Source organism: Cervus elaphus, chromosome 4 (assembly GCF_910594005.1).
Source record: "Cervus elaphus chromosome 4, mCerEla1.1, whole genome shotgun sequence".
NCBI classification, from domain to species: Eukaryota; Metazoa; Chordata; class Mammalia; order Artiodactyla; family Cervidae; genus Cervus; species Cervus elaphus.
The window spans coordinates 65,175,880-65,231,000 of record NC_057818.1 but is presented as its reverse complement, the minus strand read 5'-3'; the positions used below and the strand labels follow the sequence as shown (position 1 = coordinate 65,231,000).

Sequence of the window (55,121 nt, the reverse complement as noted above, 5' to 3'; positions counted from 1 at the left end):
GTTGTGGAGCACCGGCTCTAGTCGAGCGGGCTTCGGTAGTTGCGGCTCTCAGACTCCACAGCAGTCTTAGAAGTTATGGTGCTTGGGCTTAGTTGCCCCGCAGCATGTGGGATTTTCCCGGATCGGGGATCAAACCAATGTCCCCTGCATTACAAGGCAGAGTCTTAACCCCTGAGCCCCCAAGAAGCCCCATTTTAATTATTTGAAATTATGCAATTCAAAGGCATTATGCACATGCACGGCACTTGGCAACCCTCACTGCTCTCCGGTTCCAGAACTTCTTCATCCAAAAAAGGAAACCCCACATCCTGTATCAGTCGCTCCCCATTCTCCTCTTGCCCAGCTGGGGGCAGTCGTGGATCTGTTTGGGGGTTTTGTTTGTTTGGTTGTTTTGCTGCGATGTGGCATTCGGGATCTTAGTTCCCTGACCAGGGATTGAACCTGTGCTTTCTGCAGTGGAAGTACAGAGTCCTAACCAGTGGACTGCCAGGGAATCCCCCAAATCTGCTTTCTGTCTCTCTGTCTTTCTGTCTATTCTGATATTTCATAGAAATCGAATCACCCCATATGTGATTTTTTGTGTCTGGCTCCTTTTACCCAGTGTGATGCTTTTAAGGTTCATCCAAGTTGTAGCATGTGTCAGTGATTTATTCTTTTCCCAAGGTGTCTTTTATGTCATCTGTGGGTGGAGAACAACCTGGATCCTATCTAGGCAATGTAGCAGTAGGGGCTGAGAATACAAGCTCTATGATTTGATGGCAGGTTACATCCCCTTGGAAAGCCTCAGTCTGCTCATCTGTAAAATGGGGTAATAGCCCATCCCTCGCAGAGTCGGACACGACTGAAGAGACTTAGCTCACAAGCATAGGACTATTTGCAAAGTGACTGGCATGTGTTAAGAGCTCAGTTAACTATTAGGTACTGCTGTTCTTCCATCTTAGGGGTATGCTGTAATCAGTCAGACCAATCTCCTACAGTTGGACATTACGGTTTTTCCTATTTTTCTGCTTTTTCAACAAATGCTGAGACAAACATCTTTAAATACTGTAACACTTGTCCCATTATTTCTTTAGCATAAAACCCCGAAAGTGGCATTGGTGGGTCAAAATTTTCTTTGCATTATGAAATATCTCTGACATGTAGAAAAAACAGGGAGTATAGTGAATTCACGGCTTCCACCTGCAGGCTTAGAAAAAATAATTGCAGGTAAGGATGTCCTGCGTAGCTTTCCTGACTGCATTCCTTCCGCTCTCCTCCAGGGGTCGCCACTAGGGCACCCCAACCCCAACCCCATGTCATACCCAGGCAAGTTTGCGTTTTATTACCTGTCCACACACAACTCCTGTTTCTTTCTTTTTTTTTTTTTTTCTCTTTAACCGTATGCATTCGACTCTGTAAACTTCTGCAACTAGCAGCATGCTCTGGGATTGTCAAGGCTGATATACCAAGTGCTGGATCACCCACTTTCACTGCTGTATAGTGTTCCCCTACGTGAAGATGCTGGAGGCAGTGCTTAGTCGCTCAGTCGTGTCCGACTCTTCGCGACCCCATGGACTGTAGCCCGCCAGGATCCTCTGTCCCTGAGGATTCTACAGGCAAAAATACTGGAGTGGGGATTCTCCAGGGGATCTTCCCAACCCAGGGATCGAACCCAGGTCTCCCTCACTGCAGGAGAATTCTTTTATTGTCTGAGCCATCCTTGGCGGAAGTGGGTGGGGGGAATGTGCCTAGGTTGGGGGTGTCTCAGATCTGAGGTTAAGTCCTAGTTCGGGAAGGGACAGTAAGAACAGAGGGTGAGAGCGTGGAAGCACAGATGAAAGACCCCGAGGAGGGTGTTCAGGAAAATCTCTCAAAGAGGGGTTCTCATTTTATAGATGTGAGCCCGAGGCCCGTAGAGGGCAAGCCACTTCTCCACAGTCACAGGACTGTTTGCAGAAACCAGCTTCATACATTCATTCCTTCAGCACAAATTAACGAAGCACCTATTCCATGCTACGCATTGTTCCAAGAGCACAGGATATTTAGCAGTCAACAAAACAAAGACCGCCTGCTCCAAGTGTGGGGCTTATTATTCTGAGCGTAATTATGATGAATTGCTAATTATGTTTGCCTCTAGGATTGTAGCAGGAGGGTGATCCCTATTGGGGGCGTCGGGGGGTGCCCCATGAGAGCACCCCATGAGTCACGGCTTTCTCCAAAGCCCCTACTTCCGTCTTTCTGACCGATTCACCCACAGAGTGTTATTGGGGGTACTCAAAATTAAACAGGGTTTTTGGGGGGACGAGAAGGTGATCTAGAGCGGGGAAGGAAAGGAAAAGCCTTTTGTACCCTGCAGGGCTGTCAATAAAGTTTTGTCGCCTTGGCAACCGCAGGTCCAGTCGAGTTGGGGGTAGGGGGGATGGAAAGAGAGAACAGAAGTGCGCGCGCATTCAGCCCCGCTCGTCGGCCGTGGCTTTCCTGCTTTCTCCCTCTGGTGGCCGAAGGTTTAGCCAGAGAAAGAGAACAGGGAGGGCGTGACCCTAACGGTGACAGGCGGAGACCTTAGCCAATGGAAGCATGAGTCGCTCCAAGGCCAACCAATCACACGCGGGCTCTGTAGCCGACGGACCCCTCCCTCTTTCCTCTTGTACCCAAATAACCCGACCCAAACCCGAGTTTCGCCCGGAGCGACAGCGCTTTCGGCCAATGAGGGCGTCAACTTCTGGCCGTGGGCGGGGATACGTCTCCATGGCAGCGGCGGAAGGACAGCGGCGGCAGCCACTAGGTGCAGTTGGCTGCGCTTTGACGGCAGCGCGGGCGTGGCGGGGTTCTGTAGGGGCACCGAAGGGGGGCGATAGGGGCGGGGCATAACGGAGTCTGACCAATGGGGGCGGCGCAAGCTTCTCGGCACTTGAAGAGTGGCGGAGACATTGGCCAATGGGAGGCCGTAGTGGCCGCGGCGGGGCGGGCCCGGCGGGGCTAACTGGAGGCGCGGCGACCCGGTCGGACGAGAGCTGGAAGAGGCTGTGGGAGGTGGTGGCAGCTGCGGCGCGGGCGCCTGAGGAGGAGGAGGAGGAGAAGCGGGTGAGGGGCGGCGCGGGGCCCGACCTCTGAGCCCCTTCTCGGCCCCCGCCCCGCGCCGCCTTGGCTCCCGGTCGTCCCCAGCCCCGTCTGTCCCCCGGCCCGCCCGCCCCTCCTCGTGTCCAGGCGCCCACGTCTCGTGGCCCTTCGGCGAGCCTCAGGCTGCTCTCGGTGCCCAGCCCCTTCCCTGTGCTTCCTCCCCCAGTCCCCTCTGTCGCGCTTCAGGCCCTTCCCTGGACCCTCAGCTCGCCCTCTGAATCTGCACTCCCGTCCTTGGCCCTCAGGCGCGTCCCCTGCGCTCTCGCCGCCTGCCCAGGCCCCTGGAACCGCCCCCCCCCCCCCCCCGCCCAGGTCCTCCCCAGGCCCTTGTGTGCTCCCCCCAGTTTCCCTCAGCACCTCAGGCCTTTAACCTGCGTTCTCACTGCCTACCCAGGCTCTACCCTGGAGCCTGGGCGCGCTCCTCGCGGCTCAGGGTTCCTTCCTGGAGCCCCAGGACTCCCCTTGGCTCCATTTGCTTCTCCAACCCCGTTGTGGAACCCCTGGGTCGCCCCCCTCTACCTTCCCAAGACCCTCCCTGGACCTCCAGGTCCTTCTCTGCTTTCGCTGGAGCCCTGGTCTTCCTGCTGGCTTTTCCTGGGGTCCTCGCTGGGTCCCCAAGCCTCCCTGCCGCCCTCCCCCGCGGGCAGCCCGGGCCTTCTCCCTGCGCTGGCTCCCTCCCTGTGGTGTCCGCATTTTGCCTTTACCCCCTTGCCCCTCTGCAGCTTCAGTTCCGTCCCAGCGCCGTCCCGCAGCGCCCCCTCTTTATATTTCCTCAGCCTTCGGGTCTCCTCTGCCCCCTTTCCCAGCCGCTGTAGCTCCTGGCCTCTCTCCAGCTCCCCTTCCTCGCAGTCCCCCGTCGACTCCCCGAAGCACCCTGGTGTGGGTGCCGGGCAGGCCTCCGCCGTCGAGGTTAGGAGGCTTGTTTTGTTTTCGTTTTGCTAGTCGCCGTCCTTCTCCTGTGTTTTTTCTGGGCCTCCTCTGCCTCTCCACACGTTCTTTTTCTCTCCCCCCTCCCCGCGCTTTGTCCTCCGCGCCCCTCCCCCGGAATCCTTGGAGAGAGAGCAGGTGCTGGAGCCTTCCTGGCTCTCCCTCTCCTCACCACCCCCCCCCTCCTCCAGACTGCCTGAGGTTTCACCCCGAGCCTTCGGAGGAGGGCTCCCTAGGGCTGCTGGGGAGGCGGGTGGCGGCCGAGGCAGGGAGAGTGGGGGTGGGCTGAGGAACCAGCGGTTCTGACTCGGCAGGAGCTGCTGCCTGGGGCCCCCTGACTCCCACCTCCTGCAGGACTAAGCCTTCAGGGTTATCCCAGACTGCCAATTAATCAGCCTTCCCTGGTCTGTAGGGACCTTTGCGTGCCTGCGCGCGTGTATACATGTATATGGAAGTCCTAGGAAATCTGCGTGCACACATGGGGTCTGTGAATGTGTGTGTGTGGGCAAGGGGGGGAGTTGTCATAAGTGGTTGGAGGGTTTATGTCTGTGCTCAGGAGGCTGCGGAGGTGCAGCTACTAAGGATGGTGGCTGGTATTTCTGGGGGGGTCTCCCCAGTGTCAGAAGCACTTGTTGCATTTCGCCTTCACTGAGAGCCCTGCGAAGTCAGTACTGCCTCTCTCCCCGCTTTATAGATGAGGAGGCCAGAGGGCCCGCCCCAGGCTCACAGGGCTCACAAGTGGCACAGAGCAAGCACACACGCGGGATCCCAGCGCCGCGCCCCCTGCCCCCTGCTCCCCACCCACTGCCGCTGCCGCCAGAGACAGCATGGTGCGTGGGGCACCATGGGGCCCGACAGAGTAACGGCCAGAGAGCTGTGTGAGAACGACGACCTGGCCACCAGCCTCGTCCTGGACCCCTACCTCGGCTTCCGCACCCACAAGATGAACGTCAGGTGAGGCGACCCCGGGGAGGGTGGACCCAGGGATCTCGGGACCCCTGCCCTGCCACCACCACCCCTCGGCCCCATCCTGTTCTCAGCTCCCAGCGGGGGTGGGGTGGGGCCTGGGAAGGCCCACAGGGAATAGGCCAAGGCCCTGGGACCCAGGCATGCCCTCTCCCCCAGCCCCGTGCCCCCCCTGCGACGACAGCACCACCTGCGCTCAGCTCTGGAGGCCTTCCTGAGGCAGCGGGACCTGGAGGCTGCGTACCGGGCCCTGACGCTGGGAGGCTGGATGGCCCACTACTTCCAGAGCCGGGGCCCACGGCAGGAAGCTGCCCTCAAGACCCACGTGAGGGAGCCCTTCCCTTTCCTCCCCTTGGCCCTCATGTTCTCCTGTCTCCCCCACCTGTCCCGGGCCCTCCGCCCTGTCGGGCAGACCCTCGGCGCAGCCCCCCAGGACCCCCTGACTTCTTATCCATTGGGACCATCTAAAGCAAGGCTCAGACTCCTAGGACAGGTGCGTTGGGGGGCCCTCTGAGATGGAGTCTAACCTTTTCATTTGACAGATGAGGAAACTGAGGCCCCAACAGGGGAAGTGAGCCCCCTGAGACCACACAGTAAGTCAGTGGCAGAGCAGGACTAGAACCCAGGAGAGAGAGGGCCAAGGACAACCCTGCCCCAGCTCCTCACCCCACCCACCCCCTCACCTCCCCCAGATCTATCGCTACCTCCGCGCCTTCCTGCCTGAAAGTGGCTTCACCATCTTGCCCTGTACCCGTTATTCCATGGAGACAAACGGAGCCAAGATTGTGTCAACTCGCGCATGGTAAGAGGGCAGGACTCGCAGTCCAGGCCTGACAGGAGGCATCTCTCCCTGGGGACCGCTGGGAGAAGACACCCCCGCCCTTGTGGAGGAGACCCCGCACTGAGGCAACAGGGCCACGAAGATGTCTGTGTTGAGAGAAAGAAGGCAGGGCCTGGCCCCCAAGACCCTCCCTGGCCTACCGCAGCCCTGCGGAAGATGAAACCCCCTCCAGCGACCCAGGCTTCCTGGGGCTGCTGGGAAAGGTCTGACCTTGCTCCCAAGAGTGCACTGCTGTCCTTTTGCTCATCCCTACCAGACCCCCCCCCCCCCCACCAAGTAGCAATCACTGCTGGGTACGAGGGCAGCCCAGTGAGCAAGAAGAACCCTGCCCTCTGCTCACAGTCTGTGAGAAGGGGGTGGTGTGGTGCAGGCTCGCGGGGCTGGCCTCAGCTGCGCAGTGCTTCCTGAGCCTGCCTGGGGACTTTGAGTGTACTTGGGGGCCAGGCCTAGGCTGAGACCCACATAATGACTAAAGGGTCTAGTGAAGAGCCTGGGGTGCCTGGGGGGGGGCTTCCAGGCAGGACTGGACCGAGGGAAGCTGAGGCAGTGGGTGCCAGAGGAGCCCAGAGCAGGAGAGGATGCGTGCCAGGCATCTGTGGGTGTAGGGCGGCAGTGTGACTTTCAGAGACATTTGGGTGGTGGAGCGCGCTGGCCCGCATCAGTTCTTCCCACAGGAGGCCTGGGATGAGAGGCCCCTGTCCCCAGCGCTGGTGGTTGGGGAGGTACTCACAGACCCACAGTGAGTGGCTTCTTGGCAGGAAAAAGAACGAGAAGCTGGAGTTGCTGGTGGGCTGCATCGCCGAGCTGCGGGAGGCCGACGAGGAGCTACTGAGGGCCGGGGAGAACGACTTCAGCATCATGTACTCGACCCGCAAGCGCAGCGCTCAGCTGTGGCTCGGCCCGGCCGCCTTCATCAACCACGGTGGGGGCGGGGCAAGGGGCTGGCACGGGGGTGGGGGGGGGGGGGTAGGGGCTTGCCTGGGGGCGGGGTAGGGGCTTGCCCCAGCTTTCTGGCTTCTCTGACCCGAGTCTCTTCTCTCCCCTGCACACCCACAACTGGTTCCAGACTGCAAACCCAACTGTAAGGTGAGACCTGGGGGTCCCCACATCCGGGGAGGAATGGGCACGTGGGGAGGGGCTTTCGGGTCAGTGAAGAGCTAGAAACTGTCCGGGGTCTCCCCACCTGACCGTGCAGCTTCCCACCCGTCCTTCCCCGTGCCGGGAGGGAGGAGGGGGCTCTGGTAGAGTCACACTGGAACCCAGTCACACTGCCACCTGCTGGCTACAGTGCCCGCTCTCCGAACCTTGGCTGGGGGCGGGGCCGGTTGAGGGGGAGGGTGGTGGTGGTGGGCAGACCCGAAGTGCCCCTGCCCGGCCTCCCAGGCAGAAGCCCCTGCAGCTGTGATGATAGCAGGAGGCGGGGGAGGCCTCGGGGGTGAGGTCAGAGAGAGCCCTGCCCTGGAGATCCAGGGCTTCTCCTGATAGGAGGCCCTGGGAGGCAGAGGGAGGCCCCCCTCTTCTGTGTGTGGAGGACAGAGTGCGTGGGAGGGAGGAGTTGAGGGGTGACGCCCAGCAAGGCCTTGGGCGTGCGCCCTGAAAGTGTGGGCCTCCCTGGCCTTGGCCATCCTCCAGAGCCCCCCACACGAGAGGGTTGGAGTCCTGGCTCCCCTGCCTGGGCCCTGGTTTGTCCTCCCAGACGGGAAAGGGCGAGAACTCGCCTGCTGGCGCAGCTGTGAAGTCCGGCGTGTGGCAGTGTCCTCTGGGCTTTGGGGCACAGGCAGTGGGTAGGAGGGAGAGGAGGCAGGGCTTGGTGAGGGGGGCACCAGCCGCCTCATGGTGCAGAGCCAAGGCTGTACCAGTCAGGGCCAGGAGCTGGAGGAGAAGTAGAGTTTTCCCAGGTGTTGAGGTTGAAGGGGCGCACGCTAGGGTGTCTCAGATGGGGCGCCAGGCTGGGGGGGCTGGGAGGTCGTGGCACGGGGGCTTCCCTCGTGTGTGAGCTCGGTCGCCCCATGGCGGCTCCCGTCGGGTGCGGAGGGTTGGCGTGGAGGTGGGGTACAGGCCGAGGCTGGTGGGTAGCCCAGGGCAGGGAGGCCCTGAGAGGCCGGCTCCAGAGGGGTCTTAGGCACGGAGGGAATGCGGACACCTGGCACTGCCTGCTCGGGAGACGCCAGCCAGCTGTCCTGGCGTCAGGCAGGCCGGTGGCCAGGGCCACTCCCAGGTGTGTGTCAGGCTGGGACGGACAGACGAGTGGACAGATGGACAGGCGGGTGGGTGGGAGTCCCGCCTCTCCCAGAGGAGGAACCTAGAGGCAGGAGCAGGCAGGCGAGGGGGGTGGCGATCCTGGGCTGAGGCTGGGGGTGGACCCGGGCCTGGAGAAGGGGAGGCGGCAGAAGCAGGCGGTGCAGAAGCAGGCGGTGCGGGGGCCCGGCCACCCGAGGAGCCAGGGGATGGGCCGGAGGGAGCGGTTCCTGTGCGTTGCCAGGCCCGGTTAGGTCATCGTCCTGCAGTGAGGGCGGGAGCCGGCAAAGCAGTGGGGGGACCAGGGAGCCAGTGCTGAGGGCAGGCCCTGGGCAGGGCGCGTCCCGGGGCTCGGCCCCTGCCCATCCCAGGGGTGGGCCGTGAGGCCAGGGGCCCAGGCCAGGCCAGGCGGTGGGGGCAGAGAGCCAGGCCACCCCCAGGGCGGGGCGCTGAGCCTCCGGCCCCCAGTTTGTGCCTGCAGATGGAAACGCAGCCTGCGTGAAGGTGCTCCGGGACATCGAGCCGGGGGACGAGGTGACCTGTTTCTACGGCGAGGGCTTCTTTGGCGAGAAGAACGAGCACTGTGAATGCTACACCTGTGAGAGGTGGGCCGTGGGCCCTGGGGCTGGGAGCTGGAAGCGTGTCCTCGGAGGCCCAGCCCTCCCTCCTCACCGCCCCTCCCCCACCCCCAGGAGAGGTGAGGGCGCTTTCCGATTGCGGCCCAGGGAACCCCTGCCGCCCCGGCCGCTGGACAAGTACGAGCTCCGGGAGACCAAGCGGCGGCTGCAGCAAGGTCTGGACAGGCCCCGGTCCTGTGCGCACCCACCCCTGCGGCGCCGGGACCCCTTCTGCGGTGAGCACGGGCTGGGCGCTGCCCCGTCTTTGCGCTCCTGTCTCGCCCCTCCTCCCACGTCACTCCCTGGGTCTGTCCCCTCTGATGACCAGGAAGAGCCTTGGAGGAGGCGGCGTGAGCAGGAGCTGTGCCCCTGCGGGAGCCCTGCTCACGCAGCCGCCCTTTCCTCCCTGCCCCCCCCCCCCACCCGGGCCTCCACAGCCGCCTGCCAGCCCCTGCGCCCCCCGCCCTACAGCGCCCGCCTGGACGCCTCGCCCCTCTGGCTCCGCTGGCTGCCTCAGCCCCAGCTCCGTGTGCGTCCCCGGAGGCGCCGCCGCCTGCAGCCCCGGCGAGCCCCGCCACCTCCGGTTCTCCGAGCTGCCCGCGTCTCCCTGCACCGGTGGGGAGGCTGCGGCCCCCACTGCTGCCTGCGGGCGGAGGCCCAGGTGGCCCTGGGTCAGGCCCCCCGCGCCCGCTGGGCCCCCCAGCAGGACTGGCACTGGGCCCGGCGCTACGGGCTGCCTTCTGTGGTCCGTGTGGGTCTGAGCCGCGTGGCGCCAGCCCTGCCTCCCACTGCCAGCCCTGCCCCTGCTAGGACCCCCGGCCCCATCCCCGTCCCCAAGCAGGCCCTTGCCTTCACCCCCTTCTCCCCACCCAAGCGCCTGCGGCTGGTGGTCAGCCATGGCTCCATTGACCTGGATGTCAACAGTGATGGGCCGTGACGGGCTGGACAGGGAGGCCTGGCCTGGGAGAGCAGGGTGTCCTTCCTTGGTCCTCTCCTGCCCAGCTTCTCGGGGAGCCACCTCCAGAAGGAGCTCTTGGACCTCTGGGAAGGAGTTGACCTTCGACTCCAGCACAGCTTTGACCTGGGGGCAGGTTGACTTGGACACCCCCAGGGATCTGACCCCTGACCTTTTGTGACTGCTGACCCCTGAGCCACCCCCACCCTGGCAGGGAGCCCTGGCCACTGCCGCCCACCCCCTACCCCCCGACTGCAGCCCCGGCTCCAGGCTGGAGCCGTTCCCTGCCCACCTCCTCCTGCTCGGGGAGCAAAGCCATAGGGGCGGGCTGCCCGCAGGCCTGGGGGAGGTGGGGCTGGCTGGGGTGGCCTCCCTAGACACTGCCCTGTGGGGGAGGGGTCAGCTTGCTCTTAGCCTGTGACTGTCTGAGTGGGGGGTGAGGGGGGTTGGCCAGGGGCTCGTCCCCACCACCCCCGTGGGTCTCAGGGAGGCCGGATGCGACCTCATCTTTCTCATGGTGCTATCCCTGGTGCTACTGGGGTGTGGGGGGTCTCTCCCCTCCCCCACACCAGAATGGGATATGTTGGGGGGTTGGAAGCACTTGAACTTTTTATTTTATTTTATTAAAACGTTGTTATAAGCAGTGCTCCTGGAAACATTTCATTTTGACTTATGTTCTGAAGAGATGTCCGTTGGGAGGGTGAGACCCTAGGCCTTGCTGGGGAGACCAGACTGGGAGGAGGCAGCCAAGACTTTGGGCCCTATAAAGCTTGGGAGGGTGAAAGGACAGTGGACTCTGAGGATGACCAGGTACAGAGGCAAGAATCACACTACCACACCAACTGTGCTCATGAAGAATGCTTCTAGACCCATCGTCTCATGCAGGAGGGGAGTCTGCCCATTTTCCAGATGAGATCACTGAGGTCCAGCAATTAGAGTGACTCACCCTGGGTCACATGGGGCCAGATCGCACTTGTCTGAAGTCTGAGTCCCTCATGTGTGTCACCTGGGTTGGCCTAGCTCCATGAGGCCAGGACAGTGAATCGTCTCATTTCTTGAGATCCAGTTCTGTTTTCAGTTCCCTGACCAGGGATTGAACCTGGGGCCATGGCAGTGAAAGCCCAGAATCCTAACCCCTGGACCACCAGAGAACTCCTCCCACCACCTCTTAATTCTCCCCTCAACCCCCTTTTACAGAAATACTGCTGCTAAAAAAATAAAAATAAAAAAAAAAGAAATACTGCTGCTAAGTCGCGTCAGTTATGTCCGACTCTGTGCAACCCCATAGACGGCAGCCCACCAGGCTTCTCTGTCCCTGGGATTCTCCAGGCAAGAACACTGGAGTGGGTTGCCATTTCCTTCTCCAATGCACGAAAGTGACAAGTGAAAGTGAAGTCACTCAGTCGTGTCCGACTCGTCTCAACCCCATGGACTGTAGCCTACCAGGCTCCTCCATCCATGTCCATGGGATTTTCCAGGCAAGAGTACTGGAGTGGGTTGCCATTGCCTTCTACAGAAATACTAACAGCTGACAATTGGCGCTTCCTAATACCAGGCGCACCCCCCCAACCCCCCGCAAAGTGTCTTGTGGACATTTTTCTTCTTGTTCATTGAGGCCTCATGACCATATCACAAGTGTGGTCGGGTGTGGGCTGCAGGCCCTGGTTTATCTCCTCCATGACAACCATGGCAAAGTTTACGCTGGAGGCTGACAAGACCAGGCTGTGTTGGTGAGGAACGTGGAGGGCCCGAGGGGACTGTCGGAAGACCTGGGTAGGCCAACGGGGTGGCCAGTTCACAGCAGGTAACTATTCTTTTTAACTTTAAAATGTTTCATGTATGTATGAAGTTTGAAGTGAAAGTCGCTCAGTTGTGTCTGAGTCTTTGTGACCCCATGGGCTGTGGCCCATCAGGCTCTTCTGTCCCTGGAATTCTCCAGGCAAGAATACTGGAGTGGGCTGCCATTCCCTTCTCCGGGGGATCTTCCTGACCCAGGGATAGTATCCAGGTCTTCTGCATTGCAGGCAGACTACCATCTGAGCCACCAGGAAAGACCATTTATGTGTAGTCTGTTTGATTCCTTTTAGAACGAGGAAGTGTGTCTTTGTTCCATGCGAGTCCTACTGAACCCTGTTAGCTTTCTCCCTGAGGTTAAAAGTAAGGAGGGAGAGGACCTCCCAGTCAGTAAGTGGCAGTGAGGAGGATGAAGAGAGACGGCCGACACAATCACTAAGGAACCCGTCCCTCTAAACAAGCAGAAGTCCATGCCTTCTAGACAAATGTGACCGCCGAGCAAGTCTTAGCCTGGATGGATGCTGGAGTTTCCGAGGGCCTCCTGGAACCCCATTTCCCATGTAGTAACTGCACATTCACAATCGCGTTCTGAGCCCAGAGGGCTGAGAACTTCGTCCAAACCTCAAAAGCGTCTGGACCGGAAAACAACAGAGATGAGGAACCAGTGATCTGGGTCTCTCATCCTCAGCACTGCTGCCGCCTTGAGCTGCCGGTCCTGTGTCTCAGGACGAGGACTGGCCTCTCCAGCCTCCACCCAGAGATGCCAGTAGCACCCCCTCCGTGGTGACAAAAATATCTGTGGCCCTTGCCAAATGTACCCTTGGGGGCCAAACCCAGCCCCCAGCGAGACCTGTGGGCTAGAGTGACAAGATGATGGGGAAGCAGGTCCTCTGGGACGGTAGGTAGTACAACCGTCACCATCACGGCCCCAGGCACCCTCGCATCTGCCTCCACAGCCGCGCTGCCAAGATGGCCCCGCACCTCTGCAGATGGTCCCGGAGGGCAGGCGCATCTGCCTGAGCCGCAGAGCTGGTACTGTGCTGAGCCCACTGTGCACCACCTGGCAGAGGGAACCCCAGCCTCAACAGGGAGCTGAGAGGCAGGCCCTGAGTGGGGGGCCCTGAGTGGGGTGTCGACCTGGAGCTGGGTCTGGGCAAGCCCCCGGGGGAGGGCCGGAGGGTCGAGGCTCAGTCTGAGAACCCCGTCATAGACCAGGGGGCCAGAGCAAGGAAACAGGTAGGCTGGCCGGAGGAGAAGGAGAAGCAGAAAGCCGAAAGAAATGGGAAGTAATTCCAGCCCAGAGTCTCAGAAAGTGCCGCATGCTGTGCCTGAGACAGCAGGGAAAGCCAGGCAGGACACTCAGGCCTGGCTCCCATTTCTCCCCTTGAGGGCGCTCTCTGACCCTTTTACCCTCAGCCTCCAGAAGCTCCCAGGTGGCGCTAGTGGTAAAGAACCCAGAACCGGCCTGCCAATGCAGGTGAAATGGGTTCGATCCCTGGGTAGGTCGGGAACATCCCCCTGGAGAAGGGCGTGGCAACCCACCCCAGTAGTCTTGCCTGGAGAAGCCCATGGGCAGAGGAGCCTGGCAGGCCACAGTCCATGGGGTTGCAAAGAGTCGGACAGGACTGAGGCGACAGCACACACCAGGAGCTCCAGGGCCCTGTTGGTGGGTTTGGTCATCGTGGGCTTGCCAATCGGGAGGGCAACTGACAGTCACCCCACCACCTGGTGTGATACTGGGCCCCAGAACTGGACTGACATGCCGCAGGTTGTCTAACTGACGGAGGTCGCACACCCCCTGAGAGCAGCTGGGCTGGACACTGTTCTGGCTGGTCACACGGCATCATCCTACCCACGGCCCTGGAAGGTGTAGGTGGTGTTATCACTGTGATCTGGGTGAGAAGGCCCCAGCCCAGAGGCCTTAGGGAGTCTGTCTGGGGCCACAGGGCTGGCAGGCTTCAGGGCCGGAACTTGAACCCATGTTCAGAGCTCATCCATGCTCTGAGGTCTTTGGGAAAGAGGCAGGTACCAGAAGGGAGGCTGGCTCTGTGCCCACGGGAGGCCCAAGGCTCGGTTCAGCAGTGGCTTCCATGGGATGGTGTGGTGGGTGGACAGAGAGCGCAGCGCCAGGAGGGCTCACGGAGCAAAGGGTTTTGTGATTCTGTGATCCTGAACCTGTCAGGGGAGGCGGGAGCTGCAGAGGGACGGGAAGAGGGTGGTGTTGATGAGAGGAGGCTGGAAGAGGGTGAGGATGGAGAGGAGGGGAGCGGGGAGGGGAGCAGGGATGCAGGTGAGGGGAGGGGTGGGGGATGGGAGACGCCAGAGGCCTCTGTTTCCTTTGTCCTGGGAGGCTGACCTGGGGGTTTCAGGATGCAGCCGGGCAATGCTGACCCGGGAGTGGTGGAGGAGGTGTTCACAGCCAGAGTTTGGGGCCTGAGAGTGTTGGTCCGCTGGCTGGAGGTGAGGTGGGTCTGGCCCTGCCCTGGGCTCAGGCATCCAGCGGACAGAGGTGGCCAGCCAGGAGGCTGGGCGAGTCAGAATGTCCCAGAGGTGTTGGAGGGATGGGGCCGGGATCCTGGCCCCAGAGGGGAAGAAGGGGGAACTGGGAGGGGCTGCGGCGGCACTGGCCCCTGGGGAGGTCGGGAGGCCAGCCGAGGCCTCACAGGTGTCAAACCCTGTGCTTGGCACTACCTGGGTGACCTCAGCTAGTGTTCAGACGGCCTCTGGTCCGTGCTGTGACTCAGAGCTGCCTTGTCTGCGTGGCATCGCGGCTTGCTTTCTTCCCTGCGGCAGCGCCACCTCTGTGCGGGCCAGAGGTCTGCAGGTCAGGGGAGGTCGCGAGAATGCCTCACTCTGCCCCCCCACCCCCTGCCATAGCTTCCAGCCTGTCTGTCTGTCTGAGTCCACACCCTGTGCCCTCATTTGCCCGGGTGCCTTGCAGGTTGTGGTCTGAGAGCGGGAGCCCGGGGCCAAGGTTTCGGTGGAGCCATCGTGGGAAATGGCACGCTGGGGTGTGCCCTGGGGGAGGGGGTGATGAAGGCAGTGTAGAGGGGTGGGGGGAGGAGTGGAAGCTGCTGTACTCCCCCCATCTCGCCTAGCCCCTCCCGTCATCCCACCTTTCCTGATAATGGGGTTTGCACCATCTCTCTGCACAGCTGGAGAAACTGAGGTGATGCAGGTCAGGAGGCTTGTCTGGGGCCACCCAGGAAGTTATCACAAGATTAGTAATAGCCACCTTTGAACCCTGGGGTTGAATGGGGACCCTATAAGATCACTCCAAGCAGAGTCTGGGGGTCCGGGCTGCCATAAGAAGCTGACAGCTTCAGGAGGAAACAGTCAAATCCACCCCCACCCCCACGCCCATCTAGGGTAGGACTGGGCTAGAAGCCCCAGGCTCCAGGTTCTGTCGAGGGTCACTCAGCCTGGCTCAGGGCAATGGTGGTGGTGGTGGAGGTGGCTGGAAAGGTGACATTTTGAGAAGCATCTGGAATCAGGATGAACCTGATTGTTGTGCCTGAGCTTGACTGAGGGCAGGCTCAGAGCAGGAGTGGGGTGGGAGCAAAGAATAATTCAGCCTGGAGCTCCAAGTGTCCTGGAGGAGCTCACAGGGAGGGGCTGGCAGGAGAAACTGAAGTGACATGTGTCTGAGCAGACAAGGCTGCTCCTGGCCATGGACAGGTGCTGAGAAGATCGAGGGGGCCAGGCGGGGCACCCTATTGGGAGAGGCCCAAGTGATGGGTTCGGGGATGTACCGGGAGGGGAGGGGAGTCAAAGGGGATGGGGGCGAGGGAAAGGAAAGAGCCAGGAATGGTCTGGAGCAGGGAGGGATGACAAGGTCAGTGCTGGGTGGTATACACATTGCTCCTCTGTACCTGAGATGAGATGGAGGGGGTAGGACTGGTGGTCCAGGAAGGGAGGGGGACCCTGAGGGACTTGAGTGACAGGTGGGGGACTGAGAGGCAGAAGGACCCCGGAGCCATCCTGGCGGACGAGCGCTGGGACTCAGAGAGCCAAGGCAGACCCTACTGGAGCGGGGCGGGGGTGGGGGGGAGCTGGGAAGGGGACTGGCGGGGCTCCCTCACCCCTCCCACGACTGGAACCAGTAGTGTCGGCGGCCGGGTACAGGAAGGGCCTCCCGAGGCCCCCTATCCTTACAAACAAGACATTAAAGAGAAATACCAGCAGTAACACCGCTTTATTTGAGGCTTAAAGAAGGGGCGGAGGGGGGTGAGGTTTGGGGCGGTGGGGCCCATTTTCCGGGAGACGGGAAGATGGGGCGGGGAATGTCACTGGGGCCAATTCTTCGGAGGAGAAGCCGCGCTCAGACCGTTAGATTTTCCCAGCGAAAGTCCCGTCCTTGATCTGCTCTTTCCAGCGCTGCACCTGGGCGTGGGGAAGACGGGAGTGGGCGCCGTCCTAACTCAGCCGACCCAGCCACCCTCGCCCGGCCCGTCCGTGCGGCCCTCTGTGCGCTCACCCAGCTGATGGGGCACAGCGAGTGGTACACGCGGAAGTAGTACTCGCAGGGCTGTGTGCTCTTCCCTCGGCGGCTCATGGTCTTGATGCAGCGATGGTAGTCTGCCGACGGAGGCGGGGCGGGGCGAGCAGGTGGGTAGTCCCGTCCCCACAGGAGGCCCCGCCCTCCCGCCGGGCCCGCACTCTCCTCGCCCCTCGTAGCCACGCCCCCCGAGAGGGCCAGCCCCGCCTCCTCCCCGCAAGGCCCCGCCTATCCTCTCTTCCCACCCTTCCAGGACTCTGTCACACGCCTCCAGGATAGGCCCCGCCCCTTCCGAGATTCAGTCCCAGCCCAACCTGGAAGGCCCCGCTCCGCCCTCCCAGACCCCGCCCACCTCCCCTAACCCCCGCCCCCTCCACGACTCGGACCTTCCTCTTCCAGGCAAGGCTGCGCTCCTCCCTCGCCCCGCCCTTCCAAGGGACGATCCCGCCCCTTTTAAATAAGGTCACGCCCCTACCTGGTAGGCCCCGCCCCTTCCGAGATTCAGTCCCAGCCCAACCTGGAGGACCCGCTCCTCCTTCGCCCCGCCCCTTCACGGAACGATCCCGCCCCTTTTAAACGAGGCCACGCCTCCTTTAACGAGGCCCCGCCCCACCTGCCGTCGCCGGTTTCCCCCTCTACCCCAACGGTCTCCGCGTCCTCCGGCGGGGCGCGCCCCTCCCAGCCTCGCACCTTCTCTCACCCGCCGCCCCTGACCTGGCCCGCGAGGTCTTACCCAGGAAGTTCTGGTAGCAGTTGCGGGTCTGGTTCTGGTTGGGGAAGCGCGGGTCGAAGGGCGGCGTTGGCCATTTCCCCTTGCAGGGCTTCGGGCACTCAGCACCCAGCATCGACGAAGGCGGCGCTGCGGGGAGGGGTGGGCTCCGTGGGGCCGACCCGCACCCCTCGCTCCGCCCGGCGCCTGACGCTCGCCCCGAAGCCCAGCCCCGGTCCCCACCTGTCCGGCGCTCAGCAGGCCGTCGGCGGGTCGCTGACTCAGCTGTGCCTGTGGCTCCGTCGGGGGTGGCCCTTGCTGCGGAGTCTCGAGGGTCCCAGCCCAGGAAGCACTACCCCTCGGGCCCGATTGGCTGGGCCCCCCGGAGCCCCAGCCAATGGGAGCCGCTGCGCTGCAGGAAACATTGCGGGACGCCGGGCCGGGTCGGTGCGGACGACCCCCCTCCGCCACCCGCCGCCCCCTCTCGGTGCCGACGCGCGCACACAGGCAGCAGGCGCTACTCCGGCCGAGTCTCAGACTCGGGCTTTTAATCTCTGCGAAGCTGGGGCACCACGCGGGCTCTCCCGGGCCTCGGCCCCCGCCCCCCGCCCCCCGCCCCATCCCCTATATAAACGTATAGATAGCTCTGGTCTCTAGCCGACAAGAAGCGCCCCGCCCCCGCCCGGCCTTTTCAGCACCCTGCTTCTTACAGTAGAGGTGCACAGCACCTGGGGGCCTGTGAGGAAGAGGAAAGAGCCAGGGTAAGGGCCGGGCTGCTGGATGCCAGGGCCAGGTGTCAGGCGGACCTACAGGGCTCAGGGGCTACCTGGCCCCTCTAGGCTCCTCTGGACACTGGCGACTGAAGTTGAGTCCGTCCCATCCCACTACTGAGACTGCTGCGAGTGCGGCCTGCTGGAGAGAGAGAGAGAAAGAAAGCTAGAGAGGGCTTGGGGGACCCGCGGGAAGAGAGTAGTGAGTGCAGGTGGGGGGTGATTCCTGCCCCAGGGCCCCGCAAGCCTGACCTGGAACCCATGTTTCCTCCAAGGTCCCTCCTAGGTTTCCCTCCCTCCTGCCTCCCCAATATCAAGCCTGACTCTGGATCCTTCACCCCAGCATCCAAATGCACTAACATCTCCTTTCCTCTCAAGAAGTCCTCTCCTGTCCCACATCATAAATCAGCTTCCTCTTCAGGTTCCTCCTTCCCTTCCAGTGAATTCCTTGGAAAGAGCTGGTTAATGCCTCCTCTCCAATTCCCCACTTTACGTATGTGTGTGTGTGTGTGTTTAACGGCTGGGGAAATACACACCCTGCAAAAATTACCGCTGTAATGATTTGAAAGTGTGCAACTCAGTGGCGTTAAATTGCACTCAAATGTTGTGCAACCATGTAGTTCCCAGGACGTTTTCATCACCCCAGAAGGAAACCTCACATCCTTGAGGAAGTCACTCCCCACCCCTCCCACCCCTTGCAGCTCCCGGCAGGCAGCCACCAATCTGTTTCCTGTCTCTTGGGATTTGCCTCATCTGGACGTTTTGTGCAAACCACATCGTACACGACGTGGCCTTGTGTGTCTGGCTCCTTTCACTCAGCCACGTTTTCAAGAGTCGCAGCTCGCCTGAGCCTACCCCATTTAGGTCCTCCCTTTTCCCCTCCTTGCTGTTAAATCCAGAGGTTCTGTCTCCTCCCGTCTTCCTTCACCTGCTTGCAGCATTCGACACAGCTGCTCCCACGATGTCCCTGGTCATTTTCTTCACTTGGTGGGTTCAGGAGGATGTTCCGTGTTCACTCTCTCTGACCGTGTTTTCCCTTTCCCTAAACACCATGGACCCTGCCTCCGCCTGCCCTCACTCGCTGGTGACCTCCAGGCTCATAGCTTGCAGAAGCTGTCCACGTGTGGGTGACTCCCCACATCATTCTAGACTCGTGTCCAGCCGCTTACCCCACATCCTCACCTGACATCTCAGAGGCAAGATGTCCAGGACAGAATTCCCAGTCTTCTCCCTGACACCTGCTCCGCGCACAGCCTCCGCTGCCGCTCCTTCTGGGTGTCCCCGATCCCAAACCTTGAGGCCGCCCTTGGTGCCACATCAAACACGCACAGCCCATAAGGTGACCCGTGGGCTCAACCATCAGAGCCTCTGCAGAGCCCCACTCCTCTGTACTCCCGTCCCCGCCTCTCTGGTCCAAGCCACCATCATCTTGTGCCTCGGTCACCATGGCAACGGCCTGTCCCACTCCTCTCCCGGCGTCCATCTGTCCCCCTCCACCTCTCCACCCTTCAGCCAGAGAGCGTCCTTTCTAATATACGTAAGTTCCAGCCGTCCTGCTCAAAACCCTCCAGGGCCACTCAGCAGTGAACCCACACTACTTCAGGTGGCCTGCAAGGCCCTGCGTGACCGCGATTCCCACTCCAGGACGTCCCAGAGCTCCGCATCGGTCCAGCACATCACGTGCTCTCCTGCCTCAGGGACTCTGCCGCGGCTGTTCTTTCTGAAGGGAACGGATTTCCCCAGATGTCCGCACAGCTTCCTCACCTACCTCCTTGAGATCTTCACACAGATGACACCAGCTCACTGAGGCCCTCCTGGACCAACTCACCTCAGTCCCGGAACCTGCCTACTCCCACGCCTAACTCTCCCTACCCTGTGATGTGCCCAGAGCCCTCCCGCTTTCTAATGTACGATATAATTAATGTGGATTCTGTCGTCAGAGTTGCCAACCTCAGCACTATTGCGATCTTGTGGGGCTTCATCCTTTGGTGGGGGGCACCATCCCTTACACTGTGGGATGTTGAGGGGTATTCCTGGGCTCCACAAAGATGCCAGGAGCAACTCCCTCCCCGAATTGCTCCGTGCCATGTCCCTAGTGCATAGAATGATGCCTGGCACCTGGTTGATGCTCACTCTATGCTGAGAGCCCAGAGGGAAGTAAGGAAAGAGGGAGTGAGCCCCCTGCCTCCTCGTGGACACCAGGTAGAGGGGATCATGACCACTGCCAAATACCTGGGCGAAGGAGCGAAGGCGCCCAGCTCCTCCCTTATCTTCTCCACCTTGAAGGCCTCGTCCTTCATACTCTGGATTTCCAAGAGGGTGGGCAGGAGGATCTCCAAGTTCGACCCCACTGTGGCCACAGGGCCCTGGTCTGGCCCCCTCTCAGGTTCTTGAGACACCCTCCTGGGCTGCTGGGAGACCCTGGCCTCCATCTTTGAGATGGGGGTCAGCGAGGTGGGTGACTCGGGTATGTCCTCCCACCTCGTGGCGGGCAGAGGGATGGGAGTCTGAGAGGCAACATTCATCTTGGGGCTGCTGGCCACACGCCTGGGGCGAGAGGACATGTTGGAAGGTCCCTTTGAGTCCTGGGGCATCTCCTCCACCCTGACCCCCAACTGTGGCTGCTCCCTGACCCCCGCCAGCGTCTCCTCCAGCATGGACAAATGGGTGGAGCTGAGGGGTACCCTGCCCATCGTGGACAAGTCACGCCCCTGTGATGTTGAGAACCAGGAGGGCAGGTCGACCAGAGCCGACCTCAAGGTGGGGTCCTTGGAGCCGGCAATGATCATCAGCTTGGCAAGGGTGAGCCCCTCCACAGAGAAGGGCCTGGTCTGCTCCTGGGGGGCTTGTTGGATGGCCAGTTTCTTGGACTTGACCCACTTCTTCTGCTGCCCCACCTCCTTGGATTTGAAGCCTGGCATGTCCTGAGCGATCTCCTCCTTCATCGTGTGGACCCTGTCCTCCAGCTTGCCCTTGCCCTTCAAGCCGTCCACGGCGATCTCCTGGGCCCTGCGCATCAGGACTTCCTCCGACTTCTTCTCGGTGGTAGTGAAAGGCACCTCCACGGTCGTTTTCTGAGTTCTCGTCTCTACCACGTTCTTCTCCTTGGTGCCCATCAACCTCACTGGCTCTGGCTTCTCTTCAGGCTTCCTCTTCTCAAGCACGTCCCCTGTGTGGCTTCTGGCGGGCACCACGCTGACACTGTCAGGGCCCAGTGTCATGCGGTGTTGGGAGGATGAGGTCAGATCCTTCAGGGATGGGGCGGGTAGGAACACAGATTTTCTGTTGGGAGCAGGGTGGGAAACAGCCTTTGGGGAAACACCAAGTGTTCCTGGGGCCCTCTGAGATGGCGCAACCATGGCTGGGGCCTTCTGGGGGATGGCTGGTGCATGACGGGGCTTCTGAGATGGGCCAGGCACTGCTGTGGCCTTTTGGGGAACGGTTGGTGCATGAGGGGGGTTCTGAAATGGGCCTTTTTGGGGAGCACGAGGATAAGCTGTGGCCTTCTGGGAGAGGCCGGGCGCAGTGGACATCTGCAGTGGAGCAGGCACGGCCGAGACCCTCTTGGACTGGTCAAGGATGAAAGGAGCCTTACGAGGGGCAGCGGGCACAGCTGGAGGCTTCCGGGTGCGCGGCAGAGGCCTGGCCTTCTCGTTGAAACTGGGGAAGTCGGGAGTGTAGGCGGCCGGGATGGAGCAGGTGGACATGGTGCTGGTCTCAGGGTCCATCAGGTTGTGCACATCCTGCTGCCACGCGCACATATCCAGGGCGTCACAGGCGCCCAGCAGGGGTATTTCAGGGCTGTCCTCCGAGATGCAGTGTAAAGGGGTCTCCAGTAAGCCTGCCAGGCACGTGCCGCCCTCAGAGTCAGAGCACTGCGGGTGGGGGACGGGAGGGCATTGGTGGTCAGGCCGCTGGAGACGCCCAGATGCCAGCTGTGGCCCCGCCTCCCTCAGACCCGGAAGTGCAGGCCCCAGCCCCTCCCCCCTCAGACCCGGGGATCCAGGCCCCCAGCCCCTCCTGCTCTGTCTCAAGCGTTGCCCCAGCCCTGGGTATACAACTGCCTTGGGAGAAGGCTCCATGTGGTCTGGTGTGTTGGAAATGATGCTGAAGATGGTCCGAATGGTGATGCTGGGCTTCTCTGTGGGGGTGGGGGGAGGGGATGCAGGGAGAAAACAGTCTGAGCCCTCCGCAGAAGGGTCAGAATTTCGGGGATCCATTCATGGAGGGGGGTGTGTGCTCACCAGAAACTTGGATTTCAGTCTTTGGTCTGCCAGAGGGGAGGGCGAGTTGGGGCCTGCAGGGGAAATTTGGTGTGAGTCTGGCAGCTTCTGCACCTAGACCCACCCCCGGCCCCCTTGCCCTGGTGGTCGACGAGGCCCAAGCCTACTTCTTTTCCATGGATTTCTTCCTGGCGTCCGCGGGCTCCAGCTGGGACCACACGAGAGGCAGAGAGTCGCCCACGGCCTGAGACTTGAATTTGCGCTTGAGGGTCTGGTGGTGTGTGTGGAGGGGTGGGTGGTCAGGAGGTGCAGCCCCTCAAGCCCTCACGCCCCGCCCTGCTCCCCCCCACCCCCCCCCCCCCGCCCTGACACCACCCCCCCCAGGCCCAGCGGAGTCGCTCACCTTGACCTTCTGTCTCTGAGCTGTCAAAATCTTGTAAGGAAAGGTGGGCTCGACAGTCGTGACTGGAAAGAGACAGGGTCCCGTCAAGTCAAGGACCCAGGAATGATGGGCGGAGGCCCTGAGGAGACTCACGGGGGGCTCGGCCAGCGGACAGAGGGGAAGAGAGGGACTGCTGAGGCTCCGTCCACGCCTGGCGGAGGAGCTGAGACTAGGGGACGGGCCCAGGGGACACCCCAGCCAGCTCACCTGAACGTCTGTGGTGGGATGGGACCTGTGGGAGGGGAGGGGGGCAGTCAGGAAGGGGGGTCTCCTCCTGGTGTCCACATCTCCACTACCTTCCCAGTCCAGACCCCCAGCCCCTCCACCCCCCTCAGACGCGGGGGTCTAGACCCCCAGCCCCCTTCCCAGGGCTCCTGTACTTTCATGGCTTTTGGTCCTGACTTCCTCTGGAATCTAGAACCATAGCTGCCCGCAGGGGTCCCTGGGGGTCAGGGCCGCACCTGGAGGCGCCAGGTGGAGGCAGGAGGCCCTCGGTGAGAGAGGTCCGTGGGGGGCGAGTGAGGGGTCCTGGGGGCCCAGGAAGTGGCCGGCTGCTGGAGCAGGTTGATCAGGCGCATCCAGCGGTCGAACAGGAAGCTGACCTCGCTGTCGGGGGCGTCCAGCTCCAAGTAGTAGTAGCGGCCCGTGACCAGGCGCAGCTTCAGGCGCCAGGCGGACAGGTCGTGGACGTAGAGGTGGGCCAGGTCCAGCGGGATCATCCTGGGAGGGGGAGACGGCGGCGGTAGAGCGCGCGACCCGGGTGCGGGGGCCGGCGGCGGTAGAGCGCGCCCCCGGGGCGGGGCACACGGGCGCGGATGGAGGCACCTGGTAAGGACGAGGTTGGAGCCCTCCCTGTCCTCGGGGGGCTGCGCCAGCAGCAGCATGTCCGGCAGCACCAGGCCTGGCAGGGAGGCGGCCACGCCCATGGTCACTCGGTTGGTCCTGTGGTGCACGTACACCGGCGCCCCTCGATTGGTCACCTGGGGGGTCCAGGGAGAGGGGCTGGGACCACTCGGGTTTCTTACGCTCCTCTGGCTCCCCCACAGCGAGCCCCCCACCCCCATCAAGCCCCCCAGCTGCCTCTTGCCAGCCGAATCCCCCAGCCCGGGGTGGGGGTGGGGTCTCCTGCCTCTCCTGCCCCACTTCCGCCCGCGGGGCTCAGGGAGCCGGGGACCTGGACGAAGTTACTCTCGAACATGGGCAGCGGGCGGAGGGGCAAGTGCTCCCCCTGCTGGAGGGTCTTCTGCAGCTCGCCCAGAGTGGGGACCCACTGCGGGGGGCCCCGGAGCGGCTCCGGACGCCTCAAGTTCCGGAGCCGGTTCATGGCGGCTGCAGAAAGGACGGGTCACCCGGGGGCGCGGAGGCAGGGACCCGGCACCCCGGCGCCTGGCTGCCCCGGCCCCCGCCCCAGCCCACCGGGCCTAGCCCCTCGGACTTCAGCGGCTCCAGCGGGTGGAGCTTCCCCAGGGCTCCGGCATGGCCCTGCAGGGGTGGTCCGCGCCGGCCTGGGGGAGGAGCCTTCCTCGGAGGGGCTTTGTGACCTCATGGACCATGGGTGCGGCGCTTCCCGGGAACTGCCGAGGGACAGTGGGCTCCCTTCTCCTCCTCCTGGGACCCTGCCCTGGAGTCCCAAGGGCTGAATCAGAATCCCCCCTGCAGACCCAAACTAGCGACAACCCAGGGCCCTGGGAGGGCTCCTCTGGGAGGCTGTAAATGGATAATTAAATCCAAGGGTTTCTGACTCTTAAAGAGGGGGAGGCTTCAGTTACAGTCTCCACTTGCCACTGACCCTTCTCCAGACCCGGGGGAAGGTCCATGCTGCCAGGGGCCTCAGTTTCCCTGTATCTAAACTTGTGTCTGTGGCAGTGGTTGCAGTTGTTACAACCTTACATTGTTGTTACGTTGTTACATTTGTTACAGCGAACTTGTAATGGCCCAGTGCTGTATCTTCGGACATCAGGTTTGGAATGAGCCAGACTGGGCAGAGTCAAACTGACTCTCCCTAGCTATGTGGCCTGGGATTCCCCAGGAGCCTGTTCCCTCCTCTGTAAAATGAGGCGGGTGGGTACCGGGGAGTGCAGGGAATCTTGTAAATAAAACCCCACACATAGGGCCTGGCCCAGAGCAGGCTTGCAATGAATGGTCATTCTTGTCCCCTTCTGAGGTCTTTTGGGGAGGGTGGGTGCTGCTACTCTGTCACTCTAAATATAGTGTTTATTTTCTTTTTTTAATGTGTCATGCAAAATACGTGGTCATTGTAAAAGTTCTGGAAAATACAGAGAAGCACAAATAATGAAAGTCACCAGCAACCCCACCCCCACCTTCTACCCTGAGCTGGCCATTGGCAACATTTTGGCGTATTTCCTTCTAGGGTTTTAAAATAATCCATATATCTATCTCTATCTACATACCTACATGTGTAAACACACACACAGTGGGGATCACACAGTGGTTTGTAGCCCATTCCTTCTATGCCAAAGGCAGACTCTGGAACATCTCTCTTCACAGCTGGTGTGTTCTGTCACATAGATAGGCACTATAATTTATATAACCATCCCCTACTGTCGGGCATCTAGGCTGTTTTCAATTTGCTGTTGTAAACACTGCCAAAGGACAGCCTTGAACTTGCAACTTTGCCCTGTACTAGTAAACTTCTGGAATCTTCCATTAAATATTTATTGAGTGCCTATGAAGTGCTGGCCACCAGGTGAGGCTCAGACACAGCACTAAGAACTCATGGTCTCTGGGGGTGACCCAGAGACTAGATGGCCCCCCTCTCCTTTCCTGTCCGACCAGGCACCCCCCCAGGGACCCCCAACATCGAGCCCCCAGCCCCCAGAGAAATCACCTCTAAGTGGATGTGTATGACAAATTTAATTCCCCCTTCTCCATCTCACAAAGGTTTCTCACATTTTTGTACAAAAACCCAGGCCTCCTTTCCCCCTCCCTGCCCACCCCAACATAAAAAGTTAATAGTTTAATAAATAATAATATGCTCCTGCCCAGGCCCAGAGGGGTGGGGGTCAGGGAGACACTGTGGCCAGACTTCTTAGAGACCCACGAATCTGGGAGCCAAGTTCCCGCCTCCTCAGGAAGCTTGGGGTCCACCTGCCTCCCACCACCCCTGTTAAATAAATAAGTATAAATAAGGCACAGATGCCCCTCTGCCCAGGTCTCCGGGATGGATCCTGGAGGGATCGTCTCTAACTAGGAGAGAATGGAGTGGGGGGGAAATCCTCTGACCGCCACAACTCCATCCCGAAATAAATAAATAAATAAGATCTGGCTTTGAACGGCGCGGGTGGCTCTGGGCAGAGGGTCACAGCCGAGTCTTCAGCAGCAGCAGGCCCCGCACGGCCCAGTCGAGCGTCAGCTGCAGCCCCCCCAGGATGGCGTGGGCCGCCCGGATGCCCCCCCAGGCTGAGGCCGGGGGCGCCAGGGGGGGCACCGGGGGGTCTGGGGGCACCTGGGGCAGGGCCAGGCGGGACATCTGTCAGGAGAGGACAGAGGGTTAGCATCAGGCCAGGAGTGCAGTGGGGTGTCCGAGTAAGGGGGTAGGGGGTTTGAGGCCTGTGCTGAACCAGGGTTGGAGGAGGGCCAGGGGCCTATTTCCACAGCATCTCGGGGCCTGGAAGCTGGGGTGTTGAGGGAGAGAGTCCTGCAGGATGCTGAGTTCAGAAATTTGAGGCTGGGGCCAAAGGTGGGGGTCTTGAGGCTGGGGTTCCAGAGTCAAGTTCAGGGGGCCAGGGCGGGTCTGAAGGTCAGGGCTGGGATCCTGGGGCTGAGGTCTTAGATGTGGGGTCTCTGGGATCAAGCTCAGACACTCATGGGTGAAGGCTGGGATCTCAAGTCTGGGGTCTCAGAGCTGAGAATTGGAGTCTGAGCTCCAGGGCCTTTGGGCTTATGTCCAGGAACTGAGGACTGAAGTCTTAACACCTTAGGGTCTTGGGTCTGGGGTTTAGAAAGTCAGGGTCTTGGGGTCATAAGGAATCACAACCTCGGTCTGAGCTCTTGGGGACTTAGGGCTCAGGGCCTGGGGTCTTCTCATTGGAGACCTCAGGATCTAGGTCCTTGGGGTCTGGGGCTTGCAGAGCGAGGGTCTCCAGGCTGGTTTTGAGTCAAAGCTCATCATCGTGGGGTCTGGGGCCTTAAGGTGTCAGGATCTCAGGGCCAGGATGTGTGTGTGGGAGGGGGTCTCAGGGTCTGGAGGTTCAGAATTTCCTGGGCTTGGGGTCTGGAATCCTCCTGTCTTGGAGTCAAGGTCTCCAGGATGAGGGTCTGGACTCTCAACTCTTAGGACTTCAGGGTGGGAGACTTGGAGTCACAAGATCATGGGGTCCGAGTCTCCGGGTGAGAGTTTAGCGTTTGCAGGCAGGACTTTGGAGTCCGGGGCCTCGGGGACACGGGGGGAGGGTCTCGGAGTGGCCTGGAGTCCAGGGGCTCAGGGCCAGGTCATCGTACCAGGAGCTGCAGCCGGCGCAGCAGCCGGTCCAGCCGGGCCTGCAGGGTGCCCAGCTCGGGCTCCAGGGTCCGCAGGGAAGGGCCTCCTGAACGTCGCAGCCACTGCACATGCCTCAGGTAGTTGAACAGGTCTGCCCGCAGCCGCGTCAACACTCCCGGGAGCTGGGGGCCCGGTGGGGGGCGGGGAGGGCGTCAAGACGCGCCTGGCAAGCGCCCGCGCCAGCCCCCAGCCCCCTGCACCCGCTTCACTGGCCCACCCCAGCCCTTACCTGCAGGGCTCCCAGCGCCCCCGCACTCATGGCCAAGGTGGGGAGCGAATCCAGGCTGTGGTCTCCGTCAGCTGGGAATTTGTCTCTCTTGGGGGGAAAAGAGGCCGTGAGAGGGACCCAACCCAGCTCCGGGGGGTCCTTCCTCCCCCACCACAAGCTTCTGACCCCCTTTCCCCCACCCTGTCTCGGCCACCCTGGTAGCCCAGAAGCCCTCAGGGTCTCGGCCCTGGCCCCAGCCCGTCCCCTGCAGGCTGTTCTACCAGCTGTGCGGCCAGCTGCCGAGTGTCCGCCAGGAGGGAGCGGGTCAGGAGCACGGCGCTGTCCAGCTCTGCGCGAGGGTCCGGGGAGGCCCGCGGCGGGGCGGGCGGCGGCCCCGGGGCAGCAGCTCTATCGGGCCACAGGCTCAGGGCGGCCAGGACCAGGCAGCAAACACCTGGGGAGGTGGAGAGGTGCGGGGAGAGGGCAGCGGCTCAGCCCCGACCTAGGGTCTGAGGGAGAAGGGGCTGGGGTGGGGGTCCTGGGTCCCCGGGCGGAGCGCCCAGGGCTCGGTGCAGGGCCTGGGCGGGTTTCCCTCTCCCTCCCCGGCTCGGGCTGCCCCGCCCGTCGGAGCAGACGCGGCCCCGGGGCGGGTAGACGGGCCGGGCGTCTCCCGTCCGCCCCCGGACGCCGGAATCCGGGCCCCGGGGCGGGGCACGGTCGGGGGGAAGACGCACAGGCCAGGACCTGCCCCCCTCCCGGGGCTCGCGAGCCCGAGCCGGACCGAGAGCCGGGGAAAGAGACCCGGGGGGGACGGAGCCGCCGGAGGAGGCCCCGCGGGGGCCGACCCGAGCGGGCCGCAGAGTCGGAGATGCCCCGGGGCGCACCTGGGCGGCGGGCGGCGGGGAGGCGGGCGCGCCGGGCGCGCACGCCGCGGGCTGAGAGGGCGCCGGCGGCGAGGTGCGCTGGGACCCCGGGCCGCCGCCGCCCATCCCCCCCCCCGCCCCGCCCACCCACCCGCCGGCCAATCAGCGCCCCCCGGGCCGCCCCGCTCCCGCGGCACGCCCCCGGCCCGCCCCCGGGCCCTCCCCACCCGCGGTCCGTCGGTCTGTCCGCGTCCGTCTGGCTCTGCCGTTTCTGTCTGCACCCCTGCGTCTCCCTCTCTCTCTCCTCCCCTTGGCTGGGCGCGGAGAGGGGTGGGGGGTCCGCTCTGACTTCCTGGGGCCCTCTGCCTCAGTTTCTCTCCTGGAGCCTGTCCGTCGGGGTCCCCGGGTGTCTGGGGCCCTCTGACGCCCCGGGGGTCCCGGGCCCTTCGGGCTCAGCCCCTGGCGTTTGTCTGTCTGTCCGTGGGCCTCCCATCTCTGTCTCTGCGCCTGACGCTGCCCCGTCGGGGTCTCCGCGTCTCTGACCCGGCCTTGCACCTCTCCCGCTGCCCGTCCCTTGCCTAGGCCCCCTGCCCGCCCCGAAGGTCCTCCTCGCTGCGTCTCCGCCTCCCCATCGCTGCCTCGCGCTCCTCCGGCGCTCTGTCTGCTCCCCACCCTTCCAGCGACGGTCCCTCCCTCCTCTCTCCCTCCCCGTCCACCCCCCCCCAACTCCCCGCTCCAGGAACTTGAACCAACTTACTGTTCATGTCCCCACAGGGCCGGGGTTCCCCAGGGCAGGGGGCAGGGGGCTGGGGGCCTTTAACCCTTCCCTGTCCGCTGCCGTGGGAGCCCTGGGGGTCAGCTGGGCCTCGGCCTGGGGCGGGGAGGCATGTGCGTGTGAGCAGAGAGGGCCGCGGCAGTGAGGGAGTGTGCACGCCTGGGGGGTTATATAGGGGGCCGAGGCGGGCGGGCGGGGGGCAGGCGGCAGGGGAGGGCGGCCTGACACATCCTGACTCACCCTCCCTGCCTGCCTTTTCCATTCAGACGGAGCCGGCTGCCTCGCAGGGCTCACGCCGCCGCCGCTCTCGGAGGAGGGCACGGAAGGAAAAGTTGGAAAAGTTGAAAAGGGAAAGGGGGGGGGGGTGGTCGGAGAGGGGCTGGTGAGGTCATTGGCGTCCCCTCCCTCCACCTCCTCGGCCGGCCGCCGGGGCAGACACACGCTGCTGAGAACGGGGCCTGGCTGCAGGGCGGAGGGGGGGGGGTGCGGGTGGACCAGGGCTGGCAGAGAGATGGGGAGATGGGGAGCTGAAGATGGGGGCTGGAGGGCTGGAGGTGCGAGCGCAGAGACGCTTTTAGGAATAGAGAGAGAGGGCTGGGGAGACCCAGACCCAGGCAGGGAGGTCCAGACACACAGAGAGATGGGCAGCAAGCAGAGATGGAGCGTCTGAGATGCAGAGAGAGAGGGAGACAGAGATCTCCCTAGAGAGACAGAGACAGCCAGAGAAAACCAGCAGAGAGAGGTGAGGTCCAGGAAGCAACACAAGGTCAGCAGGAGAGATTTGGAGAGACTCTCCCTTCAAAAAGGAAAAGAGACAGAGACAGGTGTGTCCGAAAGAGGCGAGGCAGGGCAGCAGAGGCACAAGGCAGGGTGACAGAGATGGAGCCGCCCCCAGGGGCTGAGGTCCCCTGACAGAGGCAGATGCCAGCAAGGGGTCAGCCATGGGGACCAACAGAGGGGGGCCATTCTCCCAGAGACACGCTGGAACATGGAGACAGAGGACCAGAGGCAGAGACAGGGACCAGGGTCGAGAGACACCCAGCAGGTGTGGGACCTCAAACACGTGGCTTCACCTCGCTGTGCCTCAGTTGCTCTGTCTGTGAAATGGGGACACCCCAGGCACCCTCCCCAAACGTCTGCACAGGGAGACAGTGAATTCACTTCTGTAAAGTCAGCTCTCAGTAGACACGAACCATGGCCATTCTCACCATTGATATTTTATTAACATATCCAGGGACACAGATAGAAAGATGTGGCCCCTAGGGAGATGGAGATGGGGAGATAGGGAGAGAGCTGGGGGGGGGGGGAGGTCAGGGATGGGGACAACATGTGCAGAGAGGCGGAGAAGCGGACAGTGGCTGGACACGCAGGGGGACACGGACTCCAGGGGACAGTGGTGCCAACACAAATGCAGGTATACCAGGTTAGGGTATGGAGCAGAGGTGGCCCCCGGGGTTCATGGCAGGACGAGTGAGGGACCCAGACAGGAGCCCAAGCCCCCAAGAGCAACCCCCCCCCCCAGGATAAAGGTAGCAAAGGAGGACGGAGGGATGTGAGAAGTCAAAAGGTGACCAGGACTTTCGAAGGTCTCCCTGCAGAGCACCCCCGCACGCTGACCCCAGACTGTGCTGAGCTGCCAGGGGGACCCCGGGGACGGATGGCAGCTGGAGGCCCCCCCATCCCCCACCACTTGGGGGGTGACTGCTGAGGCCCCCGGGGAGGTGAGGTCACAGCCCCCCACGGTGGGACATGACCTCATCGCCTCAGGTGAGAGCTCACTCTGCCTCTCAGTCTGCCGCGGCCACCCCTGCCAGGGCCCCCCAGGGGCCCTCCCCAGCCCCCGCGAGCGCTGGGACCCAGGCCTCTGACCACTGGGTCTCCGCCCCTCAGGGGGCCTGTTTCCGGCTGAGTCAGCGTGGGGGGCCCGAGGCTGCGTCAGTGAGGGGAGAACTGACGTAGCCCCCCCCCAGACTGGCGGGGCCAGCCAAGGTGACTCAGGCCACCAGCCTGGGGGATGGCCTGGCCCGAGGGGGTGTGGGGGCCTGGGCCTGGGGCCAGCCTGTCGGAAGGCAGCCCCTCCAGTGACGGGGGGCAGGGCAGGGGAGGTGCCAGCCCCCACCCGCTGCTTCAGCCTAGGATGCCTAGGATCGCAAGACTGTCCCCCCCAGCTTCCTCCCTCTCTCTGGAGGGTCCAGACCCCCAGCCTCCTCCTCCTCCTCCACGTCCAGGAGCCCAGCTCCCAGCCCCCTCCTCCCACAGACCCAGGTGTCCTGTCCAGGAGTGAAACCCTTGTTTCTCGAAAGACGGAGAGAACTTGTAGGCATGCTACAATCTGGGGAGTGCAGTCTGGAGTCCCGGGTATGGGTCAGCGGTCCGCGCCCCAGCACCAGCTCCCTCCTCAGCCCCCACCCTGAGGGTGTGGGAGTCATCTCCCCCCACCCTCAGGGTAGGAGGCGGGCTGCAGGGGCCTGGTGGGTGCAGGCTGGGAGGGTGGGAGTTCTCAGGACTCCCGGGTCTTCCCCGAAGGTGGGGACACTCGGGCCACTTCTGCGGAAAGGAGGGTGAGAAAGTGAGGCAGAGACAGACCCCGGGGAAAGACATGGTGGAGAATCACAATGACAGGAGATGATGGTGACAAACGGAGACGGGGCCACAGCGAGGCACCAGGGAGGAAGAGATGCAAACAACAAACAAAAAGTTGGGACCCACAGACACAGAGAGACAAGCTCGGGGGCTGAGAGACAAAGACGGGGAGAAACAGAGGGGTTCGGGCGCTGAGGGGTGGTCACAGACGCGGGGGAGGTGGGGGAGATGCCGCTGGGAGACGATGGGGCCCCAGGGGGTCCTTGCTCATGGGCTGGCCCCCGGCTGAGGTGGAGCTGGCCGGCGTGAGGTCAGCAGGTCCGAGGCTGTGTGTGTCCGTCTGTCTGTCCCTGGGGGGTCCTGTCTGGCCTCTGGGGGGTGACGGGGCAGGCGGGCCGCAGAGGCAGCCCAAACCTGTCATTAGCGGTGAGGGCCGTGACGGTGGGCCCCCCCCCCAGCCCCAAGCCGCGGTCCAGGGCCCGCGGCCCCGCCCCCCACCCCCTCCTTGATCCCTGAGGAATCCCGGGAATTGGGAAGTGGGTCCGGATGATGTTGACACAGGAAACGGTCAGCAGCTGCCTGGCCTCAGCCCTGCAACCCCTCTGACCCCCACCCCCGGCCCCCTGCCGAGCCCCTCTGACCTGTGTCATCTCTGACGAAGGCAACCCCGGGGCCCACTCAGCACCCACCAGGATGTTTACAGGAGGTGGGGAGGCCGGGAGGCAGCCTCACAGGGCTCCTGGGGAGGGGGCTCTGGACTCCTGGTCAGCTGCCCTCAGACCTCGGCCCTGCCCCCTGCACCCTCAGACTGAGTCAGGACCCCCCCGGCCGCCTCTGTCAGACCTGAGTCAGGACCCCCGGCCCCTCCTCCCTTAGACCCGGGGATCCAGACCCCCAGCCCCTCTTCCCTCAAGGACACAGGGGTCCAGACCCCCAGCCCCTCCGCATTCAGACCCAGGGTCTGGACACAAGGACAGACCACTCCAGGGGCGATGAGCCCCGTCCTCACTGGCTGGAAGCTGAGTGCAGGTTCAGGGGAGAACTCAGGATCAGTTCCCAACCCAGCCCCCAGGTTGACCACCTCCCCTACCACCGGGGAGCTAGACCAGAAGCCTGGGGACCCCAGTTGGGTGTATTTCCCCATTTGCGGCTGGAGAGACTGAGACGCACTATACGGGGCTCCCTTCCTGTGACGCCCCGCCCCACCACTCAGGCCTCAGAGCTCTCGGATCCTGGGGGGCCCAGCCCTCTGGTAGGTTATACATTCCCCATCAGGGGCCTGGGTGCCCTTGGGACCAGGGGGGCACCTAAACAGGAGCTATGTGGCCTGACCCCCATTTTTTCATCACCCTCCTAGGTCTGGGTGCTCAGGAGCCTCCCTAACAATGGGGCTTAGTGAGGTCCTCTGGGCCTCAGGCCCCCCCACCCCTGGTTGCTAGGGAGGCCCTCCCCCTGTCAACCAGGTCTGAGGAGGCTTTGGGGCCCCTGGACCTTCCCCTCGGGCATCAGTTTACTAAGCAGAGGGAGGCCTTGGCAAGAGGTCTTGGGGTGCCCACTCTTGGGGTCCCCTGGTTGGCAAGGGGGAGATGACTTAGACTCCCCTTGCTTTGCACCCAGGTTGCTGAGGGGGCTCTTCTAACACCAGGGCCCCATCCCACCCCTGAGGCCCCTTCCACCTGGTTGCTAAGGAAGCAACTCCCTAGCAACCAGGCATGACCAGGCCAGTGTGACCCCCCTTTTTTCCTTCCCCACCGCTGAGGGGGCTCCCTAGCAACAGAACTTAGAACTTTGGGGGTCAGGCAGGCAGGTGGGCGGGGCCAAGCTGGTTGCTGGGGTGATGGCCTTCAAGGTCTCTCCCCACAGAGGCCCCAGGAGGCTGGGGAGGCAACATGGTGGGCTCTGGGATCCCAGCTTTGGGTCTCCTCCTGCTCATGCAGGGCTCAGTAGGTGAGGGCGCTGGCGAGAGGGTCAGAGGGCGGAGCCGGGAACTCCTCAGCCTCCAGTCTCCCCACACGGCTCTTTTCTTTCACAGACGGGAATGGAATCCAGGGATTCTTCTATCCATGGAGTGAGCAGTGGAGGACACCCGGGGTTCCCCCCAGGGACAGAGAGCCCAGACTGGACCCCCGGGTCTGAGGGAGGAGGGGCCGGGGGTCTGGACCCCGGGGTCTGAGGGAGGAGGGGATGGGGTCTGGACCCCCGGGTCTGAGGGAGGAGGGGATGGGGTCTGGACCCCCGGGTCTGAGGGAGGAGGGGATGGGGTCTGGACCCCCGGGTCTGAGGGAGGAGGGGATGGGGTCTGGACCCCCGGGTCTGAGGGAGGAGGGGATGGGGTCTGGACCCCCGGGTCTGAGGGAGGAGGGGATGGGGTCTGGACCACGGGGTCAGAGGGAGGAGGGGATGGGGTCTGGACCCCCGGGTCTGAGGGAGGAGGGGATGGGGTCTGGACCCCCGGGTCTGAGGGAGGAGGGGATGGGGTCTGGACCCCCGGGTCTGAGGGAGGAGGGGCCGGGGGTCTGGACCCCAGGGTCTGAGGGAGGAGGGGCTGGGAGTCTGGACCCCCGGTTCAGAGGAGGAGGGGATGGGACCTGGACTCCCAGGTCAGAAGGAGGAGGGGATGGGGTGTGGACCCCCGGGTCTGAGGAGGAGGGGCCGGGGGCCTGGACTCTGGCTCTGACAGAACAGGGGCTGGGGGCACAGGCTGGAGTGGGCTCTGGGCTGGCGGCCTTGGGCCCAGCCGTGGGCTCCGTGACGACGACGCCCCTCGTGATGGGTCCCCAGGTTGTGAAGGAGACGTGTGGGACCGGGAGAGTTGCGGGGGCCAGGCGGCAATTGAGAACCCCAACCTCTGCCTACGTCTCCGATGCTGCTACCGCGACGGGGTCTGCTACCACCAGCGTCCGGATGGTGCGCGGGGAGCCGGGGCCCCGGGGTGGGGCTGGCGGTGGGCAGCCCTGGGTCTCACCGCCGCCCGCTCTGCGCAGAGAACATGCGGCGGAAGCACATGTGGGCGCTGGGCTGGACGTGTGGAGGCCTCCTCTTCCTCATCAGCAGCATCTGCCTGTTCTGGCGAGTGGGGCTCGGCGCGGGCGGGCGCCCCTCACCCGGGCGTGGGGGCAGGTGGGCGGCGCGGCTGACGGTGTCCTCTCCCCGCCAGGTGGGCCAGGCGACGCGACATGCTGCGGCTGCCCTGGTTCCTGAAGGGCAAGTGTGACCTGTCCAGGACAGTCTCCTTGTTGTCCAAGGACCGGACTCCGAGCGAAAAGAAGACGCCCTCTGTCGGCAGCATCCCTGCATCGGCGCCCGCGGAGGGGGCCCTGGACGTCTCGGGGGGCACCGAGGGGGAGGGGACGGAAGGGGGCGAGGAAACGGAAGGGGGGGACGAAGATGATTAGGGGCGCCCCCTGGAGGGGCCCCTCAATACAGACGTAGCACAGAGATGCTCGGTCTCTTTTCTGAGAAGCATGAAGCAGGGGGTGGGGCGGGCGCGGTGCTGGGAATGTGTGTGTGTGTGTTTTGGGGGGGGGGTCTTCAGCTGACGGGGGGTGGGGGCCTGGGCTGTGATCACGGGAGGTGAGTGGGGACAGGCGTCTGGAATGAGAGAGGCCCCAGGGTAAGTGCGGGGGATCTGAGCTGAGAGGTACTTGGGCTAACAGACACCCTGCGTTGAGTGTAGGTCCCAGGCTGTGATTAGCTGGGGGGTCTAGACTGAGGGGGTGGTGGTGGCCTCAGCTGAGACTCCAGCTGGGCTGGGAGGGGTGGTTCACGGGCAGCTGAGCCCCTCATCTGTCCTTCTGCCACTGTCTGACAGTCTCTGCTGCCCACCTGCCGGCCCATGGGATCCTGCGGCCCTTGGGCCAGCAGCCGCTTGCCCCGCTCCCCACCAAGGCTGGATGACTGCAGCTCTCGGCCTCCGGACGGAAACCTTCCTGGAAGTTCCTCACGGCTGAAGACTCATCCTGCTCGGCACCCCTCCTCCCCTCTTCCTTTCTCAGGGACAGACCCCACACCAGCTGACCCTCCACACGTGTTTTGTGTTTTTCCCAATAAATATCTTGCAGTCTTTGTCCCTCTGTCTGCCTCTCCGGAGACCCAGAACTAACTGAGGAACCTGGGCTGCAGGAGGTCTGGATGGGGAGTTGGGTCTGGGCTTGAGATTCCTGCCTCCCTCCCTGCCTGCCCCAGGCTCCTGTCCCCCCTCCACGAGGGGGCGGCCTGGACAGCTGGGCTCCTAGGGCCCCTTCCCCTGCTCCAGCAGCGGCCCTCCCCAGACAGACATGCAGTGCTGGGAGGCAGAGCCGTTTATCTGGGGGAGGAGAGATGGGGGACAGGCAGGTGTATCCTGGTGGCCAGGGACTGCTGGGGGCAGCGGCGTGTCTCCGTCAGGTGCTCACAGCTGGGGCCACGCGTTCATCTGCAGGATGGAGGGTGGCGTTAGTGGTGGCTCGGGACCCCTGCATCCCAGGTCCACCATGCACGGCCAGGGGCCCCTTCCTCCTGCTTTGGCCCCTCACAATGGACTCTCACACTTGCTCATTCAGGGCTCCTCCGATTTTCGCAGCCTGCTGGCAGCAGCAACTGTCCCTTTAACGCAGCGGACCCCAGAGGTACAGGGTGGGAGATGAGAGGCAGAGGAGTCGAGGGGACCACAGAGGCACGATGCAGAGGGACATGGGAGATGGACTGTGACAGACACAGGGACACAGAGAGGCGGAGACAGAGGAGATGACACGGGGAGCAATGACGTGGGCTGGGGCCGGGTCTGTGCATCCCAATGGGTTTTGGTCCCAGAGGGGGAGAGCAGCGCCTGGAGCCCCACCCACAGTCCCTCTGTTCAAATTCCAGTTCTCTGTCGCTTGGGTGCTGGAGCCACCTCGCCCTGCCCATGATGAGAGTCCTGTCTTTGGACAAGCCCGTTTTCCTTCTCAGAGGGGCCTAGAGTCCAATCAGCTTGGCCAGTTTCTGGCAAGTGGTTCTGGCAGCAGGTTCTGGTCCGCCACAGCTGCGTTAAGATTTCTGGGCAAGGTAAAGTGTTTCCAGGGGGTAATTTTAACCACTGGCAGTTATTTCTGCATGGTATGTCAAACTGTGTGTTAGCTCACGCTTCGTCTATGCATACATTTGTTCGTCTTCAACTGTTTCCTCATCTGAAACACAGAACGTAGCATTTGATCCAGGTGACTATTCTCGAAATTCTCTCACCAAAAAAAAAAAAGAAAAACGGTATATAACTAGCATCCTTCTGGTTGCAGAGGAGGAAAGTTAATTCATCACCAATAGAGAATGTCTTTGAACATGGATTTAGTTCGTTTATGGAACCCCTCACCTGGGAAACTGATTCTATCATCCATCCATTGTTCCACTTACCTGTTCACCTACCAACCAACCCTTTCATCTGTCCTCTCATCTGTCTACCTACCCATCTGCCCCAAATCCATTCAACTACCCATCCACCTAACTGCCATCAATCAGTCCCACCGTATTGGGAATTCCCTGGAGGTCCAGAGGTTAGGACTCATCACTTTCACTCCCATGGGCCTGGGTTCAGTCCCTGGTCAGGAAGTTTAAATCCGACAAGGCACACAGTGCAGCCAAAAACAAAAAACTGAAACCCCCACCATATCCATCCATCCACCCACCCATCCATCAATCAATTCATCCATCCATCCATCCCTCATCTGTCCATCCATTCATCCACCCACCCACCCAATCATCAGCCTCTGACTTCCTGAGTTCACTCTTAGCTGGGGAATGCTAAGAACAAAGACACCAGAGACCCAGATCTTACTCTCTAGGGTGCTAGAGACTGTACACACACACACACACACACACACACACACACACCACAAGGCAATACAAACAATAAAAGGGGGTAACTCAGACCATGAAAAGACCCAGAAAAAGGCACTGAAATCAGAGTCAGATCGTAAAAGACATCTGGTAAACTTTCTGTGCGGAGTGAAGACTACAAGTGTGCCCTTGATGAAGCTGAAGGCGTGGACAGAGGCCAGTTGGTGGGAGACATCCAGACCATGATGGACGGGGGTGGGGGGCTGGGGTGTCATCATCACTGCAGAGAAGGCAGGACAGTGGGGGACACACACAGAGTGAGCTGCTTGCATTCAACCAGAGGGCAGCAAGGAACCCCAGCAGGTCTCTGCACTCCGGGGAGTACAACAACTAGCCCCCCTTGGGCAAGAGGTGGCACCTTTTGGGGGCCTCAGTGTCCTCCCTGGGATGGGACGGTAATACTAGTGACCTCAGGGACTGTTACACTGGGAGGACTGGATGGGAAATGAGACCGGGTGTGCCTGAAGACTGGAGACACTGGGACCAATATCCCCAAATATCCAAGGAGCCGATCGTGACTCTCTGGCTCTCATGGCTGAGGTGTTTGTGTGTGTGTGTGTTAGTCGTTCAAGTCGTGTGCGACTCTTTGCAACCCCATGGACTGTATATAGCCCACTACGCTCCTCCGTCCATGGAATTCTCTAGGCAGGAATATTGGAGTGGGCGGCCACGCCCTTCTCCAGGGGATCTTCCCGACCCAGGGATCGAACCCAGGCCTCCTGCACTGCAGGTAGACTCTTCACCATTTGAGCGACCTGGAAATTCCCACGTCTGGAGACGGGCTCTCATTTGCCTTTCCCGGTCTACACCCACGCGTACCGTCTCTGGGTCTTCGTTCTCTGGTCTCTGTGCTCTTTGCTTCTCTCCCTCCCGCGATCTTGACCTCTACCTGTCTCTCTTCCCCGCATGTCCCTGTCCCCGTCTCTCCACTTCCCTCTCCACTTCCCTGTCCCTTTGACGTTTCTCCCCTCGTCCCCGCCCCGCCCCGCCTCCCCACCCCTCACCTCGGGCTCACTCTGTGCCCGCTCCCGTCGCCCCGGGCCCGGCCTCCAGCGAGGCGAGCTGCAGGCGCACGCGGCGGGAACCGGCGGCGGGCGGCGGAGGCGTGCGGACGACGCGGCGCGCTCCCTGGGAGCCGGGCGCGGTGCGCCGGCCGGCGGCGGAGGAAGCCGGCGCCGACCAGCGGCGGGAGAGCTTCCGCGCAAGGCGGGCGAGCGCCGAGGGCCTCAGGCCGTAGTCGCGCTCGAGCTCCTGGCGCGAGATCTCGATGTTGCCGGTGTACCAGAGGATCCAGCCGAGCAGGCTCAGGAAGACAAGCAGCGCGCCCGTGTAGATAAGCAGGTCGCCGAAGTCGCGGCCGCGCACCTGCAGCTGCGCGAACACGCCGGTCAGCAGCGCCGCCATGCCCGCCACGTCCAGCGCCACGGCCAGCAGCAGCGCCATCCGGCAGCGGCCCAGGCCGGACGCCAGCCCCGGCGCGCTCGCCGCCGGGGACGGTGCATCGCTCAGCGGGGGCCCCGGCGAGGTGCACAGGGCCGGCGCCGCCGCCATGGCTGGCTCTGACCCGCGGAGAGCGCGTTCCGCGTTCCGGGTGCGGCCCGGGGCGGGGTCAGGGTTCTGCGCCAGGTATGCCCGGCTCTCTCCTGGTCACCTGGGCTGGGCCGGGTGTGGACGGGCCCGGCCCGGGGGCGCCCTGGCCCTCAGGGGCCGATGCTGGGGCCGGCTGGGCGCACAGGTTAGTGTGGCCCGGGCCCCCTGCGCTCCTCCAGGAGTCTGAAGCCGCACATGATCCAAATTCAGGACTTTCTGATGGAGGCACCAGAAGGCGCGGGGGGGGTGGGGTGGGGGAGCCCTGGCGTTGTTTCTGTGCCTGCCTCCTGGGCAGCGGGCCCCGCGGTGGGGACAGGTGGGGTCAAAAAACAAGGATCAGACAAGGCCCCGGGCCCCCAAGAGCCCTGGGAGGCAGGGGATCAGCAGTCAGAGCGCCTTAAGGAATGTAAGTGGGCACTATATTGCCTGCCTGCCGAGGCCGCCTGTGTGGTCCAGAGAGAATGATCCCAAGGACAGAACGGTGGATGGGACTCACAGGAACTCTGTCGCCACCATCAGATTTAGAGCACTCCAATGGAGGGAACAGGCAAACCCCAACGTCCCTGCTTGCTCAGATTTCTCCTGGGGCCTCGGGACTGTCGGGACTCATTAGGGGCGAAGTCCAAAGGCAAGGAGATGGACAACGCCTCTGCCCTCGAGGAGTTCCTGGACATAATCACGCGTTGTCCTGGTGGAGGTGACATAAGGCCCTGTTCTTTCCTTCTGTTCACTTGGGAGTCTCGCCAGGCTCTGTGCTAGCCAAGGTTGCGACACAGAGATGTATCAGGCGAAGCTCCTTCTCCTTAAAGGAGGACCCTGACAACAGAAAAGAAAAGTTGCATAAAGCGTAACGGCCGTGAACGGTGCTGGTGGGAATGGAGCGCGAGGCCGCAAGGCACAGGGAAGAGGGGGGAACAAGAATGGAAGCTCTAAGGGAACCAGAAGTTTCGCAGGCAAATCTCCTCTCCTCCAACACAACTCGCCCTTAGAGGAAATCCACGTCCCTCCAGGGTGGCGGTCTGTGAGAAATTTCCGTCCAGCTTTTCTCTAGACCCCAGGCGAGGGCGAGTTGAGAGAAGGGGCTCCCGAGGATAGCCGAAGCTTTCCGAAGGTGGCCGAATAGGGACCGAGTGTTTCCGAAGCGATCCGAAGTAGGCAAGGGGCAAGACGACGGAAGGCGGCCATCCTTCCGAAGGGCGTTTCCGGAGAGTTCCGAAAATGTCCGAGCGGGCCTGCTGGCTTCGTCGGGAATAGTCGACGGTCTACGAAGAAGCTGGAGGCCCTTGGAGTCCCTGAAACTAGGGTTAAATAGTTCACTCACTCAGTTTCATTTATCAGACAAATGTGTACTGAGCACCCATACTGTATCAAGCATTGGGTGGCCATGTTGGAAAGACGCCGCTGAGGAAGGGGACTTGGGGGCCTCTGTAGCGAGACCCGCTCGGATATCCGGCCGCGGAGTTCCGAGGACACACGAAGGGCCCTCAGAAGGGCGGCGCAGCGCGTCGAGAACACACGCGCCCTCGGGCCCCTAGCGGAAGGCTTCAGAAGGGCCCCGAAAGGTTGGCGACTGACTGGCGGAAATAGCCGAACGGTGACGAGGCGGCTCACGAGCCGCCTCGGAGGCGGGTGTGGCCGGCCGCACGCGCGTGCCCAGACAGGAAGCGGAAATGCGTGTCGGTATTAAAGGCGTCGCCCCGCCCCCAGCGTGCCTCTTTCCGTCTCCGGCCGCCGCACTGAACGGAGGTGAGTGGAGGTCTTTTCCGCCTCCCGCGTGGCCGCGTCTCGCGCCTGCTCCCCGTGTTTGTGCCCCGGCCTGTTCGCTCTCACCGCATTCCTCGCGTTCTTGGCTGTTCTCCGGCGCCGCCGCCTTAGGTCTCTGTGGGTTCTCATCGCCTCGTCACCTGTAGTGGTCTCGGCAGCCTGAGTTCAGTCCCGCCGCCTTAGGCGGCTCAGCCCCGCCTGGCAGACTTCTAGGCGCTCTCGGCGCACGTGGTGCCCCCATTCCCCGCGTCCCCCCAAAATAGCTCTTCTCTGTGTTCAGGTTTCTGCCTGTTGCTCCCCTGACGTTTCCCCGCGCCCTTTTCCCCGCAGTCTCCGCCATGTCCGCGCATCTGCAATGGATGGTCGTGCGGAACTGCTCCAGCTTCTTGATTAAGAGGAACAAGCAGACGTACAGCACCGTAAGTGGGGCCCCGACGCCTCGGTCGGTGGGAGGGGTCTCACGATCGCCGTGTCCCCTTCGTCCTCACGACCGCGATGCGTTCCGGTTCCCAGGAGCCGAATAACCTGAAGGCGCGCAACTCCTTTCGCTACAATGGGCTCATTCACCGCAAGACCGTGGGCGTGGAGCCGGCGGCGGACGGCAAAGGGGTCGTGGTGGTGATGAAGCGGAGATCCGGTGAGCCTTTACCATGGCTGGGCCCAGGCAACTGACTCCCTTCCGGGGCAGGGGGCTGTGGCTTTTCAGTGTCCGTGCTTGTGCTGTTTAATCAGGATTCCTGGGCTCAGGTTGTTTGCCTGGGAGGCTGGTTCCTTTCCAAGCGAGCCTACCAGTTACAGGAGCTCGTCTGAAAAGTGGAGATTAATAGGATCTGAGTTAATAGGAGATTAATAGGATCTGAGTCAGGATTCCAAAATTGCTGCGGTTTGATGATGTTTTCAGAATAAATCCTTGAAGCACCCCAGGTGGAGGTGGGCGTTTGTCTCTCCACAAGTGGGGAAACGGAGGCAAACAGATGAGGGACCGACCTTTAGTTCCCACATGTAGGAAGTGAAGCTTCTGAAGCAGTAGTTAGACTCGACTTGTGGCTGGGGGAGCTCAGAAGGAGGTCTTGGCATCCCACCCCACCCCCCATAAACTGGTTTACCCCACAGACTTGTCTTTTAGACTCTTCGAGTGGGCTCGAGGGGAGGAGGGGTTTCTGGATAACAGCTGAGTTAGTGTATCACACCTTCAACACTTTTGTTTTTAAGTGGGCCCTGGGCTTTATGAGATGGAACGAGTTTTTCCAGGTCCCTGATTGATTTCTCTGTGGCTTCTGAGCTTGGTGTACTGTGCAGTGACAGCACCGACCACAGCTGCTGCTTCCTGGTCTCACAGGGACGAGGGTTAGCCTCTCTTCCTCAAAGTGCAGCCCCGGGGCAGCCAGTTGCTTATGCTGTTAGGCTTCCCCGATTCCCACACTCCTGAGAACCCTATTCTGGGGTGCTAGGTCCCAAAAACCTTGCTTTGCCTTGTTGGATTGTTGGTGGCTCTTCCTGGGCTGTCAGAAACTGGGTTGACCTGAGGGAGTAACGGGGGCTCCCCTCTGGGGCAGCGAAGGCTAACATCAAACCTGCAGTGTGGTACAGGGTCCTGGGCTTCTTGGGGGAACCCAGAAGCACAGGATGCAGCTGGGACCCCATCAGCTCTGAGGCACAGTAAGGGGGGAGTTTTCCTTTCTCTGTTCCCTGGGCAGTGGAGAGCTGACTCCAGCTGTGCACAGGTGAGGGGCGGGTGCTCAGCACACACACACACACCCCAGCTGGGTGCTCGGCACACAGGCACACATACACCAGCCGGGTGCTCGGCGCACACACACACACACACCAGCCGGGTGCTCGGCGCACACACACATATACACACACACACACCAGCCGGGTGCTCGGCGCACACACACATATACACACACACACACCAGTCAGGTACTCGACATATACACACACACACACACCAGCCACCCATCTTCCCTCCGTCCTTCCTGTGGCTCCAGATCAACCCGCATTGATTGGGGCCAGGCCTCAGAGCTTGGCCTTTTGGACTCTTGTTGCCGAGAGGGTGGTAGCTTGGGCCCGGGAGGGTGCGGATGTGAGAGGAGCAGAGCTGCTTTCTGGGGAGCACTGACTACCTGGCCCGTGCGGTGCCGAGTGGCCGCCGCACTTGGGTACATGTGACCTCACACATGACAGTCCACCTCTGTCAGCTGAGCAGAGTTGGCCCCGGGCCGGGGTAGGGAGGAGACACCTGGGGCAGTGCAGGGCCTGGCCTGTGGTTATCCGTGTGGTTGTCCTGTGAGTGGAGCTTGGGGATGAGGCAGCCTCCTGCACTCACACGGCCCAGGCACTCGGGGCTCTCACGACAGGTGTGGGCACCGACTTTCCAGACCCTCCACTGACACCTGGGGCCCCCCTTCTCCCCATCCCCCGCCAGGCCAGCGCAAGCCGGCCACTTCCTACGTGCGGACCACCATCAACAAGAACGCCCGGGCCACCCTCAGCAGCATCCGACACATGATCCGGAAGAACAAGTACCGCCCGGATTTGCGCATGGTGAGTGGGGCTGGTCACGCAAGGCGGGCAGGCCGGGGGCGCCTGGGCAGTGCCGCGAGGGGCGGTCCTCTGGTGACTGTGGAGCGGGACCTGCGCTCTGGGAACACAGGGTGGGGGGCACAAGCTCCCAGGGGAGGTGACCTGAGCCCGCCTCGCCTCCAGGCCGCCATCCGCAGAGCCAGCGCCATCCTGCGCAGCCAGAAGCCTGTGATGGTGAAGAGGAAGCCGAGCCGTCCCACCAAGAGCTCCTGAACCCCTGGCCTCCCCTCCCCAGAGCAATAAAGCTGTCAGCAGCCTCCTCCGCCTGCCGTCTTCTGTGCAGCCCCGTCTCTACCCCTGCGAGTCTGTCCCTGCTCTTGTCTGTTCCTCAGAGACCACCCACACCCGCCGGCACCACACAGGTTCCCCAGCGTCTTGAGTCTGAAGGGCCAGCTCCAGGCAGGGGCCCTGAGTCTGTGGCCCAGCGTTTCTGCCTGTCAGGGCTCGTGGTTAGTGTAAATTCATTCGGGAGACTAGGAGTTGCACGTGAAGTAAAACCTAGAATCGTCACAACACCACACTCTGCCAGTGCATGATGAAGCTTCAGGATAGGCCTGTGTTGAAGTTTGTGGTGTCTGAATAGTCTCTCTCCTGAGGGGTGGGCACCTGGATGGAGGCTCAGTGCACCTCCTAGTCGGTAGTTCTGTGGCCTGTGAAGGTGATGCGTGTCTTGTCTGGGACCCCGCCTGTGGACTCTTGTTCCTCGGGGTGGTCTGGAAGCCCCAGTGGGAGCTGTGGCAGGGAGGAGGGGGACAGACTGATCCTGCCCTCAGCTGAGGGTCCTGGGCAGCTCACAGTCTCCTGGGGGATCCTGCAGGTGTGAACTGAGGATCTTGGGGCTTAGGAGTGGGCAGGGCCCACTTGTGCCTTGGCCTTTGGTTCTGGGCCAGGTGCTCATCTGGGAAGGGAGCCTGCCCTTGGGGCACCAGGCAGCTCCTGAGTCCTGGACCCTGTGGGGCCCTATCCCCAGCAGCAGAGGGGAAGGCAGGCTGCAACGGCCACAGCCTCTTGGCTAGGAACCCACCCGGCCAGCTGTCTGCCTCCTGCTACTTTGGAAGCGAGCCCTCAACCCTGACCTCACCTGCTGCTGCCTCATAGCAGATGCCTGCCCCCAGCGCGCCCAGCCCCGCTCGGTTCTCCCCACTCCACTCTGTGGCAGAGCCTCCCTCCAGCCCTTGCCCAGGTGCACAGCTGTCTCCCCAGGGTCTCTGTTGGCTGGGTCTGAAGTCGGTTCTGCTGCTGGCTTCCTGGTGTCTGTTAAAACCAGGATGTAGGCACCGCTGCTGGGTACCTACCTGACTTCTTCCAGCTTAGTGTCTAGCTGTGTGGTCTTTGGCAAGTGAGTGCCCCTCTCTGAGCCTCTTAGGATTAAGGAGGTTAATGAAGGCCCGGAGGACAGCCTACACATGGTAAGTGTGGTAATTAGCTGTTGGCAACGAAATCGACCTGTAGCATGTATACGTGTTTGTACACAAAAGTATGCACGTGTGCAGTGGCTGTCCTCCAGACACCCCGTGAAGCGGACGTTATCCCCACGTTGTAGAAAGTGAGGCTGAGATGAGTAAAGGTTACCCATGTCATGGCTCCTGGTGTGTTCCCCGTGTACCTACTGTGTGCCACCCATCCTGCCAACGTGAGGCCCCTGCCCCCCACCCCCCACCCCCAGCTCTGTGCTGGGGTCAGGAGCTCCAGCCTTCCTCAGTCAGCGGACGTGGTCAGGAACCCTTCCTGCCAAAGCTTCCTCCCCAGCACCAACCACCTTTGCCCTCCCCAGGTCTGTTCTCAATTCTGGTGGGGAGGTGTCCGTAGTTCCGGTGAACTTGGGTGACTTAACACCTGCTCAGAGCTCTGCCATGGTTCCCGCCCCACTCCATGGAGAGGCTGGCCGTGGCCGGTGCCCCCCCTCTCCCCGAGCCTCGCTGTTCTCTGGGAGGTGCTTGCCCACACTGAGCCTTGGACCTGGGCACGCCCACCCCAGTGAGTGTACCATCTGCTGGTGAGTCACCGTAGCCCAGCAGGCCAGAGGCACGCAGCCCTGGGCGTCCACTGCGCTGTGGTAGCTGGTGGTCAGATGTGGGGGTCTCCTTTTCTGCCCCGGATCCCTGCTGCTCTGGGCACTCGGCACACGTACAGTCTAGCTGGGCAGATACACGTCCTGGCAAAAACGCTGGACGCCGTGACAAAGGGAAAATCTGAAAAGCAACTCATGAGGGAGCGCCAGACTGACTGCTGGCTTCTCAGCGGGGACCATAGGGCCAGGGTGGGGAGAGTGGAAGATGGGCAGGTGTCCAGAGATGCCACCCAGCAACACCCCCCCCCCAACACCCTTCTCTGCACCAGTGGCCAAACCGCCTGAGTGCCGGTTCCAGAAGTGCCAGTTCCTACGCTTGTGGCACTAGCCTCTCTGGGCCTTGGTTTCCCTGTACATGAAACGGAGTTCCTTTTGTGTCTGATTGCCTGGGGCTCTGAGAAGCAGAGATCTTGGTACTGTGTGCTGCGTCGTGTCCAGTGGTAATCTAGGGAATGTTTGCAGAGTTGAGTGTAGGGCACGCCCTTGGCAGCTGCCCCGCACAGGGTCACTCAGCAGTGGAAACCTGCTCCTTGATTGAATTTCCATCTGCACGGTTACCTCAGGGCTCTGCCATTTCTTGGCTGTGCAGCCTTGGGTTGGTTCCTTGACCTCTCTGCCTGTGACACGTGCACTTCAGTAGACCTTACTTCCTAGGGTTGTTGAGGTTAAATGTGCAAAGAGCTTGTAACATGGCTTGCTGGGACAAGTCCACAGATCTCCCTTGCACGTATGAATGGGTGTAATTTATCTTGAGCAGATGGACTCAGAACGATGCTCGGGTTTTTCAGAGCACTTTGAGGACAAATCCACATGGTAATAATGCCTGCGGCTTCGTCTTCGTGAGTTATGTGAATACCTTTGTGCCCTCCAGGCTGTCTCTGCCCTGTCCAGGAATTTTAAAAATTTACCTTTGTTATTCTTGTAGTCATCTGCTGGAGTAAAACCTATTCTGTAAAGTCTTCTGTTAAGAAAATAACATGTGTATGTGGTTTGGAGACATGCGGGGAGCCCAGGATTCCAGTTGGGGGTCCAACCATGCCACATGGCGTGTGGGATCTTCGTTGCCCGACGTATATCGAACGTATGCCCCCTGTAGAGGCACGGGGTCCTCACCGCTGGAGAGCCAGGGAAGTCCTCACTGAAGGAGTCTTTTGGGCCTAGAAAAGAGAACAACAGTCTCAAAGGCCCCTTGCTGAATCATCTAACTTCGGAGAAAACAAAGCATAACTTTAGTTCCATCCTGATGCTCCAGGCCAGCTGCATCTATCTGGGACTTACCACCCCCTGTCCGGAAACCTACCACCCCCTACACCCGCCCAAAAGACTTATCACCCCCTGCCCAACTACAAGTGTCATCTCAACAAAAGAATACTCAAAATATCCCGCCTGATTGACGTTTCCCTTATCGCTTCCACAAACCTCCCTATAAGTATGAAGCCTCCCTGATCCCTTTCGGCGCTCAGCCTGGTCGTTAGGCCGACTGTCGCCCCTCCTTGCCTGGATAAAGGTAACCTACTTCTGTTGAGGTCGTCTTTCCTTTTCTGCCTCGCCGGAACTGTACCTTACACTCATGCCCCTTGGCCAGGCTCTCACAGCCAAACCAGCACGTTGGTTTCAGCAACTTTGCATTTATGGAGGAGACACAGCCATGAGGTACCCTGTACTGTGGTCACAATTTGTGTGTAAATCCGAAACTCCTGTTAAAAGAAGTCTATTAAAGATGACTAAGTGTTCGCCTCTCAGTTTGAGAAAAACGCCAGTTGGATAAAAATCAGAGTGCTGGTGAGGCGTGGGCGGGGGTGGGGTGGGGGTGGACACAGGTTGCTGGCGGTGTCCAGCGGTACAGACCCACGGGGAACGACTTAGCAGTATGTGTACAGAGTTCCACACAGATGTACCCTGTGGCACAGGAACGTCACAGAGAAGGGTGACTGCAGACTTCTTGTGTGCCCCGGGCTCCACGCACCGAGGTCATTCCTTCCAGTGTTGCTGGGTTTTTTGCCATATGTTGGGGCGCAACTGAGGGCATGTAAAGGCTGGGTGCTACCGCACAGCCAGCCAGACATTCTTAGTAAAAAAGCCCAGGTGTGACACGCCGTGTGCAGGTGACTGCCAGGTATACACTGATGAGACAGTGGATGTAAGAGGACAGGACAGGTGTTGGGGACTTCCCCTGCTGCTCCAGTGGTTAGGACTCTGCGCTTTCACTGCCAAGGGCACAGGTTCAATCTCTGGCCGAGGAACTAAGATCCATAAGCCGTGTGGTATGGCCAAAAAATATAAATAGTAGAACATATACTTAAATTTGGGGGGCTTTCTTGGTGGCTCAGTAGTAAAGAACCCACCTACCAATGCAGGAGATGTGGCTTCGATTCCTGGGTCAGGAAGATCCCCTGGAGAAGGAAATGGCAAGCCACTCTGGTATTCTTGCCTGGAGAATCCCATGGACGGAAGAGTTTGGTGAGCTACAGTCCATGGCGTCACAGAGTCGGACATGAATTAGTGACTAAACAACATGCTTAAATTTGGTTGCGTTCCCATAGAATTTCCTCAAAAAAATACAAGAGAACCCACTGATGCTGGTTGTCCCTCATTAGGGAGTTGGGTGTTGGGGAGATGGGAGTTTGAGGGAGCCATTCTAGTGAAACCTCATTATCTTTAAAATTTTCCAGGCTCTTCTTTCTTGGGACAGCGTTTGCAGGTGCTAATGTCACCTTCTGGCCAAAGTTTAAAAAGAAATGGTAGCATATCTTATACAGTGTTGGCATGTTGCTCTTTCTTACGTAATATGTTTTGGAGATTGGTCCATCTTTCATAATGTGCTTCTTCATGTTCTTTGTGTGTGTGTGTTGTCTTTTTTAAAAAATTATTTTAATTGGAGGCTAATTACTGTACAATATCATAGTGGTTTTTGCCATACATCGATATGAATCAGCCATGGGTGCACATGTGTTCTCCATCCAGAAACCCCCTCCCACCTCCCTCCCTTCATGTTCTTAAAATTCTGAAATATGGCAGATGCACAGAAAAGCACACATTTGTATGTTTTGCTCCTGGGTTCCTTGCTGGTTAGGGGTAACCAGTGTCCTGAGCCTTAGGGAAGCAATCTTCTTGTTCTCAAACAGCGTGAGCACCAAAGTATGTGTGTTTAGCAGCAGAGCTTGGTTTTGATGGTTCTGGAACTGCATGCGATGGCCTTCAGACTGTGGGTCTCCTGAAAATTGCTGGTTTGGCTGATGGCAAGCTTTTCCACGCTGCTGGGGGTGATGGCCCATCACTCTTGTGTTGTATAGTATCACTCCTCAACTCTATACAGGCATGTTTATACTGCTTGCAACTTAGGACAAATGTGGCTTTGCAGCTCGTGGTATGTGTGCAATGTGTATGTCATTACTCGGCTTTCAGCCTTTCCACTGCGTCTCCACGTGACTTTGATTTCCCACTCCTGCCAAGGGCGCACCGTGGACTGGGAGACCATCCGTGGCTACACTTGGCATTGCCAGGTCTAGCGGGGTCAGCTCGGGCTTCTGCTGTACCTTTCCCATCCCATCACTCGTGATGATGGGAATCTTCATGTTTGCCTGGTAGTCACTGGGATTCCCCCTTTTGTGACGTGTTTGTGCAAGAGCTTTTGCTTTCTCATTTTTACTGATCTGTGGGAGCTCTTCACACATTGAGATTTGTTCTTTCAGTTGTGTGTCTTGTTAATTATCATCTTTCCCACTGAACAGAATTCCTTGGCTTAAAAAATTACATCAAATTCTGAGATCTACTTTACAGAGTACAATACACTGATTTTAAATACACACGTTCACATAATTATGCAGCCACGTGAGCCCCACTGTAACTGAGATCTGGAACGTGCTCATCACCAAGGCTCTGTGTACTTGATCCTCCCTGATCCCAGCAGGCCAGGGATCTGCTTTTGGCTGTCGTCTAGAATTTCACAGAAGTGGAGCTTTGCCATTTGTACTCTTGTATGTGGCTTCACTCAGCGTTTTGGGTACCTAAGTAGTAGTCTGACGAGTGACTGGTTTCTTCACTCATCTGTTGATGAACACGTCTGCTATTTCCAGTCTGATTATGAAAGCAGCAACTGTGAAAGTTGGCATACCAGTCTCTGACAGGCCTTCATTTCTCTTTGTACTTTTTGATCATTTCTAACGCATCCTGAGGCCCCACAGAACATGATGGCGTCCCCCTCTGGGCCTTCAGGGGTTTCTGCCAAACCAGTGGCTCCCTGCTGTTCCTCCACTTCTCCAGGTTTTGTGGCCTCATCCTGACCCTCCACAGCTGCCCACCAGGTGCAGTGACTGCTTCTGTCTTCCTGCAGATGAGGAAACTGGGCAGGGAGGAGGGCCATGCCCCAGACCCACCCCCCTTCCCACTGGGACAAGCTCCTGCAGTCAAGTTCTCCCCCAGGGTTCATCAAACAGCTGCATCTAATCAACCAGGCCCTGCCAAAGGACCAGGTCAGCCACAAAAGCGGGGGCGTGGGGTGAGGACCCTCGCAGCTTCCAGCTGAGGGCGGCCCCAGACCCTCCAACCCGGGAACTGAAGCCTGGAGAGGACCCAAGAAAGGAATGGGCCTGGTCAGCTTCAACCTGTGACCCGAGCAGAGACCCGCCCACTGGTGTCACGAAGCCTGGGAGGAGTCAGAGGCCCCCAGGAGCATGCCCTGTGGCCAGAGTTGGACCAAGAACCCAGGGCAGGGCAGAAGCGAGCAGAACCAGGCCCCCACCGACCACTGCACCCCAGACAGGGTGGGGTGCCCACTGCTCACAGCCCAGGTGGTGGAGGCACAGAGCTGCTTTTCCAACTTTATTTAGAAAAACAAATCCAGGTCCCAGTGCCCTCGTGCCCTCCCCCACCCCAGCCATAATTTAAATAACTTAGAGACAGAGTCGGGTCAGGTGGGAAGGGAGGGGAGAGAGCCCACTACAGGCGCCGCAGCGCCCGCTTCTTGTCCGTCTTTTTCTTGGCTGCCAGCTTCTTGTCGCGCTCACCCGCGTGCTTCTTGGCCATGGGCCCCTCAGCCCCCGCTGGACCCCCCAAGGCTGTGGGGTCAGCACTGGAGGCCGCTGCCCCGCTGGCCGCAGCGCGGCCAGGCTCAGGCCTCCCGCCGCTGGGCCCGCCGGCGCCGCCATGGATCTCGGTGAGCAGGCGCGCGCGGGCCGCGTACTCCTCGTAGTTCTCCAGCAACAGGCGGCCCGCCTCCTCGTTGAGGGCCGACTCGGGGTTGGGGTGGATCAGCAGGCACTTGATGGTCTGTGGGGAGAGAGCTGGGGTCAGGGGCCCGCCTCCAAGCTTCTCAGACCCCACACTGCCCTGCCATCGGTGCCCAGGCCCGGGCTGGGGAGCCCAGGCACTGGCCCGGCAGACCACACTCACCACTCTGCAGGCACGCGGGTATTCAGTGAGCTCACCTGCAGTCTCCCTGGCAACTGCTACCAACACTCCAGGGAGAGGAGGGACTGGTCTGGGGTCCGTTTACCCTGGTGCTCAACCCTCCCCGTGCCCTGCAGGAAACCCCAACTCCCTGTCCTTCCAACCGTCTGCCCCAGGGACTCGTAAGAAATTCAGGGTTTTAAAAAAAGTTTTACCTTGTGAGGCAGGTGGGGAAAGGCACCAGGTGACCTCCATGCTCTAAGGGGCACAGGGACCCTGGGGCCCCACCTGGGGGAGGTGGGCGGGCATGGCTCTCCAAGGTGCAGCAGCTCCCCAGCGTCAACCCACTAGGGGTGGAGCACCCCAGCTGGGACAATTAAAGACAGCCCAGGGGCACAGAGCCACTCCTGGGCGAGGAGCAGCGAAATTACAGCGCTGATGGTTGCACTAGCTGTTCGGTGTCGGAAAGGCTCTCCAACCAGACGCTCAGCCCTCGCCTGCCAGAAAACTGTCCCCACACAAACCCCTCACCCGCCCCGTGGCAGAGCTCCCTGGGCGCTGCCTACCCTTCTAGAAAAGCTGGAAACTTGGACTCTCACGTGGAGGCCCCCACCACTTCAGCACTGATTATTTTAAAGGGGAACAAGGCTCTGTGGCTTGGACGTGACTGGGCCGGCCAGGAGGCAGGCCAGGCGCAGAACCCACCAGAAGCACGTGCCGGATGCCCAGCTCAGCGGTCCAGTCCCTCTTGAGCACGTTGACACAGATCTCGCCGTTGGCGCCCACATTCGGGTGGAAGATCTTGGTCAGGAAGTAGCCCTTGGGCGGGGAGGCCGGAAAGTCCTTCCCCAGCAGGAGTTTCATGCGGAAGAGGCCTCCAGCGTACGGGGTCCCCTCTGGAATGCAGGGAGGGAACATATCAGGAGGCTCACGTCTTCCAGGCACCCCCAAAACCCCGCCTCCCCGGTCTGACAGTGAGGCAAGTACCCCCACTTCTTTCCCCAGACTGGGAGCTCTTGAGAGGACAGGGCTAGGTTCCCAGGGGGCTGCACGCACCACCCCTCCCCCCAGCTTAGAGCTAACCCGACTGGTGGTCTCCACCCACGGAGGCCCTCCTCACTCCCCACTGAAGCCACCGCACACCATTCCCAACTGGCAGAGACATATATGCCCCTCAGTCCCCCGGAAAAACATCTGTTTGAAAGTCTCTCAGGCAAGAGTCAGGACAGCTCTGGTCTCCCCGCTGCAGCAAACAGCCCTCTCATTCACTCTCCTGATCAGGTCAAAAACCCGTGGGAGCCATTCCAGACCCAAGGCTGTTCCTGGTGCTCCAGCCTCCACGTCCAACCCATCCATTTCCCCCCATAAATCTGAGCCCCCCTCCAAGTCCAGCAGAACCACTTCTCTCACCTGATGGATGCCAGCCTCTGGCTTGCAACCCCACCCAAACCCCCACCAAAGTCACAGTGAAGTCCTGCTTTAAACACACCAAGGGCTTCCTTTCTAAAATCCTTGAAGAGACCTACAGACCCTAAAAGATCTGTTTCCTGTAAGCTTTGCCAGTACTTTTTCTTTTGTTCTTATACACCACAAGACTGCCAAAGGCCTTTTGGGATCCTCACCTCCCGCTGAGCCCGCATCAGCATGGGGTGAATCACCTTGTGACCATCTCAGGAATCCTTCCCTGACCCTCTGCCCACAAACCGAACTCCAGACTAGATCTTTCACTACATACTGTTCATTTAAATCGTAAAAATTCAATAACCTAAATGTAGTGCACGCGAAGTGACACACTAAACCAGCCTACAAGACCAAACTACTGCCTGTGGTGGTTTGCTTATTATCTCCCCCAAGAAACACCCAGACCCATTACATGCTCTCTTGGCCCCCAGAGTTTTTGCTCACCAACATTTAATGGAGGGAGAGTACATAATTATTTGTCATTCCTAGTGTTCAGCTCTGCACACCAGGAACACCACATGTAACAGGTGTGCCTGTCCTGCCCATCCTTGGGTCCCCAAGGTCTGGCAATCCACTTAGAGTGGGAGCCCCTATCCTGGCTCTAGGATGACTAAGATCTAGGAAGCGCACCCCTCCCTGTCGTTCCCTCACTCACCAGGGCCCTCAATGGTGACCTGCAGGTCGGTAAGGTCCTCCTCGTTGGGAAAGACTTTGATGCCGTCAGGTGGGTCAGCGGTCAGCGTCGTCACTTCCTTGTACACCAGGCGGATGATGTGGGGGGGCAGGTTCTCCACGTTGGAGTTCTAGGTATGGAGACAAGCGGGTGAGCCGCAGGCAAAGCCAGGGCCTGGAGCCTCCTGCAGGATTTAGGAGTCCGTGGAGTCCCGGGCTGTCAATTAATCACCTCGAGCTCCCGGAAACCCCAACCCAGGAAGCTTCAGGCGACGGTCCCAGGCTAATCCACTAGAAATGGGGCGTATCTCCGAGCTCTTGCGGAAGACTCCACCTCCCCCAGAAACTCCCAAAGCCCGTTCGTAGCTCCGTACAGGCTCCCCAATGATTCTGGGTAGGCCTGAGGCCTACCTTGGACCCTTTCCCCCACCTAATCTTGCTATGACCACCCTGGAAACCCCAGATCGGTCCTGGAGACGGCCGCGGAGTGTTGTTGGTCCCAGAACACCAGAGGCCTGCCCAAAAGGCCGGAGCTCTCCGCGGGACTCGGCCGGGCCTTCCCCTCCCGCCCAGCCTACAGGAAGGCCCCTGGGCCCAACTCAGGCCTCGGACTTCCAGGTGGGCTTTCCAACCCCTCAAGCCGCCCGCGAGAGGGTCCTGAGACCACGCCTCTTTCTCTACGGGGGGGTACCTCGCTCACCCTTCCCAGGCCTGGGCGCCGCACTCACCATGACTGCAGCCGGCCGGGGGCGGGTCCCCCCGGCCCCCTTCCCGCGCTCTCCGGCCGCCTGCCGGGGCGGGGGGCCCAACTGCTGTCGCTGCGGCCCTAGCGAGGTCCTGGCGGCCCCGCTCTGCTCCTCGCTGCCTCCGACGTCCGCCGCGAACCGCACAACACCTCCACCCGCCCCACTGACCGGCCGCAGTAAGCCGGCCGCGCGCGCACGGCTACCCTTTTATATCCGCCTACAGGCCACGCCCCCTCACGGGCCCCTCTCGCGGCGCCTCGACCCGTGACGTCAGCGCGCACGGTCCTCGGCGTTCGACGGGCTCGCTCCCTTCCTGCAAACTGCGGGCAGAAGTTGCAGAGGGGGCGCGCAGCGGGCCGGCCAGTCGGGGCGCGTGGGGGTCCGAGAGGGGATCCGGGAGAGTGGAGCGGTGGAGAAGGGGAAGCAGAAAGGAAGAGGACGTAAAGGGCGACGCGGACGCTGATTGGGCCGTTTGAATGAGACGCCTGCGTACGCGCGCGCCCTGACGCCCAGAAATCGCGCACGCGACTAACGGTCGGCCGTGGAGCCTGGGCGGGGCGAAAGGAGGTGGGACTCGCGGGGTTTAAAAGGATGATGGAAGGCACGCCGACCAACAGGGACGCGCAGTCGTGGAGTGGCGTCACGAGACACGCGCGGGCCAATCCTTGACGTAGACGGCGGTACCAGAGGGGCGGAGAAAAGGAGAGTGACCAATGGGAGCTCTGCCTGACGCGGACCCAGGCTCTCACAGCCAATGAAGTTCGTTGGTTTTGTGTATGCAAATTAGTTCACGACATTCGCGCCCCTTCCTCAGCCCGTCGTGGGGGTGGGCGCTGGCCGTCGCGGTACGTTTTTGTTTCAGGCGCCATTTTGTGGTGGGAATGACGTGTGACCTGCGTGCTGTGTAGGAGAGGTTCCAAGACCAATGACCCCGGCGCTGAAGGCTTAGAAGCCTGGCCCTCCAATGTGTGACCTCTGGCCTCGGCCAGGCCTCAGTCTCCTGTGAGGACGGTGTCTGATAAAGAAGGAAGAGCTTTCAGGCCTTGCTGAGGGCCGGGGCTTGCCTGTGACTGACCCCGTTCTTCCGCCAGCCAGGCCCCTTCAGGACTCCCTTTCCCTGTCTGGAGACCCGGCCCGGCACGCCCCGGGCGGCCATGTGTCTTCGCTCTGAGAGCAAGACCCCCGGGAATTGACCTGCCTCCTCAGCTACTGTGTGGCCACAGCGCCCCCGCCAAGGCCTCTCAGATCCTCTAGAGAGGGTCCCGACAAGACTCCAAGTGGCGCCCTAGCTTCTGGAACTGGGGCAGAAACGTGCAGAGACACCCACCGCCCTAGCCAGAACTAGCATGTGGCGGGTTGACCGTACTTGGGCGCCCCCCAGGCCTCACCTTAAGTCCGGCCCAATTAACACGAAAGGACTCTGACGGAAGAGGGGTTCTAGTGACTTGCTTAGGGCCCCCCACTTGGGATGAGGCGGAGTTGGTGGTCAGACTGATCTGTAGCTGCGGAGTCCACCCGACAGACTGATGGTGCTCCTGAGAGTGATGGTTACTGATTCGTGCTTGCTGGCCGGGGCACTGTTGTAGTTTATTTGCATGTCTGATTTCATTGAAACCTCGACACAACCCGGTCAGGTGGATGTTATGAGGTTCCTCTCTGGACACTGGCAGTTATTCAGTGTGCTTTGTTTTCTGAGCACCTTTTTTGGTGACTCAGTGGTAAAGAACCTGCCTGTCAATGCAAGAGACTCCCCTTCGATCCCTGGGTTAAGAAGATCACTTGGAGAAGGAAATGGCTGTTCACTCCAGTATTCTTGTCTGGAGAATCCTATGGGCAGAGGAGCCTGGCGGGCTCCGGTCCATGGGGTTGCAGAGAGTTGGACAAGACTTAGTGACTAAACAGCAACAGCCCTGTGGCAGGCAGGATGCTTTGGGGATACAGCTGAGAGTAAGAGACAAAATCCCTGTGTTCAGGGCGCTGACAA

The 55,121-nt window shown here is 61.1% G+C and overlaps 8 protein-coding genes and 1 long non-coding RNA gene across 12 annotated transcripts; 4 read left to right on the top strand and 5 right to left on the bottom strand.

Moving 5' to 3' along the window:
- The first annotated feature begins 2,921 nt into the window (after positions 1 to 2,921).
- Positions 2,922 to 10,289, top strand: KMT5C (lysine methyltransferase 5C). Of its 2 annotated transcripts, none has more exons than XM_043900221.1 (9): positions 2,922 to 3,063; positions 4,721 to 4,980; positions 5,152 to 5,317; positions 5,685 to 5,794; positions 6,592 to 6,755; positions 6,900 to 6,919; positions 8,540 to 8,676; positions 8,764 to 8,924; positions 9,126 to 10,289. In XM_043900221.1, the coding sequence occupies exons 2-9, from the start codon at positions 4,721 to 4,723 to the stop codon at positions 9,623 to 9,625; spliced, it is 1,518 nt and encodes a 505-aa protein (XP_043756156.1). In that variant the 5' UTR covers positions 2,922 to 3,063; the 3' UTR covers positions 9,626 to 10,289. The 2 variants fall into 2 exon arrangements, with proteins under 2 accessions (XP_043756156.1, XP_043756155.1); XM_043900220.1 differs by lacking the exon at positions 2,922 to 3,063 and adding an exon at positions 3,516 to 4,008.
- A 5,324-nt stretch (positions 10,290 to 15,613) lies between these two features.
- LOC122692564 (cytochrome c oxidase subunit 6B2) lies at positions 15,614 to 17,004 on the bottom strand. 2 transcript variants are annotated; one of them, XM_043900245.1, is made up of 4 exons: positions 16,888 to 17,004; positions 16,669 to 16,794; positions 15,915 to 16,015; positions 15,614 to 15,820 (listed from the first exon to the last, which is right to left on the bottom strand). In XM_043900245.1, exons 2-4 carry the CDS (start codon positions 16,778 to 16,780, stop codon positions 15,767 to 15,769), a joined length of 267 nt encoding a protein of 88 aa, XP_043756180.1. In that variant the 5' UTR covers positions 16,781 to 16,794; positions 16,888 to 17,004; the 3' UTR covers positions 15,614 to 15,766. The 2 variants fall into 2 exon arrangements, with proteins under 2 accessions (XP_043756180.1, XP_043756179.1); XM_043900244.1 differs by having other exon boundaries at positions 16,669 to 16,986.
- A 403-nt stretch (positions 17,005 to 17,407) lies between these two features.
- Positions 17,408 to 23,403, bottom strand: FAM71E2 (family with sequence similarity 71 member E2). The gene is made up of 10 exons (XM_043900686.1): positions 23,254 to 23,403; positions 22,905 to 23,059; positions 22,541 to 22,799; positions 22,287 to 22,311; positions 22,041 to 22,102; positions 21,805 to 21,908; positions 21,659 to 21,711; positions 21,473 to 21,555; positions 19,647 to 21,289; positions 17,408 to 17,556 (listed from the first exon to the last, which is right to left on the bottom strand). Exons 1-10 carry the CDS (start codon positions 23,401 to 23,403, stop codon positions 17,529 to 17,531), a joined length of 2,562 nt encoding a protein of 853 aa, XP_043756621.1. The 3' UTR covers positions 17,408 to 17,528.
- A 1,563-nt stretch (positions 23,404 to 24,966) lies between these two features.
- On the bottom strand, positions 24,967 to 28,615 carry IL11 (interleukin 11). The gene is made up of 5 exons (XM_043900238.1): positions 28,409 to 28,615; positions 27,070 to 27,242; positions 26,810 to 26,896; positions 26,541 to 26,702; positions 24,967 to 25,569 (listed from the first exon to the last, which is right to left on the bottom strand). Exons 1-5 carry the CDS (start codon positions 28,413 to 28,415, stop codon positions 25,399 to 25,401), a joined length of 600 nt encoding a protein of 199 aa, XP_043756173.1. The 5' UTR covers positions 28,416 to 28,615; the 3' UTR covers positions 24,967 to 25,398.
- Positions 26,552 to 30,929, top strand: LOC122692565. Its single transcript, XR_006340683.1, has 3 exons — positions 26,552 to 26,657; positions 28,693 to 29,840; positions 30,025 to 30,929. It is a non-coding gene; the product is annotated as an uncharacterized LOC122692565 (long non-coding RNA).
- A 1,364-nt stretch (positions 30,930 to 32,293) lies between these two features.
- On the top strand, positions 32,294 to 34,503 carry TMEM190 (transmembrane protein 190). The gene is made up of 5 exons (XM_043900240.1): positions 32,294 to 32,956; positions 33,042 to 33,077; positions 33,791 to 33,916; positions 33,994 to 34,078; positions 34,167 to 34,503. The coding sequence occupies exons 1-5, from the start codon at positions 32,899 to 32,901 to the stop codon at positions 34,402 to 34,404; spliced, it is 543 nt and encodes a 180-aa protein (XP_043756175.1). The 5' UTR covers positions 32,294 to 32,898; the 3' UTR covers positions 34,405 to 34,503.
- A 792-nt stretch (positions 34,504 to 35,295) lies between these two features.
- Positions 35,296 to 38,490, bottom strand: TMEM238 (transmembrane protein 238). 2 transcript variants are annotated; one of them, XM_043900241.1, is made up of 2 exons: positions 37,864 to 38,483; positions 35,296 to 35,423 (listed from the first exon to the last, which is right to left on the bottom strand). In XM_043900241.1, exon 1 carries the CDS (start codon positions 38,408 to 38,410, stop codon positions 37,871 to 37,873), a length of 540 nt encoding a protein of 179 aa, XP_043756176.1. In that variant the 5' UTR covers positions 38,411 to 38,483; the 3' UTR covers positions 35,296 to 35,423; positions 37,864 to 37,870. The 2 variants fall into 2 exon arrangements, with proteins under 2 accessions (XP_043756176.1, XP_043756177.1); XM_043900242.1 differs by lacking the exon at positions 35,296 to 35,423 and adding an exon at positions 35,430 to 36,156 and having other exon boundaries at positions 37,864 to 38,490.
- Positions 38,491 to 40,166: 1,676 nt separating this feature from the next.
- On the top strand, positions 40,167 to 43,058 carry RPL28 (ribosomal protein L28). Its single transcript, XM_043900243.1, has 5 exons — positions 40,167 to 40,195; positions 40,544 to 40,632; positions 40,727 to 40,850; positions 42,642 to 42,760; positions 42,923 to 43,058. Exons 2-5 carry the CDS (start codon positions 40,552 to 40,554, stop codon positions 43,010 to 43,012), a joined length of 414 nt encoding a protein of 137 aa, XP_043756178.1. The 5' UTR covers positions 40,167 to 40,195; positions 40,544 to 40,551; the 3' UTR covers positions 43,013 to 43,058.
- Positions 43,059 to 49,678: 6,620 nt separating this feature from the next.
- Positions 49,679 to 53,644, bottom strand: UBE2S (ubiquitin conjugating enzyme E2 S). Its single transcript, XM_043900198.1, has 4 exons — positions 53,120 to 53,644; positions 52,375 to 52,522; positions 50,964 to 51,154; positions 49,679 to 50,138 (listed from the first exon to the last, which is right to left on the bottom strand). Exons 1-4 carry the CDS (start codon positions 53,120 to 53,122, stop codon positions 49,809 to 49,811), a joined length of 672 nt encoding a protein of 223 aa, XP_043756133.1. The 5' UTR covers positions 53,123 to 53,644; the 3' UTR covers positions 49,679 to 49,808.
- Between the last annotated feature and the right edge of the window lie 1,477 nt (positions 53,645 to 55,121).

Bases quoted from the DNA above. Each gene is read 5' to 3' on its own strand.
- KMT5C (XM_043900221.1), top strand. From the start codon at position 4,721: ATGAGGAGGCCAGAGGGCCCGCCCCAGGCTCACAGGGCTCACAAGTGG. The intron at 6,920-8,539 runs GTGAGACCTGGG...TCCGGCCCCCAG, and splicing joins ACTGCAAACCCAACTGTAAG to TTTGTGCCTGCAGATGGAAA. The intron at 8,925-9,125 runs GTGAGCACGGGC...GGGCCTCCACAG, and splicing joins GCGCCGGGACCCCTTCTGCG to CCGCCTGCCAGCCCCTGCGC.
- LOC122692564 (XM_043900245.1), bottom strand. From the start codon at position 16,780: ATGCTGGGTGCTGAGTGCCCGAAGCCCTGCAAGGGGAAATGGCCAACG. The intron at 16,016-16,668 runs GTAAGACCTCGC...CTCCGTCGGCAG, and splicing joins CTGCTACCAGAACTTCCTGG to ACTACCATCGCTGCATCAAG. The intron at 15,821-15,914 runs GTGAGCGCACAG...CCCCACGCCCAG, and splicing joins CGCTGTGCCCCATCAGCTGG to GTGCAGCGCTGGAAAGAGCA.
- FAM71E2 (XM_043900686.1), bottom strand. From the start codon at position 23,403: ATGAACCGGCTCCGGAACTTGAGGCGTCCGGAGCCGCTCCGGGGCCCC. The intron at 22,800-22,904 runs GTGCCTCCATCC...TCCCCCTCCCAG, and splicing joins TCCAACCTCGTCCTTACCAG to GATGATCCCGCTGGACCTGG. The intron at 21,712-21,804 runs GTAGGCTTGGGC...TTTCCCCTGCAG, and splicing joins AAGAAATCCATGGAAAAGAA to GCCCCAACTCGCCCTCCCCT.
- IL11 (XM_043900238.1), bottom strand. The intron at 26,897-27,069 runs GTAGAACAGCCT...TTTCCCCCCAAG, and splicing joins GGCAGCTGGCCGCACAGCTG to AGAGACAAATTCCCAGCTGA. The intron at 26,703-26,809 runs GTAAGGGCTGGG...CCGGGCCCCCAG, and splicing joins GGGCGCTGGGAGCCCTGCAG to CTCCCGGGAGTGTTGACGCG.
- TMEM190 (XM_043900240.1), top strand. From the start codon at position 32,899: ATGGTGGGCTCTGGGATCCCAGCTTTGGGTCTCCTCCTGCTCATGCAG. The intron at 32,957-33,041 runs GTGAGGGCGCTG...TTTCTTTCACAG, and splicing joins GCTCATGCAGGGCTCAGTAG to ACGGGAATGGAATCCAGGGA. The intron at 33,917-33,993 runs GTGCGCGGGGAG...CGCTCTGCGCAG, and splicing joins CTACCACCAGCGTCCGGATG to AGAACATGCGGCGGAAGCAC.
- TMEM238 (XM_043900242.1), bottom strand. From the start codon at position 38,410: ATGGCGGCGGCGCCGGCCCTGTGCACCTCGCCGGGGCCCCCGCTGAGC.
- RPL28 (XM_043900243.1), top strand. From the start codon at position 40,552: ATGTCCGCGCATCTGCAATGGATGGTCGTGCGGAACTGCTCCAGCTTC. The intron at 40,633-40,726 runs GTAAGTGGGGCC...TCCGGTTCCCAG, and splicing joins ACAAGCAGACGTACAGCACC to GAGCCGAATAACCTGAAGGC. The intron at 40,851-42,641 runs GTGAGCCTTTAC...ATCCCCCGCCAG, and splicing joins GGTGATGAAGCGGAGATCCG to GCCAGCGCAAGCCGGCCACT.
- UBE2S (XM_043900198.1), bottom strand. The intron at 51,155-52,374 runs GTGAGTGAGGGA...CCTGCATTCCAG, and splicing joins GGTCACCATTGAGGGCCCTG to AGGGGACCCCGTACGCTGGA. The intron at 50,139-50,963 runs GTGGGTTCTGCG...CTCTCCCCACAG, and splicing joins GCATCCGGCACGTGCTTCTG to ACCATCAAGTGCCTGCTGAT.